This window comes from Hippoglossus hippoglossus, chromosome 14, assembly GCF_009819705.1.
Source record: "Hippoglossus hippoglossus isolate fHipHip1 chromosome 14, fHipHip1.pri, whole genome shotgun sequence".
In the NCBI taxonomy this organism is placed as follows: domain Eukaryota; kingdom Metazoa; phylum Chordata; class Actinopteri; order Pleuronectiformes; family Pleuronectidae; genus Hippoglossus; species Hippoglossus hippoglossus.
In genome coordinates this window covers 6,275,585-6,333,869 of record NC_047164.1, presented here as the reverse complement: position 1 = coordinate 6,333,869, position 58,285 = coordinate 6,275,585, and the positions used below count along the sequence as shown (strand labels likewise).

The window sequence follows — 58,285 nt, the reverse complement described above, 5'->3', positions numbered from 1 at the left end:
TTTCCCCTCTTCCCCCAGTGGCGCTCTGGGGATGGAGCTGGGGGCAGGAGGGTGCGTCAGGGCACAGATGGGCTCTATTTTGATTATGGAGCGTTTGTTGTTATGGGAGACGGAAGGAGGGGAGGGGCGACATTGTGTGTGTGTGTGTGTGTGTGTCTATATAAGACTTGCACTTAAACTCCAAAGAGCCTGGTCATCCCATGGACCAGGCTCATCCAGAGCATGCCAAAGCTGAACAACTTGTTACTACAGCTCCCACTACTGACAGCTCTCACTGGAATAACCTCCGATTCCAAGATGCTCCGCTGACGCCTGGAGATTTTATCACCAGGCCCACAACTCCTGGATTTACACACTTTTCCTTTTCAGCACTATTTTTGTCTGCATTGCAATCTACAATTTTCTGACCCCAACAAAGAGAAGATGCTGAAAAAAGAGGGACCATTGTGTAGTTTGGATTTTTAACCCGAGTTTTCATACCTCTGTAAAAAGACTGGACGTTGAATTGATCCAATTATCAATGAGTTTACGTCTACGCATGTCTGCATGTGTCTGTGTGTGTGTGCCTGCATTGTTAAACTGGTATGCTGCTGCAGATGGATGTGATGTAACATCACCCTGGATTCTTTCCAGAGGTATGGCCTGCGTCCAGCATCACATGGGATTTAGCCTCTCAGCTTCCTGTGTTTGTGTGCGTGTCTGATAGGGTGTGTGTGTTCCTTTTGTAAACTAAGCAGATAGTTTACAAGATAAACACACACACAGACACACGCACCTCATGACGCGAGAGCTTGTTAGATAGCGACGTGTGTTTGAGGTGTGTGATGACTCATGAAAGAGGGAGCAGGGCGAGTATATTTAGAGTTATCAGTCAAAATTCTATTTAAAGAACAGAGAGGGCAGAGGAAAGTCAATTGATGTGAGTGAACAACATGAAACTACAAGGGGAACTTCACAGTATTATTCATGTGATATCTCGGCCCTGACGGCAGGCAGTGGTTGTTCACGTGTGTGTGGGTGTCGGTCTGTATTTTTCATTTTTTCCTCCGTATGGGCGTGATCTGGTCAATTCTTATTCCATTGCTTGCATTCCCGCACGCTTCTGGTTTTTCTTCTGCTTTGTGGATTTCCTGTTTGTGTGGACGAAGTGTACTTTGGCTGAGGCCAAAACTTCTGTGGTTGTTGTCCACGTCCAGTCGCAGCATTCGCTCCATCTCTCCCTCCCAACTGATTCCGACATCTGACATGTCCTGTCACCTGGACACAGCCACAGATTTGATCCCCTGCATCATCGTGTTTCTGACTGACGGGTCAATCTGTTCAATTTGGCTGCGTCTGGTAAGACGTGACACTTTAACACCAGATGTAAATGTGTCCAGAGGTCATGGTGATGTTGACTGAGGAGGTTCTGAGGTGAACTGAGGACGCGGCTGAGGCCTTGTAATGCCGTTTGATCTATGATGTCATCCGCAGTCATTTGTCTGCCTGTGTGCTTTGCAGGACTGTTTTAGAGGCCGCGGCTGGGCCCTGGCGAGGAGAGTTGTGGTTTGGCCGTCCTCATAGGTGCCTAACTGACACTACAGGGGTAGATATTAGTCATCACAACCATGGAGGAGGACTGTGGTGGTGTCCGCATTAAACCCAGAGGGAGAGAGAGAGTCACGTCCTGGCTCCAAAAAATGTGAGCGCTGTTGCTCAATCTTGTTTTGTTTCAGGCAATTAGAGGCTGAAAAGACTGAAAAGACTGAGAAGAGACATTATAATAATGTCATGAGGAGCCATTGCTGTGTAGAGGAATACTAACGGTAATGTTTGCAACTTTCAAAACTTAATAAACAATAACAATAAAATAGCCGCTGTGGTAATGACCATAATAAAAGTCATAAAATCTCAATGGATACTCAGTGAAGTGAAACTTTCTCAGACTCGTATTGGGATTCAATCCTGACCTATACAGATATTTATTAGATATAAAAGGGTTTTAGGTGTAGTCATTTATAATAATTATATATATAATTTTATTTCAGGAGCATTTCGGGCCATAATGAAGAAATAAATTTCAGGATGACAGGACTGATAACTCTAAAAGAATGTTAAACAGCAGACGTCTACAGTGGTTAATCAGAGGAATGCTCCTTTTAATGTGATGTGACCGACAGCAGTGTGTGTGTGTGCGTGGCTGTGTGCGTGGCTGTGTGCGTGGGTGTGTGTGTGTGTGTGTGTGTGTGTGTCAGTGTCAGTGTCAGAACACTTTACCTATCAGCCTTGAACAGTAAGAGTTTATGTGCTGTTGTTTATCTGTCAGCACATGAGCTTTTACGGTGCAGGGAGGCCGAGGATAAACAACTTCTCATTCTTTCCTTTTCTTGTGCCGCCAATAAAGAAATAATGGACAAAGGAAATGATAAGTGGCACAATTGTGATGGCTAAAGATGCATTTCTCTCCATAATCTTCAGTTAATGTACTTTGTGATAAGTACTGAGTGGATGTGTAATTGTGTTTATTGTTTTAATTGTTTTTTTCACATTGGTGATTAAAAAGGTCTTTATTCTGCACAGTAACGCTGTTTAAACACATTTTTCTATGTTTACAGTGAAACTCTAATTTCAGCCTTGCTCTATTTACGTATGTTTTATTCGCAGCTCCAGACTAATGTTGAAAACACACTGAAAGGCTCAGTCCTCCATTTATTTTCAGTTTTTATCACTAACTTTGAAAAACTCGGGCTCTTCAGGATGCCTGTGAGTTAAGACAGCTGCCACAAATAATTTGATTTAAAAATCAATGTCTGTTTCATGCTGGAATCAGCAATCGCTCAAAGAGTATTTGTTCTGCTCTTTTCACCCTGTGTCTCAGTTACAAACTGTGAAAACACCAGAGAACATTGAAAGCATCTACCCTCGTATCCACAAAACACTGGAACATGTTCTTCATTTTTTATTTGACTTTATTGAATCAAGCGCATGTTTTGCTCCAAGATGTTTCAGCTCGGAAAAAACTGTTGATTTACACACAGACAAATTCTGACCTGTAGATGGCAGAATAACTCTGGATATCAGTGGTGCCTGAAGAAGAGGGGATGAAGGACGAGTCTATTCTTTGTGTGTCTGTGAACAAGTTGCATGTGTTTATATCTGCATGTGAGCATGTTGGTTGGCCCACCTGTGTGGATCCAGTGTGTGGTTTATGTCTGCCTGCAGGTTACTGCGCTGCCCACTGGGATTTCCTGTCTGTGCTGCTTTGAAGTGAGGCTGCTCTTGTCTGACAAACAGAGAGCGGAGCAGGTGTTGGGGCCGGCTGACTCATCCGTTCAGCATGCGCTCACTGCATTTATTACTGTACTCAAGGATCAAACCTTGAAGAAACTCATTACATCTAATAAAAATGAAAGTGAAACAATATGTGTCTTGTGTGTCATTGCGTACTTGATTGTTAAACAGTACCTAGTGAATCAGATGGATTGCATTATGTGTGTTTGGTGATATCACATATAATTACAAGGCTACATGTTAAATCAAATTAAAGTAGAGCTCCAGTATTTTATCAAAGGGCTTAATTGGGCAGAAACTTACAGCCATAAAAAGTCAGCGGTGCACGAGGATTGAAGGAACTGTGACCTAAATGAGAGGAAACACATCAAATCCAAACTTAATTATTAGCTCTAACTTTTCTCTTTTTGTCTTTCCTGATGGCAACTGTCCCTAACGACCATGGCTGTAGACTGTTACCATGGTGCTGTTGCTAGAGTAACAATCTAAAGCCACGGTTGCCATGGAGACAGCAGGGTGGAGGACGAGCTGGAGTTGGCATGGAAACTGGAAACTGCGAGGTCTCATTGGTTTGAGCTTGGATATTACGCACTTGTACGTTGTAGGACTCCCCCAATGCAAACCCACACAGGTTTCCTCTCCGAGCCGGAGGGAAGAAACGGAGCAGGAGAAACACACAGAGAGAAAACTTCAACATACGTAGAGAACTGCAGCTGTCGGGTCAAGACATCACCGTGGCCTAGTCTCTGCATGTCCATGTTGTCTTCAGCCTGGTGACTGGTGCATTGCCAGGCTTCAGTAGCCATGACTGTAGACTGTTACTGTACTGTGACACTGTATAAGCAGTAAGCAGTCTAAAGCCAAGGTGCTGATGCTCTGGCTAAGTTAGGAAGACGGGGAAGAGATTGTAAACGAGGACAAACACTCCGCTTTGTGGATTCCTGAATAAACAAAAAGAGAGGAGAGGATATAGATATAATGTTACCGGGATCAATCCTGACAAGACGTAAATGATAATCAATACAGTTCCTCGTGATCAGGGGCATCTCAGTGACCTAAATAGATGTCGAGGGAAGACAGGGAGTCTGTAAGATGCTGAAAACTACAGCTGCCTCATTTTCTCCATGTTAGAGCTTTGGGAGTTGTTAAAGCACCATCTCTGCATCGTTATTCTCAACCCTGTATAATTCATTAATTCCCCTCAACTAAAACTTGAGGGGAATACCATTCAAAATGAACAATATTCTACATTGGATTTAAGTGTGAAACAAGTAGAAACTGGGGTAGGGACGTTCTTAGGCCCTTGAAACATCACCGTGTTCGATTTTCAGTCCTAAGCTATTCTGAAGTTATGGAAACACATTGAATTTTAACCATGGTTTCTCAGGGACTGACTGTGATGACAAATGAGGATTTCAACTGCAAAGTTCAGAAACTACTTTTCAAAATATTCATATTTCTTAATATTACAGAGAAACGTATCAATTAATGATCAACTACTTTTACATATTCTACGGATCAGCCAGTCAAGTCAAAGGTAAAAACTTTGCAGTAAACTCAGTCAGATATATCTTTTTTTTTATATAATAGCCTAGAAAACTTTATAAACATTTGTTGAAAAACTGTTGGAAAGTTTGGCATTAGGCGTCATCCACCCACTGTTTTCCTGACTCTGACCTAGTTTGTGTTTGTGTGCACGCGCGTGTGTGAGAGAGAGCGAGAGAGAGAGTGTAGGAGAGTGACTGAGACAGCAACAAGAGAGAAGGAGAGAGAGAGACTGCCAGTGAACTTGGTTTGATTCTTTTTTAACATGAAATGTAGAAGAATGGCATTTTTTTAAATGTTTTTATTGGGTCATTTGATCAGGTTGGGAATATATTGAATATTTGGATGATTTAACATGGACATCTTCAAGAAGCCCAAAACAGTCCATAGCCGAATAAGATTTTAAGAATATTGGGAACTATATAACATGAAACAATTTTTTTTAAATTGCTTTCTCTTGCCTCTTTCTCAACTCTTTTAAACTGCCGTGTTTTAGACTCTTTAACCTGTGCTGCTCAGTAGTTCACTGACCGTTTACATGACAGGGGACATTCAAACCTCATGGTGCAGTGGATTTAAGACTTTAACACCATTCAAACATCTAACTGGTTAGAGAAAAATCTTTGTTTTCACCTTTTAAATATGTGTTATCAACTAAAATATGCTTTATTAAAAGATGTAATGATTCGCTAAAGCGAGACGGGTCGTGTTACTGGTGGTTTGTCTACAACAGGTTCCCTCTCATGCGTTTCAGCACCACACCGCTGGGACAGCGTCACAGCGCCTCGGAGTCTCGGAGCTGTCCGCGGTGCTGAACTGGACAAACAGCGGAAACTGAGGCAGCAGATGTTGTTAGAATCTTTCAAATGGTGATGACGTGTGTTTCATCTCATTGTCATTGATCGTGAATCTATAAGTTGTAACTCTTAACGTCCATCCCTCGTTATTGCATCGCCCTGCTCTCTGCAGCTGAACCTGTCGGAGCTGGACCGGAGCGCTGCCTCTGCGGTCCCTGCCTCCAACACCGAATAGATGCTGAAGTCACGCGTCTCGGTGCTCGTGAAGTCACATGCCCGCGGGTAAGGGCGTCTGACGTCACTTCGCGAGCGAACCAATCGCCTCTCGTCCCATTCTGCTGTCTGGCTTATCAGAGCGCGTGGGCAGCGGCTTGGTCTGGCTCGGTCTCCGTGGCACCGGGGAGAAACCGCCTCGACTGTGTGTGGGCTGTGTTGACGAGCATGCGGACCCTCCAGCGCAATACGCACGGAATCCTAAACAGTTTGAGCCTGAACCTGGACTCTCACCCTCCAAATGGAAGAGAGAGTTGCAATTGCTTCTCAAGATTTATGTATTTGGCTCCTAGAAATACACGACGTAAAGTTGAAACTAAAAGATGATGAATATTCTGTCATGTCTGTGAAGATTCTCAGTCAGTCGTGGTATCTTCAGAAGTTGGACAAGTATTCAACTGGACTTGCTTGTGTTTCTTGAAGACGTTTCACCTCCAAGAGGCTGAACTGAACTGAAGAAGACTCTTGGAAGTCCAGTTGCCTACATACACTTGTACAACTTCTAAAGATGTCATAACAGCTGTTTAATCTATACCCGAAATATATATAATGATAGTGATATAGTCTAATATCAAAATGTTTTACAAACCTATAATTAACATTGTCTAGTTGAAGACAGAACAGAAGCCTCAACAAAGAATTGTGAATGAACAGGGGTCTTTCATTGACTCGCTCCACGCACTCCTCCCTCGCGTTGTCCGTGCACGAGCCTCTCAAATCGTGCGCATACGCACCCACGCACGCCGGAGGATCATACTCCGCAGTGTGCGCGTGCGTACAAGCGTGCCCATGATGCCTTTAAAAGGATTATAGTAAGCGACTGCGTATCCCTCTGCAAAGTGCGCAAGAATGACGCAGGACTGACTTCACCGCCGGGCGACGTCACAGAGCCGAGAGTGAAGAAGGAGGGGGGGGCGTTGGAAGAGAGGAAGCGCCGACCGGAAGTGCACGGAGGGGGGAGGGGGTGCCAGGGAGGGGGAGGAGGAGGAGGGGGTGGTGACACACTGGAAGAAAGTGATGGCTATAATGTCTTCACTATCACCGGAAACCTCCCAGTGCCACGCGCTCCCGAGGATGTACAGGATTTGATGAGGAGCTGCCACCCCCCCCCCCCCCCCCAACACGCACACACTTGTTCAGAAACCTGCACGTGCACTCACACAGACACATCGGAGTGTGCGCGCTTCTGTGTCTGTGTGCACAATCCGCACATCTGATGTGGGCAGCAGCGGATCGTCTCCAGAGACAGCGCCGCTCGAGAGTCACACCAAAAAACCAGGTCTAATTGTGAAAGTGTGGCAGGTGAACACAACGCATCAGAACCGTCATACGTGGTGACATACGTCGCCTGCGTGCGTCGCGCGTAATTGGAACCGGTCGAACCAGATTCTGATTTGAAAAGCGAGTTTTATCCGCAGTTTGTATTTTCTGAGACATTCTCCTCAGGACGCAGGCTGAATGCTGCCCACATGGGAGAGAACATGAGTCACACTGCAGCAACTTCCAACCACCGAGAGAAAATGAGAATCAAAGCAGGCTGGAGAGGATGAAACCGTCCAACTCATCCTCTCCTATAGGCTGCACTTTACCCAAATCTCCCGCCAGGAATTGTGATTAAATAACACAGATGTAGTTTGTAGAAACAGGAGTTGAACTTACCTCAGTCAAAGTTCCCACGCAGTGTGGCCACGGCTGCTGTGGAGTCATGTCTGTCCTATCTCTAAACTCAGCCTTCATCACCACCACCAAACTGTTAGCGCCAAAATCTGTGCCACGCTGTCTTCGCGCACAAGACGCGCGTTGTCCCTCTCCTCCAATGTCGCTTCCCATACAGACCGGGCTCTCCCATCAACCGTAGGCTTTTTATAGAGATCCCGTAGTAACTAGTAGAGGGGAACGGGGGAGGAGGGGGAGAGAGAGAGAGGGAGGAAGGAAGGAGGAGAGGGAGAGCTCATTCAAAGATTCACCTACACATGTACGTGCGTATACCACGTCACGGAGCACGGCTATTTATAAAGGGGAGGAAAAGTATAGCCTGAATCATTGTGCGGGTCTTTATCGAGAAGGATGAAAATAGCGTGTTTCGTTGTGCACGCGCACCGAGAAATTGCGAAAAAAGCCTAATAAAACCTCAAGCTAAAAATATTATTCTCTAACAATATGTATTCTAAAGACATTTGGAGTCTCTGAGGTATCGATCAGTGAGTTAAATCAAACTTCCACCTCCACATATTCCATTTTTTTACTCATCGTGTGTTGTTAAATTTCGCAAGGGAGGTATTTCAGAGTCTATTTTTCAAAATATGGTGCTGCCGTCTCACCCAGTCGCTCCCTTTATGTGATACTATTTTATTCAGTTTTAGTGGATAGCACTTCAAGGCATCATAATAATGTGAGTGTTCAAAGTTGATAAAAATCCTCCTAAACTGCATGTTACAGCTCCACTTCTCTCTCGGTGCTGTTTTGGACAAAGCTTGTGTGAAAGTAAACACCTGAAGCTGACACTTCAAAGTGCAGCGTGCCCAACAACTGTTTACCCAAGTGATCGTGAGCATCGTGATGTTAAAACTGGCCGATGAATCACTGCAGTCATTTTTAAGCAGCTGTCTGCTCGGAATGACTAAAAATGTTTGCTGCACCGCACTGAGTTTTTTTTTACATCTTACACATGAAAAATTGATCCAGATATCTACTCAGTATTCCACCTATAATCTCTGCAAACCTCAGGGGCGACGTGACGGGAGTCGTGCGCACATCCACGCTGTTGAACGTGGCGAGATTTGGGGGAGACCCTCGTGCGTAAAGAAGAGTGTCAGACATACGTAGGCGTGTGTGCAGCGAGAGGCGCGTGTAATTTACACCGTTCTAAGGTGCGCTGCTGTTGTGCGGAGGAAGCACGTCACACAACAAGGGGAGTTATAGTAACTTAAATGGCCTTTCATGCCCCCCCCCCCCCGAACACTTTGGGATGGCGCGCCCACCTACACCTACACGAAACCACCTTCATCCACAAACTACTCAATACAATCGAGATGACTTACCTCTCACACCAACTGATTTCAAAAGAAAAGTCTCTTCAAATATGATTCAACGCTCAATTTAAAGTTAAGTTCAAAATCATCCACTGCAAGAAAGCTCCTGTCGTGCTTCTCTTTCTGTCAGGCAGCTGTCAGGTGAAGGTTCACACTCACCACAGCAAATGCAGAATTAAATCTGATCAAAAACTATTACTAAGTTTTGTGCTTTTTCAATTAAAATGTTCAGTATTGTACATTTTAGCTGGAAGTTTGAGCATCCAAAGTAAAAGTATTTTCTTTATTTGATATAGCAGACTGTTATCAATGATGTTTTAATGTGCAAACAGCAGTTTAATGTTCTGATCTGACAAGTTCAATATATTACATATCCCACACAGCCATCTAAAGACCTGTGGTTCAAGGGCTTTTCAGACAACATGGCACCAAAGTTGTGGAACGCCGTATTTAAGGTTTGGTGATTTTGTGGAATCACTCTTTTCTCTCCAACTCTTAATTTGTAATACTTCACATGTGAATAAATAGCCCAGTTAGTATTACAGTTAGTTTCTCAACTTTTAACATGTATGAACTTTCCACCGACAAGACAAACTAAAAGCCCTTTTCTGCACATGTAAAGGGAAGATACACCCTGTGAGAGGATAAAGTAACATTCACACAGTTTCAGTTTGTGAATTTGAAGTAACTCCTCATAAACAGATGGACAAATAGTCTTCCTCCTTCATCACCACTCTTACTTTTTCTCCCTCTCTCTCTGTTTCTTAAGTTTATTAAGGTCACTGTCATTGGGCCTCATGACCTGTGGAGATTTCAGATCCAAATATCTGTAATATATAGATCTCAGAGAAAAGATCAAGCAACAGGGATTTCATATCCACCATTAGAAAACAAACAGTGGTCGCGATCTCTTCTCCTTTACATCAGCTTCTGCTCTTTCACCTGAACGCGCTTCATGGAGAACCAGGGGACATAGTATTGCACAACACCCGGCATTTCTCTCCAAGCTCCTTTTATATAACCTTTTATACATGTCATACTCACCTCCCTCACTTTGTTTCCGGTCTGTGTGTCGAGAAAGAAAACTCCAAGACACATGGTCGTCTGTGGAGAGTTCCAGCAGTTGTCTTCTATCATAGGTTAGATTATGGGCCTTGTAGACATTTTAAACACCTAAGAATCAGTTTGAATCGTCACATGACTGAAATGTCTCATGTTGGACGTCAGATATTTGTTTCAAATTTAAGATCTTGTGGGATTAGAGTTATTGATTTTACCCAGAATAATAAAATGGATTGACCTAGTTTGTTATACAGACTATATGCAGGGTGTATCTATCCAAGTACATCTATGAATATTTGCTTGTATTGATGTTGAAACGATGACGCAACTGAGTAGATGTATCGACCACAGCTCACTTCACCCATGACTTCACAATCTACATCCATACCCCCTCTAGAGGCAGCCCACTGAGATGTACGCTTATGACATCACAGAAGAAGAAAAAAAACATCCTCGCAGCACGGGGCAAGAGATCTGGACGACGAGACACCCTCAGTGGACAGTCCAACATTGAATTGTATTCATTCTGTTATAACATTTCGGTTGGGACATGTGCTCTGCTGTGCTCTGCTGTGCTCAGATGTGATTGCAGCAGAGCGGGAATGTCAATCTCGCAGCTCTGGGCCTCAGAACTGTAGAATCTCCACTGACTGCAATCAAACAGCAATATAAATGTGCTGACGTGTGGTGGAGGATAAGTATTTGGTAAGCGACCCTGTGTGTACACAAGCATACGCAATCCAATTTCCGCATACTACACCCAGCATGAATATGCAAGCAGGGGGGAGATGAATGATTGAAAAAGTGTGAATGAAACAGTTCCTCACTAACCCCCCTCCCTAATCTCACACACACTCCCTCTTACTACCAGCATCCCAGTGTCATGATTACACACATGCAAATGCACTAACAGACACTTACAGAGCGACAGTATCTTTTTCTTATCTTTGCAGCATTTTTTATTTTATCATGATCGTTTGGGATTACGCTCCAGATTGATGTAATTAGTTTGTTAAACTTTTGCCTCTTGTTTTGACACCGAGCGATCAGGCGGTCCATCTTCAACTTATATACAACATCGAGGAAGCTTCTTTTTAAATCTCAAAGTTTGATCACGAATCAAGATGAAGATTATTTTCCGTGCAAATCTCTTATTCGTCTGTCCCGGCCGGTCGTTGGCTCTCTTTCTATCTCCTCATCTGTATTCCAAACAGAGAATGCAGTCAGATAAGAGAGAAGAGAGGAAAGAAAGAAGAAAAAACCTCTTCCCTCCCATACACTCTCCTCTCCTCTTTCCTCACTGCCGCCTACCTTGCCTACCCACCTCCCCGCCTCCCCCTTCTCCCATTCTGACTCATACTGAAATCCCAGTGAGCCCCCTCCCCACCCCTACTCCTCCACTCTCATTTGTGTTTTCTCTCCCTTTGATTGCCAAGCTGGCTCGAACACAGCGAGCAGGGCAAAGAGAGAATGAGCAAATAAAAACGAAAGAGAGGGAGAGAGACGGAGACAGGGGAGGGGAGAAGAAGAAGAAGAAGAAGAAGAAGAAGAAGAAGAAGAAGAAGAAGAGGAGGAGGAGGAGGAGGAGGTGGAGGAGGAAGACTCTGCTGCCAAACGTGCCCGTAATGAGGATTCTGTCAAATGAGAGCTGGGGAGGAGGAGAGCGTGTGTGTGTGGTGGTGGTGACGGTGGTGGTGGGAGTATGTGTCAGAGTGAAATGGAGGTCTGGAAAGAGTGGGTGTTTATTAGTGAAACCCCTCCCGCCCCCACATCGTTCCCTTCACTGTCTCTGTGCTCCTCTTCACAAACCCACACTCAGACACAGCACCTCCACACACACACAGACACACACACACACACACACACACACACACACACACACACACACACACACACACACACAGCCCTAATCACAGGCAGATTCATTGAACCCATACCTGCAGAAACTTTGAATATGTCTGTGAGTGTGTGTGTGTTTATAATGTTGTGTGTGGCAGTGGAAGAAGCATGTGTGTGTTTAGTTCCTCCTCCACTGTTTAATGGCTCCAGTGAAAATTGACTTACCTGAGATGGCACGACAAGATGATTCCCATGATTTCATTATGTTTACACGGGCACCACAGGACGCCAAGGTCATCTGTCCTTGCGCAAAGTCACACAGGCCGCCCCGTCTCATCTGCTGCAACTCCAACACTGACTCACACAAAACTTCACAACATTATGCCAAAGACATATGCTGAATGTAATTAACATGCACTGCCAGCTGCACAGTGTGTGCGTGGAAGTGTGGGTAGTTGTTTGTGCATGTGTTGGTGAGGGTGTCATCAGTATTAGAATGAGTGCATCTGTTTGCATGAGTTCAGCTTAAGGATCAATGGAATTTTTTTAGAGCAGATGACACTGGGAATATTTGGGTCTGTATTTGAGTACATACAACACACACACTGTGTCCTATGTGCTGCACGTGGCCGAGTAAAAGTTTCCATGTGTAATTCTGCAGTTTTGAGTATTACTCTAGTACCACTTTCCAGGGAGTCCTGCATTCTCGTATTAAAAAGCAGTCGATTGAAACACAACATTGAAATACTTGCCTATAGGTCTGTGTAACCGATTTCTAGTGGAACCGCATAGAAATGTGAAGTAAACATTTCAATCCAAAGTTTAAAAAGATAGCAAATATATCAGGTTGAATTTTGGGAGACAGACATTTGTGTTTTCACAGCTTTAATGAAGAGTTGGAGCAAGAAAAGAAAGTTCAAGGGCAATAAGGGGAAAGTGTGTATTGGGGGGGGGGGGGGCACAACATACTCAGGAGTGATTAAATATAGTTTTGGTCTTTAATTAATGCCAATAATTGAATGTGGTCATGAAATGAAATCGCCTCTTTGCCCCAATCAGTTTTTTTTACTTCTTTGTTTAAAATTGTGTTTGGCTCCTCTGCATTAACACTTCACTCCATGTACTCTGTCTCACATTGTCCTTTTCTTGTTCATTCCTCCCCATCACTCCATCAAGCTTTTGTGAATTATGCAGTTAACAGTTGGAATGGATTTACTCCAAGATCTAATGCCAGTAAGCATGCGTCACACAAGCCTCTGTCCGTCCGTCTGTCCGTCTGTCTGTCTGTCTGTCTGTCCGTCTGTCCGTCTGTCTGTCTGTCTGTCTGTCTGTCTGTCTGTCTGTCTTTAATTTCTCTCTCACCCACTCTTCAAGATGAGGATCTCACTCTCATATTCCATTCTGCCATTTTCTCTCTCCTTTTCATTTATTTCCCATTTTCAGCCCTGCAGCATTTTCACTCTGCTCGATCCTCAGCCACAATGTTTCTCTCTTGTCTCCACCATTCTCTGCTGACTGTATTTCCCCATCTGTCCTCCTCCTCCTTCACTCCAGTCATCTCTAAAAGTCATCTCCTCCCACCTCCAAGTGTCCCAGTGGGGGGAGACGGAGAGAGAGTGAGGGAGAGGGAGAAAATGAGAAGGGGGCAGGAGAGATCTCGATGATTGGGCTGGAGAAACCCCCTGGTGTCAGAAATTCACCTGCAAAAACTCCCTGCTTCCCCCGCTTTTCTTATCTGTATTCACAGTCTATCCTCCTCCTGTTCTCCCCTCTCCTCCTGCATCATGCCTTCTCACCTCTCTCCCTCGCTTCCTCTCCTCTCCCCCCCCCCCCCCCCCCCCCCATGTCTCCCTCACCACCTCTCTGCCTCCCCCTCTCTGTCCTTCTGTGTCACTTATCACCCTGCATTGCTCCACCTGCACTGTGGTGCAGCACTGACAATCAGAACTCTGCACACATACACACACGCGCACGGAGGCACACAAGTAACTTACAGACTTGCGGGCACACACACATACGCACAGACACACACACACACACAGGGAGACACACGCCCACCACTTCCGGCAGCCCCCCTCCCTCTCTCACACCTCTCCACTGCAGACACGAAACATTCTACAACCCCTGGTGTGCCATTGCTTCATCGAGAGACACTGCCAGCACTACATCAAAACAGTATTCTGCATACACATATGTGCCACATTGTTTGTACCACATCAAATTATTGTAATCATAAAAATGAAGAACAGATAGGAGTGATAACAATGATGATGCCAATAAATCACAATAATAACCATCATCCACATGTGATATTGATCTCACCTTTGTTTTGACTGCACCTTTCTTTCAAGTGCCTTCAATAAATCATGAAATTCAATCACAAAACCTATCCTGAAATAACACAATACAATGAAAGTAAAACCAAACATGGTCAATAAACTGGTGTAATTAATCCAGTTCTTTCTGCTCTTCTTTCTGTTGTTGCCTGCATCATAATTTGTCCAATTTCTGCACAACCGCTAATAACGTCTATGTAAGAAGTAACCTGCATATGCATATGTGTGTGTTGACATTCCCGATTACTCTGCCAACAAAGTGAACCAAGCACCTAAGATGAATAAGTCTGTGATAGAATGAAGGAATGTGAGGATGTAAAGAGGAGGTCTGGCTCTGGAGGAAGACTCGTGTGGGAGATTCACAGGAAGGACGAAAGACTCTGGCCCTTTAATTTGGTGTTGCTAGGGAAATGAAGCTGTTTACTCTAGCTTCAGCCTCAGATGGTGGCTGCAGGAACTCCCCCTCCTCATGTGCACATGCCTGCACCAGCATGCAAAAACACAGCACCTGGTCTTTCTGTATATGTTTTTTGTCATTTAGTTTCTGCAGTCCCATTACTCCCCCTCTGCACCACATCGAAGTCGTGAGTGGAAAACAGGAGAGAGAAGATGTGGTGAGAAGTTGATTAGGCGATAACATTAATATAAATTACTTATTGAAAAAAAGTAGCCAGTAAGTACATTTTTGGGCCAAAGCATTGGACAATGGGCCAGTTCAACTAAACATGATAATAAAGTGACCATTCCTGACACCTAGTGGATATGGCATGAAACAGCAAAGTGTGAACGTATGCAGTATCTCTCTGTCAGTTTCTTTACATAATGTGGAGACCTTTAAGCCCCCTTCCCCCAGTCCTCAAATGTAGGTCAAAGCATATACTTAAGAATTACATAACTGTACTTTTAAGAGTAGCACACGTTTTTTCACACAGTAACAATATATATTTTTTTAAATGGCTTGATTAACTATGAGTCTAATTGGAAAGGCAATTAGGAGAGTTTCGATTGAAACATTTTTGCCACGTGCAAGATTGGAAAACTTCAAAACTGCAATCCTTTGAAGTTTTGATAGTGTTTGAGCCAATGCTTTGGCTCAAACACTATCAGGATGAACAGTTTTGGTGGAGTGGTTTTAAAACCTGTTAAGGTTTCTGGTGGAACAGACAAAACACAAAATGCTGAAATAATGCAGAACTCAGAAAATGTAGCATGAGGATCACAAGGACTTACAACAGAATACAATAAAGTTAAGACAATCTTTAGGCATAATCAATACATACATAGCATCTATCTATCTATCTATCTAGATATCTATCTATCTATCTATCTTAGTAGTTTACTAATAATAAATAAATAATATTAATACAAATAATAATAAATAGTAATATTAATGTACTAATAGGTAAATATATAAGATTGATTTGCTCTGATGTTTAAACACTGGAAACAGATCAACAGGCTCTGATCTGCGAACTACATTACCCGAAGGTCTTCACTTCCTGCGTCAGCCGCTGAGCACGGGTTTGGCGCCTCCGGGCCACCGTACTTGTTGTGTTTGTTTTCAGTCGAAGCAAAGATGGCGGACGATCTGGACCGAGTGCGAATCTCAGCCGCGGAACTCCGAGCCGAGGCGTCGAGCGCCGGGAACAGCACCGACTGTCAGAGAGGTGAGGTGAAGCTGAGCAGACAACAGGGAGGCGAAGGTTCGGGAAAGAGTCGGTGAATCCAGAACCAAGCCGCGTCACGAGTTCGCGGAAAGTAGCTGACGGAGTTGCTAAGTTCCAGCTAATGTTGTTAGCTAGCTAACTTAGCGCTCTGTCCATCCTTTGATCCCGCGCGGCTGGTTTCAAACGCCCCTTCCAGCTAAACTCTATGTCAAACACTATATTAATAATACTATAATAATAATACTATATATATATGTTCTCTGTTTTATATTTTACTTATTGTACTTAAAGCGCTTCAGCAGAAGGAACGTGTTCTTTAATGAAAACAAAAAAACGGTCTGACCGATAAGCTCAACTGTTGTTAACGTAAGAGACTTCAGAGAATGTATCTGACGCCATTTAACCATCATTGTTGTGTGTATTTCTTTGTATAACTATACAACGTGTATTTGAGAAGTCAACACAAATGGCAGCCTAGCCAGGGATGTGTGTTTCCTATGTAGAGGATTGTTTTCTTTTTATCTTGCGCACTTTTTTCAAAATGAACACACTCTTGTCATGTGTTGCAAGATAAATAAAAGCATGTGTTTCCTGTGTAATTCAGGCATTGTTGTTGTAGTGGGTAACGTTGGTAGCAGTGTGTCAATAAAGGCAACTGTCTATTATTCTGGAACTTGTAAAATGTTGACATCCCCATTGAACTGGTTCCAAAAAGGCTAAACTGTAATTCTTACACCTATAAAAGACAAGTTTGCAACTTTTTATTTTGCTTATTGTCAAGTCTTGAGTAAAGGGTCTGATTTAACTGTGCCGTAACCCTATTAAAACATTATTACAAATGTAGGACACATTAGACACGCATCTTTGGACTGGATGAAATGTTCTTTGAGTCAACACACACTGTCTATATTTATAACAGTTGAAAAAAAATCCCTATCGAGTGCACTGTAAACTTCTGTTTTAAGAAAGATTATTTAAAAACTACTGTACCCAGCTGATTAAGTAAGTTGAGCTGATGAATTTTTGACCATTTTTTATAAATTGGAAATGAATGCTTTTGAAATGAGCCGTGACATTTTAAAGATCTGAGTTGCAGTCAGTCTTTGTCAGGGATGTATTCACAAGAAGAGTATCAAAATGTGTAATCTCCTTATCTCATTCTTAGAGATTGATGTTCATAATCTTAATTTTGTGTGTTTTTCTTTCTCCAGATGAGCAGCATGTACCCAAGCAACATTTGAAGCGTGAAGCAAAGCGCCCTGATCAGCAGCGCTTTAAACCAGCAGCTGGACATGGACGGCATCACCATGACAGTGAGGAGGGGGAAACCTGTCAAAGTGATCCCCCGGCCACTTGTTTACATGAGCATGATAAACCATTGCAGAGTGAGAAAAAGGTGGTCTCTGAAAAAGTTTCGGACTCCACAGATGGTGGGACGGGCACCGACTTAGGGGAAGAAGACAGGGTGAGAGGTGATGGAAGTAACACTCAGAACCGTAAAAAGAGCAGCCACTCACGGGCTAAAATGGAAGCAAATCAAGAAAAGAGCTTCGTCGAAAATGACAAAGAACACCAGGACCCCGCTGGAGCTGCTAAACCAGCAAGGAAAGCACGCAAACCTGACCGGGAATTTTATCAACCTGGGACCCGCAGGAATACCCAGGGAAAGGACTATGGAGTTGGAAAAGAGCAAGATACACCTCCCCCTGGGAAGCCTGAGCATAAAACTGAGCCAGAAGCCCAGTTCAATACAGAGGAAATGGAGGGGAACAAAAAGACATCCCCAGAGAAGCCAAGAGGGAAAGGTAAAGAAGTAAAAGATGCACAGGAAAATGTAAAGGTTTCCAAATCCAGTGAGACAAACAGAAAGCAAGGAAGCCGAGATGTTCAAAAGCCTTTTTTACCACCTGATGCTTCAGTGGAGAAAATGACCTGCAAGGTAGAAAAACTCAGCCTGAAAGAAAAGGTTAAAGTTGGAAGTGAAGGCCAAGATGTTGGAGAGTTAAGTTGCAGGAGAGGGAAAACCACTGACAATGTAGGGCAAGGCCAAAGGGGTGGGGCAAAAGAAGAGGAGGAAAAGATAGATAGGAAGAGAGAAAACCGCAGGAGAAGAGGAGGGGAGAAGGAAAAAGAGGGGAATCGGGATGACATAAGTGGTGGAGGAAGGAGCGACCAAGGGAAAGATGAGAAAGAGAGAGACCGGAGAGCAGCAGAAGCAGACAGGGATAACAAACCAGCAAAGACAGGAGAGACACACCAAAGCAAACTGAGAGAAAATCGTGGAGAAAGCCGAAGAGGAGGAGATTACAATAACAACCGGTCCAGAGAAGCTGAGAAAGATGTTAAGACAGAAAAAAATGTAGACAGGATTGTAGAAAGAGGAAACAGAAACAAATTCAATGCAAACATCACGCCATCATCATCAAAGAGATATTCCAAGTCAGATATTCGACGCCCTCGGAATCGAACTTACAGCAGTAGCTCAGCCAGCAGCGTGACCAGCCTCGAAGGTCCAGGAGTAGGGATGAATTTGGAAAATACCAAGTGGCCACGCTTGCACCCTAAGCTCAATAATAAAGAGAAGATGGCTACTTATAGGGACGGACAAAGGAGGCATTTAAAAAGCTGGACAACTAACGGGGAATCATCTACAGAATCGCTGGAAAAGAGTGAGAAAGGTGACGTAGCAGAGACTAGAAGGAGGAGGAGAAGAGGAGGGGAGGACGAACTAAGTGCAGCGAGACGGAGGGAAGAAAGGAAGGGAAACCAACGTGGAGGTCGGGGAATCCTAAGGGTTTCTCTGGAGAAACATTCAGTTTCCACATCACATAGTGGGGATCCACAACATTGCAAGCAAGACCTGGTTCCTCGTGGCAGAGGTGGGGGTATCCTGGTGCTTCCATCCCGCATTGACCTCTCTAACTCACCTGGGGTTGGGCAAAGGCTTTTTGGTGGACTTAGGGGAGGTGCGGCCTCCAGTAGTAGAGGAGGCAGAGGAGGAGTGAGACGGCTTTGGGATCCCAATAACCCAGACCAGAAACCTGCCCTTACCAGCACCCAGTCCTCACAGCATAAATCTCTCCAACAGCCTATATATCTTCAGACAGGGACTGGATATGGACAACTTCACTTTCTGGACACAGACGATGAGGTAGCAGGCAGTCCTCCAGTCCTGCAGGGTGAGCACCTTCGATCCCAGCCGACTGCTGCCAGTGCCTACTACAAATTCCAAAACTCTGACAACCCCTATAGCTACCCCATGCCCACTAGCAGCCCACACAATCCTGGCAACACCACCAGCCAGCGCTATCCATATCCATATCACATGGGGCCCTACCAAATTGCCTCCCCTTCTAACGGTATGTACCCGGGCCCTGGTGTGGGTCAGTTAGGTGGGAGTTACAAGGGAGCAGCTTATTCTCAGCCAGGTGCGGGAGGTAGTTTGAGTTTTCAAGAGGTGGAGCAACAGGCCAGGGGGGAGCTGGGGAAGCTGTTGAGGGCTGCAGATACACAGGAGCTCCAGCTCAGTAACCTGCTGTCCAGGGACAGAGTGAGTGCGGATGGACTGGATCGCATGGCCCAGCTCAGGTGAGGATTTGGGGGAAAACTCTTTTGTTTCATGCTACGTTTAAGTCTGTCAGCTGCACCTTTGGACAAATACTGAAAAGGCACTGTTCTGTTTTTCTGTTTTCTAGAGGGGACCTTTTGCGGCTATATGAGCAGGTCATCCTCACAGACATAGAGTTTTCAGACTCTCAGAATTTGGATCAAGCTTTGTGGAAGAATGTGTTTTACCAGGTCATAGAGCGATTCCGCCAACTACTCAAAGACCCTGCCTCTGACAACACCCCTCATATCAGGAACATGTTGCTGACGCTGCTTGATGAGGTAAGAAATGTGTGGAAAATTAAGATGGGGCAAGGGTTTATAAAATTGGGTTATTGCAAAGGGGCAGTTTGTGATTAAGTCTGAAGAAGCATGTACGTTTCATCCTGAGATGCATTCTTCATTTGCGACAATTTTTTTTTCCTTCACAATGCAAATAATCATCCATAAGACTTTTCTAGCACTAATTTAATTTACATATTCACATTACTTCAGAAAACTTGCACTATGGGCACCATGTGTTAAAATGTCTAAATCTCACATGTATATTTTCTATTCTGACATAAACCTCTTTAAATTACAGCTGAGATATGACACTTAGATGTAGTACCCATAGTTTTTGAGATTAGCACTGGGATCATAAACACTTTATTCATACTGTATTGTTGCTCATGAACCTCGGAAATATTATGTTCAGAACCATTTCACAGCGGTGATTTCTTGTAGTGATAACAGGTCATTTTTTCCTTCACTGTAAATTACCTATAATCATTGTCTGTGTTTTACAGGGATCACTCTTCTTCGATGCTCTGCTTCTGAAGCTGCAGACAGTATACCAGTTTAAGTTGGAGGATTACATGGATGGCATGGCTATAAGGGCTCGGCCATTACGCAAAATGGTACAGCAATAGTGTGTGAATACATAGTGTCAGAGTATTGTATTAGCAGTCACTTATTAATGATATTATTCATGTATTCAGTGAGTCAGTGATCAGATGATGTGAATGTTACTAGCAACAGTTGCTGACAGCAACTTGGTTTCTTGGCATTTCATAAGAAGTTAATTGTATCTGTAATTATGTTGTAGCTGATTTGATGTAATTAATTGATAAAGGTTTTCTGCTTTTTCTGTCCTTTTCAGGTAAAATATGCACTTATTAGTGCTCAGCGCTGCATGATTTGTCAGGGAGATATCGCACGTTACCGGGAACAAGCCAGCGACTCGGCCAACTATGGCAAGGCTCGCAGGTACGCTGTAAATTGAACATTGTAAAATTTCTTACACACATTCAAGAGCCTATGGTGTATTAGCATTGAATTTTTCATTTTGAAGTCAAAAGGCTGCAGTTTCAAAGTGGTCAGGCCTAGTCAGTTTGATGTGGGACATTTTTTTTACACACTGGTTACTTACTGGTTTTCATTTAGTCCAGATTATACACAAGTCTTAATCTCTTTCAGAGAAACTTTCTTCCCAGCTGGGTATTAACTAGTCGATGAGAATCTTAAAATTCAAGGTAGAAGCAGAACATTTCTATCATTGTATCTCATTTCTACTTGTTTACATTTCTTCTTAGCTGGTATCTGAAAGCCCAGCAGATTGCCCCCAAAAATGGACGACCATATAACCAGCTGGCCCTGCTGGCAGTGTATACAGTAAGTAATATGTAGTAAGAAAGAACGGAATGAAAAGCAATATATTCAGCAGAAAATGTTCTATGCAGACATAATAAAATTATTGGCTTTAAAGTAACTTGATTTTGACTTTTTTATGACTGATTGCATTTCTCTTGGCCTGTTCTTGGAATAATTTAAAAGTACATGTATATTTTGTGTAATGATGTATTGGCACCCACCCTTAGTGTGCGGCTTATTGCAGGATACCTCCTTCTTCTTAGTCTCATTGTACCTCTCTCACTTACAGAAGAGGAAGTTGGACGCTGTGTATTATTACATGCGCAGCTTGGCAGCTTCCAACCCCATCCTCACTGCAAAGGAGAGCCTGATGAGTCTGTTTGAAGAAGCTAAGCGAAAGGTCAGACACACACTTTGGTCATTAACTTGTGCCAGATGATTGACTTTTTATTTGGAAGAAAAACTTCTGTCATCAGTGCACAGCCTTGACATGGATTTACTAATAGAAATTCTAGTTAGAGCCTGGGAAATTAACCATCATGATTTGGTTGCAATGATGTAGAGGGCGTTCAGAAAAATATAATGGCCTAGACACATTAATGAGTTAACACAATTACTTGCTTAATAAATTACCGTATTAGCACCACTGATTCAATTTGCTATCATCTGGTGACTATGGTGAGACTTGGCAGCACAAGTGCTTCTTGTTTATAGATTTTTGTTCTTGCAGACGGAGCAGCTTGAGGGAAGGAGGAAGAAGGAACTTGAAGGGGGATCTCGGGGTCCACCGGTGAGAGGAAGAGGAAGAGGGGAAGAGGGAGCACGTGTGGAGATTTGGATTCGCCCCAGCACGAAAGCAGCAAACCCTTCCTCCCAGAGAGGAGGTAGTGAGTCCAGCAGAGACTCTGAACAGGATGGAGAGCTGGGGAGTCTCAGCGCAAGTGACGTAAGATCCTGTTCTTCGTTTCGCTCTCTCTTATACACAAGTGCAGATCAAGTCTCATGCGTCATTTACCGTTTCATGAAAGACACCGCCTGTGAGGGCATTTTGTCTTACAGGTTTTCTCGTTGTTAGTTTTGCGGAGGTTGTTTTCTTTATAGACTTGTACAGTAGTTTCTGCAGATGTCTGTCTCATTTACCCTCCTCTTTGAAGAACACGTTATATTCTCTGCTGCTCATTTTTTCCTTCTCATTCAGTATGTTCTCTACATTCATTTCTTCTGACTCTCATTCATTCCCTCTGCTTATTTTCTTTTCTCTTTCACAGTTTATCCTTGGCCTTAATTTCTGTTCCGTAATCATTTGTTATTATTACTGTTTTTATCCTCTGTACCCTTTCTTCTGTCCTTTTGTTATTTGTTCCTTTGGTTTTTTTCTCTAATTGCTTGCAGTGATTCACCAATTCTTTTTGTTAATAATTAATAATAATCTGGGCCTACTTTGTGACATTGAGGCAGAAATAATGCATGACTGTGAGATAGAGCCTTAAGAAAGTAGTCAGGCACATTCACTTTTGTAAAAGTTATTGCTTAGAAGATTTATCACTTCAGACACTTCATAATCCATAACTACAAATCAGACAAGAAAGGCCTTGTTCAGGGAGGTGACCGAGATCCCGACGGTCACGCTTAACAGAGTTTCAGAAGTCTGTTAAATGTTAGAATCTGCCGGAAGGACGACCCGCCCAGCAGCACTCCATCAAACAGGCTTTTATGACAGAGTGGCTATATACAAGCCCCTTTGAGTAAAAGGCATTTGACCACATTTAAAGCACTGATAGCTTCAGGAAAACTATTATCTGGTCTTATGAGACTAAATTATTACTATTCGGACAAAACAGCAAACATTTTTAAAGCATGCTAAAAGTGAAGTGGTCAGAAGACTTTCTGAAGTCACTGTGTACCTTCACCAGCTGGTCCTAGGTCTTTTAGGAGATGTCTTTTTAAATGTGTAAGGACCATTACCCCTCCAATGGGCTGAAATGGCATCCAACCGTATCATCTGTCTCAGTTAGAACCTTGATGCAAATCACTTGATTCTGTGAGAGGGTTTTCTGTGGTTTTAGCTGCAGTGAGTCAAAGTGATAAATTATTGAACATTACACAGTAAATGCTTTATTTCTGTCAGAAGTGAGTTCTTCTAGTGAAAGATCACAATCATCTCTACCTCTGTCTTTAGGGATGAGTGCTCAAACAGAGTATTATATGTGGCCAGCGGCTAAATTATTAAAGAGCGTTGTATCGATAAGCTACAATGTTATATACAAATATATTTCTCATTTATTATTGCTACATAAATGATATCGTGTAACATTTTATCTCACCAACTCTGTTTGTGATTAAGACATTTTATCTGTGATACATTTTCGTCATTCCCAGTCCAAAAGATCTCTCTGTCCTAGAATGTGTAAGGGGCCGGGCCAGAGCCAGCTCTTTCTCAGGCTGCAGCATCGTGCAACACACACTTCGACACTCACTGCTCATAGTGACAATTGCGGAAAGAACAAAACGTTTTGGAGTGTTGTTACATTTCACTCAAGTTGATGCTGACCATGTTCTTGACTACAAGTACAAGTTTTCTGCGTCCAAGGGTGGAAACCCAACTCCATCACATACAAGTGGAGAAGTGCAGTTTTTGACTGCCTAGCACATACTTCAATCATCCCATCTCCATAAAGTAACAAAACTTTCTTTACTTTTTAATAAATCTGTTTCATCTCTCTCTAGTTTAATCTGTATTTCTATGTGTACCCCTTTGTGCCATTCAGTCCATTTCCTCCCATTCTTACTGTTTAAAGCCCAGTGCATTTTAAAAGGTGACGTGAGCTCCAAACCTCTCCATATTTACTGGATGACAGGAAGACAAGTGTTCTTGTCAGTGTTTGTAGCTAAATACATTTTTTGGCTATTGCTTAGTAATACTATTCCTCCTTCAACCTTTTCTCTCCAGCTAAACAAGAGGTTCATTCTGAGTTTCTTGCATGCACATGGCAAGCTCTTCACTAAAGTGGGGTAAGTGAGGTCTTATGTATTCCAGCTCTCAGATTCATGGACAAGTTTAAAAGATTTTATTTTTGAGTGTACCTTTGTCTGTTCTTTTGTATTTTTATGAATACGTGTGTCTTGTGTATGCAGCATGGAGTCATTCCCGGGGGTGGCGAGCCGTGTTCTGCTGGAGTTCAAGACGTTACTCCAGCATGGACCTTCCCTACTGGGCAGCACACACATGCTGCAGATCATCACCATCAACATGTTCACCATACACAATGCCCACAGCAGAGGTACTGCTGCACATGCCTGCACCTATCAACAAACATTGCTTCAAAGTGCTGATGCATTTTGTTTAAATGCAAAATTGTTGCAAAATATAGCTAGTGAAAAACTTTTTTTATTTTTCTGTAGGTTATTACCATGTGTTTTATTTATTGCAAAATGTGGCTCCACTAATGAATCACACATTTACTTGTTGGCATGTTTACATAGATATTTAAAACATTCGCATACATGTTCTTTATAATACAGTAGAGCCTGTTCTTTTGCTAATAAAAAAAAAAAAAACAACGCTTATGCTGGGGCTTTATACAAGTCATTGTCGAACCTATTTGAATTCTTGTCTGTGTTTATCAGGTGAAGAAGGAGATGTGCGGTCCGTTTTGCAAGAGCAAAGCACTGCGCTGGGCCTCGGCATGTTTGCACTTCTGGTTCAACGCTGCACGGAGCTGCTCAAAGATACTCCTGCAGGTACAGACATGAAAGCACCCCAGAAGTATTTGATCAGCAGTAAGTTTTTTCCCTAATTTGAAATCAAGATCATTATAATCATCAGTATGTTATTATTTGTATCAGATAGTTTAAAGTCAAAACTTGCGGTACTGTCCCACAGCACACCAGTGGACATTATTTGTGGAGCCTAATACTAAAGAGTGTATTTTCAAGTAGTTTTACAATTGTGTATGAAAAGATGGACGACGTGACAAGCTCCCTGAAAGTGAAGCCAAACATCTCCCTCACCCCCTGGTGGCAGGCTGCAGTGAAGGTCATAAACCACACATCCAACTCAACACGCCAAATATTTTTGATATTTCTTATCACACTGTTGTTGGTTCAAGTGTTATTTTTTCTGATGAGTTTGGTTTGAATTAGTTATTTTATACTAAACAGGGAGATGCGTCATGATTGACAGATGAGAGTGGCCCTCTAGAGAGTGGCCCTCTATTGGTCGAGCATGTGTATTGATTGGAGCTCAACACCAAGATCACTGTGGCTCCAAATGACGGCACCAGGGCAAAATTGCAGGCCCTGTATTCAGGATATTTTAGCTTCACTTAAATTCAGTGGGAGGAAGTGGGGATGCATCATCTATGTGTTTTACACCTGATGGGAGTTTGATAAAAAATTTGTGATTGTTAACAACATGTTTTGGAGGATTCGTGTTTATTGTTTTCCTCTCTCTCTTATTTAGAACCAGTTCCCATTGCAGATGGAGAGGAGGAGGGTAAAGGGCAGGAGCTTGAGGGTATGGTGAGGGTCTCTGCTTTTCCACGTGATCTAAGAGAACTACTGCCAAGCATCAAGGTCTGGTCTGACTGGATGTTGGGACAGCCAGACCAGTGGAACCCACCGCCATGCAGTATAGAGTGAGTATTTAAAACCTTCAATAACATAAACAATGAGTGGTGAGAGTGAACCAAAAACATTAAGCTGCAGGCCTGACAGCTCATTATAACTTATTGTAAAGACCTGTAGCCGAGGGAAGCTGCTGATTCAGGTGAAACTTATCTTCAGTTTTATCACTATGAGTCATGCTTCTATTGCACATTACTCTCTTCAGATGGTGGTTCTTTAAAATACTCATTTCCCACCAACACTGTTTTCCTTTTCCTCTCGATCCAGTTGTAGCCCTAATGTTTGGCAATGCCTGGCTGACCTGTGTAATGTGCTGGCACGTGTGGACCACGAGGAAGTGCCACTTTACAAAGTGGACACTGATGAAGGCGAGGGAGATGAAGAGTTGACTGTGCTACAGTTGAAGGAGGACAGGTTGCTTGCTGGTTTTGTACCAATACTGGCTGCACCACAGGAGCCGTGTTACACAGACAGCCACACTGACATGGTGAGTGAAAGGCAAAGGTGTATTTCTATGTCTATATACATATATATACCCATATACATACTTCTACTCCTTTGGACTTGGTGATTATACTGATTAGTCTGTCGCTTCTAAGATGAACCCCTATTCATTGTGCTGTTCTCATGTACAAATATCCTCGTCCTCTTTCCTCAGACAATAGCAGAAGATTGTAAGAGAGTGACGGTGCTCAAGTACTTTCTGGAGGCGTTGTGTGGACAGGAAGAGCCTCTGTTGGCCTTCAAGGGAGGCAAGTACATCTCTGTGGCAACTTCTCCTCCACCCGACCCCTCAGCGAAAACAGGAGGCAGGCAGGATTCTCTCACAGAGAAAGAGGTGACTATTTTCCTCCTACTTTCCCTCTAATAATCTGTTCTCGTCTCCTCTGTTGTTATCTATGATTGTGCTCCTTCCTATTCAAAATGTGACCTATTCATAATTATGTAAATGCTGAAATCACATTTTCCCTGCCGTTCAGCAGAGGCGGTTGAGAGCAGTTGAAGTGAAATTGCTGAATGTCTAATCATGTCTGTGTCTGTTTGGTAGGCTGATGATGTCATAGTCGAGGCAGAGTCGTCTCTCTCCACGTCAGAAGGAGAGGAGGATGCAGAGGAGGCGGATGATAGTGAGAATGACATCAGACAGCTGAAGGCACGACGCCATGTCCTCACCAACAAACTGGCACAGCAACAGAAGCGCAAGGACAAAATACAGGTAAACCATACATAATTTAAATTAAAAGCCTATTTGTTGTAGCATCCAACAATGAAAAAATGGCCTGTTCAGTTGCTGAAAAGTGTTTACCTCAGAATGCATTTCATAATAACACTAGATTATTATATAGAATTGTTTTAAATGGAAGCTCCAATAATGAGGATAATTCTTATGGGCTAATGTTGATATACTCATTTTCTACATTGTGTGAACTGCAAAAACATTTCAGGTGATATTCTCGTCATGTGTGTGTGTTTGTGTCTGTCCCAGGCGGTTCTGCAGACTGGTGGGCAGTTGGAGCTGGAAGTGAGGCCTCTGTTTTTGGTTCCAGACACCAATGGATTCATTGATCATTTGGAAGGGCTGCAGAAGCTTCTTCAGTGTAGAACCTACATCATAGTTTTGCCTCTCATTGGTAAGACTGAGAAGACAAAGAAAGGAGTAATAATGATTTGGTGTAGTGTTTATGTTTACTTATGGTGTGAGGATGTGTGTTCTCCCTTTTAGTGATTACTGAGTTAGACGGCTTGGCTAAAGGCCAGGACAACTTTGGTGGTGGAGTCGGGTCAGGGGGTCGCAACTCGGGCAGTCGTGGCAACTATAATGTCAGTGCAGCCCATGTGCGGTCTGTGCAGGAGAAGGCCCGGGTGGCAGTGGCTTTCTTAGAGAAAGGATTCGAGGCCAGGGAACCGTGCCTCCGAGCCCTAACAAGTAGGGGAAGCCAGCTTGACTCTATTGCTTTCCGGAGCGAAGACACCTCTGGACAACAGGTGAGCCCAAAGAAATGAGGCCGAAATAAGTTCTTTTATTATGTGAATTTCTGTCAATTGGATTCAGATTGTGCAATGAAATAAGACTGTTTCTTTTCTGTTCCTCTTCAGGGTAACAACGATGATGTGATTCTGTCCTGCTGTCTCCACTACTGCAAAGACAAGGCAAAAGATTTCATGCCCGCCCAGAGAAGTATGTAGTTCTGTCCGTCACATGCAGATAATTAGAATGTATGTAAATACAGTCTTCTGAGTGCATCTTTCTCTCTCTACTCTTCCCTCCCCCCCACAGATGGGACAGTGAGGCTCCACCGAGAGGTCGTACTCCTCACAGATGACCGCAACCTGCGCGTCAAAGCGTTGACCCGCAACGTCCCTGTGCGAGACATCTCTGCTTTCCTCAGCTGGGCCAAAGTGGGGTGAACCAAGCTCAGCTGGAGTCAAAGGAAGCCAACTGCTGAAGCCTGCTTGCCACTCAGCCAGAGGAGAAGACACACTTAAACAGAGGAAGAAGAGGATGAAATAACAGGGGAGAGGAGATGAAGAAGAGAGCAAACAACCACTGCTTATGAAACACAAGTAAATGTAGTGAGAGTGGTTTCTGTGAGCTTTTCCCTCTTGTGATGAAGTGTGTGTGTGTTATGTGTTAAGATCAGTGAGCTTCCTCAGAGGGAGACAGGAGACTTGATGAGTCTCAGGAAGGCTGGACTACAGAGTGGGGGGAGTAAAAATGGAGTGATGTGATTTGTAAGTTGTCGGGTCCAGCCTCAACCCTCTGCACCTAGTTAGTGAGTGTGTACTCTGCAAGCGGTATTAAATTTGGGCCTAATGATAGGATGAGCCAGAGAGAGGGAGTGTTAATGGTCATTTAATTGATGATATACATCAACACTGAAGGCCACACCTGGTACTTCCACACTTCTCGGAGGGCCCAGTCCTACAGACTGCTGTGGCCCCTACAGCAGAGCTGAGGGAAAGGAAGGCGGAGAGAAGCACAGCTGGAGCGTCTGTGTCAGTACAGTTGACAGAGGCTTACTGTAGTGAGGATAAATCAAGAGCCCTCAGTCAACCTCAGCCCCAGCAAGGAATCACAAGCAGGTACAGTGTTTCCTGCTCAACCAGGAAGTGCACTATGCCTGTTTCGTAACTTTGATTATTCATCCAGTTTGAAGCCAACATTCAGTTTTGATATTGCCAGCAAATGGTTTTCAAAAGTCAACAACAACAAAAAGGTTTGGTTCATTCATATTTTGTTCTGTTTTTGACTTTTTTTGAGTTCATTTGTAAAAAGTTGTTTCTTTCATGAAGGCAATTTTTTCCCATTTAACAATATATAACACACTGATAATATGCATCTGCAAAGTTGTCCAGTATGAACCATACTTCTGGGTGCAAATGCATTTGTGCATAGTCCATCATTTGTGTTTATGAGCAGTGTAAACTGTGCTTTAATACATCAAGGCTGGTTATGGTTGAGTTTTCAGGTTTGAAATATTTTACTGCATTGAGTAACTTAATGGAATTTAGTCCTTTTAAGCAAAATTTGAAGCCAGAGTCTGCAGCAGTGATCGTGATGAGGAGCTCCTGCAGATACATGCGCTCGACCAATTGCAAGTTGATCTCTGCTAATTTAAACCAATTTTACTGAATGAACACTTCAGTGAGAGAACTACCTAAAATGACAACCATCTCTGAGTGCATTTTGTTTAACATAACATGGTGCCAGCCACCAGGGGGCGATGGAGATGATTTGGCTTCATTTTTAGGGAGTTGTTCTGACCTCCATTGTTTGGTATCAGTGTTTTGTGCTTTTCAGTTCATACCACCTCAATAGTTTACATTTTGACTAAATGCTTTTATTAGCCAAAACCTGTTTTCCTGTTCAGAGCGTAGCATTGTCGTTCAGATATCCACTTTACTTTAGTTAGGATAAAATACATGTGTCATAAGACCTCAAATCGCAGCCTGTAAAATTTAGCATATCACTGACCGGTAGAATTTGTGTTGGAGATTTAGCTTGTTCTTTGTTCGAGACAGAATCTGAGTTGTCAGTTTATTTCTATGTACTTCTCAGACAGTGGCTGGATGCTCAAAATATAATCTACACCTCTGTTATGTGACCTCATCCAGAATTCATAGTTCACTCTCCACACGTTCACCATATGGTAATGCTGTACTGTATGCAGATGTGGCTGTTCCACTTTCTGTTTGTGTTGCACCTTTTCAGCATGGCGCGTACAACTTCCATCCGCAGATGATGTTTCCGTATTTGTGTTAACAGGTTAATTCATTCTTTTCAGCGCCTCTGTTCTTTCTGTAGCCTCTGTGAAGTTGCACTGCTTTCGTGTTTTAGTGTCAGAGCAAATGTAGTCAGTAATTGACATGACAAGTGGGTTTTTTCATCGTTCATCATTAAAAATAACTTTAAAATGCACTGGTTTTTTCCTTATTTATGTGCAAATGGCCAGTTGACAATAACAGGAAAGGCACAGGTGTTACCAAAAACATGAACAATGCCTCTATCATTATTATTATTACTTCTACTTCAACTGTCATACATTTGCAAATCTCTGGTTTTCTATCTGTGGTATGTCAGAATGTCTGTTGTGTAGAAAGCCTGTAGTTTAGTTGTCATGAAAGATACAGAGCTCAGAGTTGTGTACATGTAGATCACTTTATAGCATTGAAAAAAAGACTAAACAAAATGTGACAGAATCGAAATTATTACTATAATCAGAAGATATTATGCATCGTACATGTAATCAAATTGTCAGCACAAATCTATATTATAGACATATCTATATCTTTATCTACTATATCACACTATCAAACCAAAACCTTTACACGTGTGCCCTCATGTGGCAGTTGAAGAATACACAGGTGAAAGTGACTGAACCAAGGAGGCAGCAATGACTTTGGGGAGTCAGGGAATGTGTTGATAAATTCATGAAGGAGACAAACGTGAGGACGAGAAAGATAAAACTATACTGAAGAGACTATGGAGACATCTGTATAAAATAAAGTTTAATGATTGATCTTATCTAGACAAGCCTCAAAACACGACTGCTCTTGTTCAGTCCTGATATTCTGTTCTTAGGGCTGATATATGGTCAAAACTCACAATGATAACGAGAGCAAGACTCAAAATAATACATGTTCCAGTCTGAATAACCCCCAGTGTCTCTGATTATAGTCAGGAGGGATTCATGTATTTATACCATATATACGTGTGTATATATATATATATGTGTGTGTGAGAGAGAGAGATGGAGAGATGGAGAGAGTCAGGGACAGAAAGTTCTGCAGCCCATCCATCCATATCATTTGCTTCAGTATACTTCTGCGCTTGGATACAGACCACACAGGCAGGACCTGATTCCCATCATCATGACAACAGCGCTGCCAGGCAACCAATCAAAGCCCTCTGTGCCCTGTTCTCCGAGCTGATTGGTTTCCCCTCTCGCAGCCTGTTGTGGAATGCCCATCTTTTAACCTCTCTGCTGCCGTGCACGTTGCACACATTCTATATTTCTCCCAATGCAGATTACTGTGTAATCTTCCTCTGAGATGTCACGCTTGCACCGACGTGATGTTAAGTTGTTTTGCATGTGGAGGCTGGAACGTGTTCATTAGATGTGAATATGGAGTAAACACAGGTTTCACAAATGCTCACATGTGTTTTTTTTTAATGTAAACATAACACGATTTAAAGTAAAGTGACACTGGAAGAAATGTGTTTACACCGGTGCACTTGTGGAAACTGCCAGGCATCAAGCCCATATTGAACTGGGTGCACGACTGATCATCTGGCATCTGCACAAACTGCACTTCATATTATATAACTGGAGCAAGAGATCATGGGCCGTGAGGTGGTGTTCACAACCACGTGCATGCAGGAGTTTTACAAGGAGATCACAGTGTTATTATTACATTCTAGTACACATCATCTAGACTTGTTTGGTCTGTACTAGTGTTGTTTGCTAGAATGAATTACGCTCTTCTGATGTTCTCACCATACCAGTGTGTGTGTGTGTGTCTTGGTTCTTTTCTGACATCTTGAGACAATCCACAACTGCTCTCTGATGGTGCACAAAACTGTTTTTAACACTGACATGAGTGAACGACTGGTTATTTATAGAGGAAGCCAGATCAGGACTGAAACTGTTAATCAGGTTAGGAGCTCAGTGACTGAAAATGTGCAAGAAGGCCAAACACACACACATACACAGACAGACACACACTGGGGGAAAGGATGGTTGTCCCCTGCTGTGGGACAAGAATGGACCAGGACTGATGTTGTGTTTACAGTCATTGTGTGTGCACGGCTCCCAGCATCCTCAGCACATGCTTGCAGGTGCAGGCTTGTGCAGCAGCAGCAGCAGCAGCAGGAGCAGACTCACAGATTAGACAGCGAGCGGACGGGGCTCAGTTTCCCTGCAGGCTGCACAGCATCAACAACACTCTCCCCCAGAAACTGTCACACGTGTTCTCCCTCTCTCCTCTCGCCGCACAGCTCCGTGTCTGTCGGTTCATCCGCTCCTCGGGTTCCAGGGAGGCGATTCTCCACCGCCGCCATTTTTTGTTAGGGGACTGCCTACCGAAAGGGGAGAAACTTTGCTAGCTAACGCCTAACATTAGCAGCTAGCTGGTTGGCCAATAGCCCTTGCTTGCTTGTCTGCTAGCCCGTTGTGACAGCGGCAGACGCCTGACAGTCGTTAGCCCGGCTAGCTAGCATCGCGTTGAATTATTATTGCCACCGGCTACTATAAATGACAAAATCGGCTGTTGCTAAAACGAACAAATTAGCAAAACGGAGCGTGTGTGCTGGGAAGGCGACTGTGTTGTTAGATTAGCGAATTAGCAACTGCTAACGTGTAAGCTAGCCCCACTTTGATTCCTCTGGACTGCGTCGCCTCGTCTGTGATTTTTGTTGTGTGGCGTCAGTCGCTTTGCTCTGCCGCGTCGACCGGAGCCTCCAGCCGCCAACACCCCTCTCCCCGACCCGCCAGGACTCCTTTCTGGACGAGGTGAGTCGCTCGCCCGCTTTAGCTTCATGCTAACCCAGCCGTTTGGACGTGTTAACGTGTGTTCTGTGCTGCGGTTAAGCTCCATTTCAACGCAGGTTAGCCGGGGAGCTAGCTAGATCGCCAGGTCGGTTTCCACTCGCCAGCTAACCTGACAGTTGCTGTCACAACTTGTGCGTTGTGTCACATTGTCAGGTTTTTGTGTGTCTGTGCAACTTCAGTCACATCCTGGTCGGCACGGAGGTGTGTTGTGTTGCATGTCAGTGTAAAACACGAGCAGGGGCTGTAGCAGGGGGGCTAGCGAGCTAAGTGGTCGCTGGTTTGGTTTGTTGTAAACAATGCGAACAGACTGCTTTACCTTGAGCAGCGTTAGCTAGCTAGGTTAGCTTGCTAATCCGCTTTATGCAACTATAGTAGCAAGCGGTGCCACTCCCTCGTTTGTGTTGTTGCACACCGTGGCTGTGCGTAAAGTGAAGCTGGGCTGTGGGGTTGTCAGATTTTGTATTTTGGGAAGTTTCCCCATCTACCAGCAGCATCACGGCTCGCACACTGTCTGCATGAGGTGGACGGGAGGTGACATGTTGTACGTCTGTGGCTCGCACACGTTGTGGCACCGTGTTTACAGGCAGCTTCTCCTCCAGGAGACAGACACTCAGCATCGAGTGATCCTTGCAGAGGTCGCGTCCATCGGCCGCTGTTGTTGTGCACTGACGTGAGTCGCATTCCTGCCGTTTTCACTGTTGACATTGCGTAATACTGCCCATCGCTCCACCAGCTCCTCTCCTGCTGGGATTATCTGTGACCACGATTTTGTGCATGACAGTGGGTCGTCGACACGGGGATTGAACGCAGCACCTCCGGTATGGCGAAGCCACGCTCGTCGTCCGTGTTGTGACATCAAGTTTAGCGTGGAGACACCGAGCTCCTGTTGGTGGGGATCCAGCAGGTCTGGTGCTCCGTGGCTTCATGGCTGATCTACACACACACACAAACACACACTTGGATATGGCTTTTGTTTCATGTGCCACCTATAATAGCTGCAGTGTGAGCAAACCCAGCTGTCTTTGTTGTTGTCTTTACACCCTGATGAACAGGGTGTCCGTGCACCTCGGCTGAAAAGCAGGTACAACTTGTCCTCATCCTCTCTCATCACGGATCTCTGCTCGGATGCCCATCCCTGCCTTCCTGTGTTCTGTGTAACCTGTGCTCGTCTGACATTTGTTCATTCATTTTTCTGTCAGAACACAAGAAGGCCCATTCACAAGAAGGATCATCTCCCCTTGTTTACTTTCAAGGTCTTGCTGCTGGCCGATGATGAGAGTTGCGTAGCTGCCTTTGCATGTGAACGTCCCTATGCAGGAGAAGCCTTTGCAAAGTTGTGAGGTTTTTGGTGTGTGTCAGTGTTATATCAGGGGGTGCTGAATATGGTCACGCTGCATAATGGATTTAAGTGTCTCCCAGGAAAAATGGATTAGACACTGGAGCAAAGCCTTCCCTGTTTGCTTAAGTCTAGACCCAAGTCAGTCGGTAACAGTCAGCCTCTGCAGAACAAGACCCGGTTCCACAATATCATCCACCATCACCACCACAAATGAATTTGTTATTGTTATGAAATATGTAATGTACTTTTTGTACTTTAGTTTCTTGAATGTCTTGCTTACAATTAAGCTCTTTTTTTTTTTTTTTAGCTGACAAACCTCAGGGCTTATAAAGTGACATTGATCCTCAGGTGTTCACTGTGTTGACCAACCTGACAGACAGTAGCGACATAGCAGTTTGAAATAATAAAGTTTGGCTGCTGAACAATTGGAAACCAGAAGCTTATTTGATGAGTCAGACTACGAAAAAGAACGAAAAGGCAGAGGTTAGGCACATCCAAAATGTATTTTAAGTGACGAGAGAGGACGCACACTGTTGAAACAATTAAAATATATTAATATTAATGGTTTGCCAGATTTTTAGATATGGATGGGTGAGCATTAACTTTTCAATCACTCAATCTTCATCACATTACACATTTGTGGAGAACAGTTCAAGATTTAAGCCGTCAATAAGATTCAGTGTGAAGTCCAGTAGTGCTAAGGTCAGAGATGACTGGATTCTTTTGTATGTCATGTTGTTGAGGGTGGTGGCCCAGGGAATTGTCTTTTTACCCAAGTGCTTCACGTTCAGAAGAAACTATGCTGTCGATGCTCGTGACATTTATCCCAACACGGATAAAAACAAAGTGTAAGTGGAGCTCGGCGAGAGGAAAGGGATGGATCAAATCCTCTTAGTGCTTGGTCACTCTGCTCACATCATCTCTGTAGCACTACAACTCGGGATGAGTTGTTGTTGACATTGGGCAGCCAGAGAGCTTTCACTTCCTCCACTCAGTGAAAGCCACAATCTGTAATCAGTCTGGGAAGCAGGAGCATGGACACCCCACCCTCCATCTTCTATCTCCATCTACACACAGCGCGTGAGCTATTTGAACAACAGCGCACATGTAGGTCACAAATTAGCATTGTTTCTGAACACCTAACCTATTTTTCACTGCCTAGAATGAAACTAATGCCTAAACTCTGTCTGATTCAAACACAGATCATTTACTAGTCCAGTGTTTTTCTTTGTCAGTTTAAAATCTGTACACCTCCCTGAACCTGATAAGGGAAAATTACGGGACATGCAAGAGGAGATTCTTCTTTTTGGCATGTGAACATTTTAACTAAATTGTTGTTATAAAGAGTCATTGTTAAAATGTTGTAGCTAAGTGAAAGAGAAGGATTTCATGTGGACCAGTTACATCTGGCTGATACAGGATCATTTAATAAGATGTGTCAGCTAAGTGCAGTCCTACTTAAATTATTTAGCAATACAGCATTTAGCATCTGTCTGAAGGACATTTTGAAACTATATGCATGAAAGTATATGTGTGTGTGTGCTTGTGTGTAAATTAATATGACACCTGAGTTCCCACAGTTCTATAAAAACTGTTTAAAGGCGATTTAGTATATCGTGGTTGATGAGGTTTCGTCTCAGATTGACATTTAAAGTTGAAGCTCTACTGACGTGAACTCCATGTCCCTAAAAGAATCACAACAGTGTAAATTATCCCGCAACAACGAACAGGTGCAACAAAACCATCCGACGGGTTTCACTCTTTGTAATCACCAAAATAACAGAAGCTAACTGCAGAGGTGTACCATGGATGTGTGGGGCTTGAATCAATCTGACAATCTGTTTATTTTGGTGGTCGGCAGATCTCTGCGGTTTTTGAAGGAATGATAACATTTCTAATTGTAGGCTTCTGTTTAACCCAGTGTTGAAAGTGATCAATGCAATCGGAGCGAGCTGAACTAACACAATCGGCAGTTAAATCCAAAAGTGTTGCATTGTAGTCTGATAAAAGCTGGTAACTGTATTTGCAGTATGTTATACGTTGTAAACAGCAGAAATGGAAAAAAAAAACAATATAATGGATGAACGGATGTTTGGTTCTCTAGGTTTTAATTAGCAGAAATTCTCTCTTTCTCTTTTGATAAAGCAGCAGACGGAAGAATTGCTCCAGGGTTGCTCCTCTGTAGATGACCCTGTGCTCTGCAGCTGAGAGAGTTTCACTGTGGGGATCAATAAAGTATTAGATTATTTATTATCCCCCTCCATTTCTCTCTTTCTTTCTCTCCGTTACACCCTTCGCTACTTAGCTTTGTGTATTGGTTCCCTCTTCATTAGGCTTCTTGGTGATTTTTACTGTGCGCAGGAAATCAATTCACATAATACATCAAGAGAGAATCCATTTTCTCAAGCAGTAAAGCAAAACAACTTTGGTTGCATTTCTTGAACACATTGTTCTTTGTGATAAAGCGTGCGCACGCATGTCTTGCGGACGAGTCTGTCTCTTCCAGATTCAGTCTTGTGACTAAGTGTGTTGTGCTCGGATTGTCTGTGTATGGGGGAGAGAAACAGAGAAATATGGATATTAACACTAATTACATTTGTATTACACTGTATTATCTAGTCTGTTGGAACTGTACAAATAGCCCAACACAAGCCAAGTCGAATAGTTTATTTCTTCTAGATGTAAAATAATGAAGTGCAGGTAACGCTCCACTGATATTAAGTGACAAGATGTTTGTTTAACTTTACAGTAATGTTTTTTGTTTTGACCTTATTCTGAGCAATGAAAATGTTCAGCTAATGAATCCATTACAAAATTTGAAAACTGCAGTACCTATGTACCTTTGTTACTTACACTTGTATATGTTATATTGTAAATGTAACACACACAAGAGATTTAGGGTGGCTCTTTTTTTGGTTGTATAATGTGTTGCTTCCCAGAGTGTTGGGTTTCCTTCTGAGGGTGTCGGTCAGTACAACTCGTGAGTCAAACTAAACTTGTGCTGTATATGTGTAAAGCAAAAGATGGTCAAAGTTTTGACAGATTACAAGAAAAATATCCAAAATATGACAAAGCATATGTTGCTCTCAGGTGTAGCCGGAGCCTTGAGCCTTTTGTGAGCAAGGTTAAGTTGGAATTCTTTATTTACGAACCAGGAATAGCGCAACATTATTTAAAATACATATACTGTTCAAGCTACATTATAAAGTTATTTAAAAGATTTATCTGATCAGGTGTCCCAATGTATCAATGATAAAATATAAAGAGGTTTGTAATAACAATTCATGCTATTAAATTATATCACTAGAGTCTTAACAATTCAGTTTTCTGAGATGCATCAGGAAAACATTACTTTTGCAAACAAGCAACTATTAAAAAATGAATCTAGTAACCGACAGGAACAGAAACAGCTTGTAAATAATAGTTTGCTTGTTTGCAAGCTACCTTGTGATTGTACACTCATAATCAGTGTGTGCTGAATCAGGCTGAGTGTTCATGAGGAAGTATTATCACATGGTAGATGGAAAACATCTTTACAGTTCAGAGAGCTTCTAGACAACAGAGAATGTTGAACATGTTTTTTTTCTGTTATTCTGCTGATTTGGGTGGAAAGAATGTTGGTCTTTTACTTGTAAGCCTTTCTGCTTTTCACACAAACATCACCCAAATTATTTCAACTCAAGTCTCTCTCACAGACGCAGGCACAGAGGGGTCCGTCAAATTTCTCTGTATTAACAATTTATCTTATAGCTTGAATACATTTGAACTTTTAGAAGCAGTTATTCTAACCTGAAGGCGCGGATGTGAAACATACAGCACCTCTGTGTACTTGTACTGCAGAGCTACTGTGGGAAAATGTGGAAAATGCTGATTATGCTTTGATTTTCAGTTGGAATATTTCATGTGTGATTTGTTTTTGTACACAATTGTTTTTGCAGAGCAGAAAGACCCCTACACCTGAATATTCAGTGTTTGACCTGGCTCGATTGCTGAAAGCTTCATACAGCCTTTTAAAAATGAAGGTTTTTAAAGGCTATCTGTCTTATAATGCTTAGCTTGTAATGCTGCATGTATTTGGACAAAATTAGACAAAATCTGAATGATTCTCTGTTCACTAGTATCCAACATAAAAAGACTGTGGTTGTCTGTGTTACTTCAGTTTGTTCCCAGATATGTGTTGTCCTTGGGGGCTTTGTGTTTCATCATAAGAGTTTCATGCTTGTTTTATTCGTAGTCAGCTGGATCGCGTTTTCACCAGGACGAACCTTGTGACATTAAGCCAGCCTGTGTGGTAGCGGTGCCACAGGCTGCCGGCCTGTGCTGATAACTATAGGTTCGGTTCACGGTGCTGCCAACACAAAGATAAGCTGAAAGGAGGAAAGTAGCAGTTTACCCTCTGAGCATGTCCGTAATGATATCCCTGTGGTATCTGGGTATGGAAAGGGTTGTGCTTCGTTTCATGTTGGCTGAAGACAAAACATGGAGATGAGGTTAAAACAGGGCGGACTGATTCTTTAATTGGTAGGTTTTTGATTGAACTTCAGATCTCGTGTCAGGCACGAGATCTGAAGTTTTGGTTTTATATGTTCTGTAAAGATTGTTGCATATGCAAGAGTTTGTACGCCCTCCTCAGTCAGTATTTGGTAACCCCCTTTTTGGCAGATTTGGCACAGTTTTCAAACGCTCTCTGTAAGTCTTTCTTTTGTTGGTTCTCTTCCTGCAGATCTCTTCAAGTTCTTCTATATTTTTAGACCGTGTATCACACACATTGCATATTTAATATCTACACACCGATCTTTACTGATGTTTAGGTCAGGGCGACTGTGAGGGTCAGTCTAAAAGCTTTGGCTTGTGTTTCCTGAAGAAATGGTTCATGGTGGATTTTGAGTTCTGCTCTGGCTCATCATGTCTTCTTTTCAGTTTATTGACTTGCTGTAGAACATATTTCATCCAGGATTTACTGAGAGATTAATCCATTCTTCTTTCTCTATCTATGCAATGTTTCCTGTGCCACTGGCTGCCACACAATCATAATATTCCCACCCACATGCTAAACAGTTGGCATTTTTTTTAAGTTCATGGAAAAAAGTAGAAGTGTATTAACATTTGAAGAAATGCTCATTCTTAAATGTCTCCTTGTTGCAGGGCTTGTATTTACTTTTCTCTTTTGTACTCAACAGAATCTGGAAGTAACTCAGGGCTGTCTAAACCTTTGCATATAACAAAAAATCACAACCTCCAGCTTTTTTCTGTATTTTACTTTGAAAAGCTGATTCAGAAAATTGACAATTTGTTTCTGACAACAACAAACACGGCAATGGTCGCTGTTGTGATAAAGTTCCTCATTATAGAGGAAGCAAGATGCAAAAGTGGCCACGTTGTAAATGCCTGTAGTTTCATCCCTACTTGCAAAGTCCCCTTAAAAAGTTCTGTCATTGTTGAAATTTCTTCCTCGTGTCCAATGGTCATCTCGCCTGAACTATTGGGTGCACTGCTCCCATGATTTCTGGTGGCACTGCTCTGTATCGTCCATTTCTGTAAGCTTTCATAAGACAAATATGGATGAAATGAAAGCAGAGTACTGACAGAAGTTGTTGTCCGTTTTCCGTATGTCAAACTTTGAGCATAACTGAGCCTTTACCTGTACAATACAGGATGTTGACAGATACTGCTCATTTGCATGAAACGTTATATAAGTCAGTTTCGTTTTTGTGATGAAATTCTGAAACACACCTACACACTCGAAGAATTTGCTTTATAGATGCAGATTATACAATATGCTTTGACACACACTCATTAAAACACAGTATTAATCTTACATGCACATTACATGAATTAACAAGGGCACAATTGATGCATCCAGTTTAGAGTACACAGTCAAATTTGACCTCGGGTCCTTTAATTGATCTTCTGATGCAGTTCACCCCTCATTACTGTCGGCCTCCTCATAGCACCGGACATGAAATCAATCTCTGAGCTGGGATATTTGCATTGCCCAGTATTCCAGTCACTTACAGATCTGCAATAATTGCTGAAGCGATCTGAACTGAACTGATACACTCATGATGACTCTGCAGTTAGTGGATTATATTGGGGTCAGCATTTGATGGTGCGACCAGTGGCTTTAGTCACCGTGTTTACATGTGGAGCCTCTAATCTTTCCCTGAGAAACTTTGTATGTCACTTCAGCCAGTGTGTTGTCGTATGCGGTATGATATTTTAATGATGCCTCAAGCCCACGTGTGTTTTCACAATTGTTAAAGATACAAAGAAAGGTACAAACCTTTTTCCCACACATCTCAATCACACATGCATAATTCTATTTCAAGTTAGGGCTATAAAGTTATATCACACCTATTGTATTGTCTTCCAACTGCATTTGTCACATGATTATTGTGGCCCAGTTATGTTGTAGGGATCAGGTTGGATTAATTAGCTCAGGGATTGATAATAACACTGAAATTGAGTTGAACTGAACTGTGGCTCAAAACTGGAAGTCTGAACAGAACTGTGGATTTGGAGAACTGTTGCACACCTAATCAAAGCATTTTGGTTTTGCCCCTTGTGTAGTGTGTCTTTGTGTTGTAGTTTGTATGGATGGAGAGCAGACTTTAAAAAATGTGGCATCTACCATTCGCTGATGTAGTTTCCTCAAACCTGCATGAGAGTTTTATCTTGTCCTTGCTAACGCCTCTGTCTTTCTCTCTTTGCCTCCGCTCCCCCTCACCCCTTCTGTCCATCTAGGTGTCCATGTGCTGATTCCTCAGGCCCATCCATTACTGCAGATGAATCTTCAGCTGCTTTGGCGTAGCTCAGCACCCAGATAGTCCCACCCCCTTCGAGTGGGCGATAAGGGACTACATTGACCAGGATGCCCTCCTCTGTAAGGGCAGGGAGCCTGAAGGATCCGGAGGTGTCTGATCTTTTCTTCAAAGAAGACCCAGAGAAGCTTTTCTCAGACCTCAGAGAGATTGGCCATGGCAGCTTTGGCGCCGTCTACTTTGTACGTCAACTACATCTTTGCACTAACTCACTCAGTTAAATACGATTATATAAAAGTATCAGATCTCAGTCAATTTTGTTCCTTATGTTACTGTATACATTTCTGTGATTAAAACAGTAGCTCAAGGCTTTTTGAGAAAGCAACTGAATCACATACAACTTGTATATTTGAGTCCATGGTCCATGATTACAGAAAATGTACAGAGCATTAGAAGTCCTGTATGTTCTGTTAAAAATGTGTCCTGACTGTCCTTTGTGTTTGCCAGGCACGGGATATACGCACTAATGAGGTGGTGGCAATCAAAAAGATGTCCTACAATGGCAAACAGTCTATTGAGGTGAGACAAGAATGATAATAATATTTATATATATGTGATAGTATAATTAATAATCTACGATAGTTCAGACTTTGACAATAAACCTTTCTACACGTTTCAGGAAATATTCTCCACTGAATAATTGTGAATAATGTTTGTGCACTTTAATACAACTCAGATCAATACAGCTGCTCTTTGTCTTCTACTTCCTCTACCACAAACTAACAATACAAGTTTTTGATATATACATTTTAAATACTTAATGTAAGCAATAAATAATAAATGCTGATATCGTCAAACCCTCTTCTTGTCAAACTGTAAAAATCCTAACATGACAACCATTAACAAAAACTGCCTGTTTCTGTGCTTCATCAAGGTTTTTTCAAGAGCTGCTGGACCACACTGTTAAAGTGGGGTATCATTGTAATTCTGATTTAAAATCCTTTAAACATACAACAAGGTCGCTCCTGTGCGCTCACTTTCACTTTCACCTAGATACAGCTCCTGATTTCAGATTAGCTATAATCAGATTACACATAATCTGTGACGAGAATCAAGGCATTGCATGTTTTGTTTTGAAGTCGCTGCTTTCCCCAACAGAAATGGCAGGACATAATAAAGGAGGTGAAGTTTCTCCAGAGGATCCGGCACCCCAATAGTATAGAGTACAAAGGATGCTACCTCCGTGAGCACACAGCATGGGTAAATCACCTGACTACACGCACAGGATTGAAACATCATCTCATTCAAATATATGGGTTTGTATTTGTCTATTCGCTGTTATTCACAACCTCATCTGTTGTCTCTAGCTGGTGATGGAGTATTGTCTCGGCTCAGCCTCTGATCTGTTAGAAGGTGAGTAGGTGTTCTGTGGTTCAGTTTTTCCCAAGAGATGAGGTTTTGATCTGTCTTGTCTTTTTGAGCTCAAAGAAAAGAAAGTAGTCTTTGATGTGTCCTCATCAGCTGGCGTTCCAAGTCTTTTTTTCCTCCTACAGTTCATAAAAAACCTCTACAAGAAGTAGAGATCGCTGCCATTACACATGGTGCTCTGCAGGGGCTGGCCTACCTTCATTCCCACAATATGATCCACAGGTGAGGCAGTTTTTAAAATCTTTGCAGAACTGTCTGTAAACAATATATATCCCCCCCCACACACCCCATCATCTGAACACGTTTCTTCTTGTTTCTCTGTCGCTCAGGGACGTGAAGGCAGGTAACATCCTGCTGACTGAGCCGGGGCTGGTCAAGCTGGCCGACTTTGGCTCGGCCTCCATTGCCTCGCCTGCCAACTCCTTTGTGGGAACGCCATATTGGTAAGTGAATGTGTAGAATGTTGACTCCAGAAGCAGCCTGTGATTGACAGTCTGCTTAAAGAAGTATTGATTATTGAAATGGATTTCACTTTAAATGGTATTTACCTCTATTTGCATACTCGCACACAAGTAAAGAGCTGCCTGCTGTAGTGTTTGAAGGCTTTGCTCAGGATAGAGATATCGTCTTCAGGAGGGAGGACCTGCTTTTTAAAATCGTATTCATGCTGCTGATGAACCTTGGACGATTATAGTAAATTAAGCTTTCCCTTTTTTCCACAACTTTATCTTTCTGCTCCACTTCTTCTTCCAGGATGGCCCCTGAGGTGATTCTCGCCATGGATGAGGGCCAGTATGATGGGAAGGTGGATGTCTGGTCCTTGGGGATCACCTGTATAGAATTAGGTAGGTAACAGTGTATGTTTGTGTTTATTTTATGTATAAGGATGAAACTGCAGTATATTATAGAATATTTAATATAAAATAAAATATAGCCCTTCCATTCTTTTTAAACACACAGTTTGCTATCACTGGTAAAATGATTTGTATACAAAGAGCCTATATTATGCTTCTCTGGTTGTCATACTATTGATTTAATAAGAAGAAATAAGTCCTGACTTTGTGTTTTCTGTTCCAGCGGAGAGGAAGCCTCCCTTGTTTAACATGAATGCAATGAGTGCCTTATACCACATAGCGCAGAATGAGAGTCCCACACTAATGTCTAGTGAATGGTAAGTTGCCACAAACACACAATGAAAATAAATAGCATAGATTAGCAAAGTTGCAAGTCTCTGTGAATTGATTTTGACTGCTTACTTAATGAACTTGCATTACCTGTGAAAATTATTTTGTTTCTATGTAAGTTCTAAGAAAACATGATTTACTACTGATCGTACAAAAACTCTGGGTTGATCCTTTAATTTGTGGGCAATGAAAAATGACGAGCAAAGAGAACAAATGAAATGTGATATAACTAAATTAAACCATTAAAAAATACAAACATGCTATGAAATGCTTTGCTTTAGTTTTAAATTGGGCTGTATTGTATTTACGTTGTATGTTTTTCACCTGAACCTATTGTGTTGACTTTTGTTAGGACGATCGGTGTCAGCGTCTTGTTGTGGTTTGACCCTCTGTCCTGTCGTCTTTGTTTCAGGACGGATTACTTCAGAAACTTTATCGATTCTTGCCTTCAGAAAATCCCCCAGGACCGGCCGCACTCTGACGACATGCTGGGTGTAAGTTCATGCCCGTACTGTGCACTGCCACACATAAACCTGATGACCGGCCCTCCTGCGATAAATCTGACGTTTGCACTCAGTTCTGTCCTCAATAAGCTTCTATTTTGATTCACTAATCCCCTGTTTCCAGATTCACACACATCCACAACATGGACAAACACACACACACGGCTCGGTTTTGTAGAAAGAACATGTAATTACTGAAGAGATGCGACTTCTCCATCCACTGTTAAGTAATTGAGCAGCGCTCACTAATGGATTCACTGTTGCTAATGGAAGTCGTCCTTGGGGTACTGTAAGCACTATAGTGTGTCTTTCTTTGTTAAATGTTAAGTTAAAAACAGTCTTTGCTTGAAAAATTCAAACTCTTACAATCTTCTTTTTTAACTTATTGTCTAATTGATCTTCTTCAGTAGAACTACTGGTCCAACTTTACTTTACTTTACTACAAAGTACAGGAAGACAGTGTTAATGTTTTTTAATGGGCTGCAGGTCATTACAATAGCTATGGGATTTCCTGTCATATTTTAGTTCCTAATAACTAACTTTGACAGTGGCCATACATGATCTGCTTCTTTTTCTTTGGGTATCTCATTTACACCAAAATTAGTGAGTATAGGCAGGGCACCCGCTGGTAAACCCGCTGGTAAACCCACTAATTGACTCCTTTCTCATTGCCAGTAGAAGAGTTAGCCTTTTTCTGTATTTATTTCCCTCTCACGTCACGTTTGAGGTCACAAACGCGCCGGAAACTGAAAAGCTCTCTCACCTCGCTCTCTAGCCAGAGTTACATCTTACACATCCTGAAGAAAAAACAGCTATTACACTTTACATAATAAATAAGTGCACAAACTTTCACGCCTATTTACGCTGTTAAACTGTTAAAGTTTCAGTGTGAAAAACTTGTATTTCATTCCTGTTATCCTTCTTTTTCTTCTGTGACTTCTCTGTTCAATGATGTTCCGTCTTTTCCTTCCTGCTACCTTCCACTGCAGCATGCATTTCTGCAGCGTGAACGTCCAGACTCTGTGCTAATGGATCTTATTCAAAGGACCAAGGATGCCGTGCGAGAGCTGGACAACCTGCAGTACCGCAAGATGAAGAAGATCCTCCTTCAGGAGGCTCACAATGGACCCGCTGCAGAGCCTCAGGATGGAGATGAGGTGTGTGTGTGTGTGTGTGTGTTGCATGTTAAAATAATGATGCTTGAATACAAAGAAAATTTGTGTGGGACAGAAAACAACCATGAAGAGAAAATAATTTGGCATGCATTGGTTTGTATGCATGTCTTTCTGTCTCTCTGTGTCCCTTTCTCGTCTTTCCTCTCTGGCTCTTTCACTCTCTCTCTCTCGCTGTCTCTCTCTCTCTCTCTCTCTCTCTCTCTGTGCTCTTTCCACTCTGTCCCAAGGAGCTGGAGCCTGGTGGAGGTCGAACAGGAACAGTGAACAGCGTCGGCAGTAATCAGTCCATCCCCAGTATGTCCATCAGCGCCAGCTCCCAGAGCAGCTCCGTCAACAGCCTGAATGAAGCGGCCCAGGACAGCCACAGCGAGCTGGACCTGATGGAGGGGGACCACACAGTCATGTCCAATAGCTCTGTCATCCACATCAAACCGGTGGGTAAAGTGACTCAGACACTCAACTATTTAGAGGAATTCTGACAAAAAAAGGGGCACTTTGTCTAGTCTGAGAAAATGACTCCCTCCTGTTCACTTTCTATCTGTGCGAGTGAAATATTTGCTTCCTGTGGCAAAACAAATACTCATGTGTGACCTTGCCCTTAAAGCTGAAACCCTGCAAATTGGGCACAAGTTTGAAAGATTCAGTACCATTCAGAGAAGGTCCAGGGAAATCTGTCTCTACCCATCCCTTTACTTTATGGAAGTGCAATAGAACATTGCTAGAGCATCCCTATGATTAATTTGTCTATTATTCTTTATCATACTAAATAAATATTGGATGGATGAATGCAAAAAAAGGGTAGATGTGTCATCAAGTGGGTGAGTGGGGAGTTTCTTACAGCAGCCAGGTGAATGGATTCAGAGTGAGACATCGCACTTCACTGCCGTGATGTTTGTGTAGCACCTTGATCGTTTCTGTTTGTCTTATTCTCGCTCTGTCCCAGATTTTCCTCCCAATGCTTCTTTTTTTTTGTATGTGTACTGTTAATTACTGTGACAGAGTAATTTGTTAATAGTGCTGCCTCATGTCTCCAGGAAGAAGAGGAGAGCTTCTCTGGGGAGCAGGAACCCAGCAGTCAACCCACTGAGCCCCAGGCAACACCAGCTCAGGTCCCAAGGAAGCACTACCGCAACAGAGAGCATTTTGCCACCATACGCACAGCGTCACTTGTGAGAACACACTTACTACTCCTTCATCATCTCTGTTATACCAACACACCTTTTAAATAATCCGGACCTTACTGATTCTCTCTGGCGTGTATCTTGTAGGTGACTCGAGAGATGCAGGAACACGAGCAGGACTCTGAGCTACGGGAGCAGATGTCAGGATACAAACGAATGAGACGGCAACATCAGAAGCACCTGATGGGTCTGGAGAACAAGCTGAAGGGAGAGATGGATGAGCACCGTCTGAGGCTGGACAAAGAGCTGGAGAGTCAGAGGAGCAACTTCACCCAAGAGATGGAGAAGCTGCTCAAAAAACACCAGGCGGCCCTCGAGAAAGATGTCAGCAAATTAAGAAAAATACCCACACACACAAAATATTAATCTAAAAATGAAAAGAGTGTAATTTGTTTTTACTCATTGTCCATGTTTGGTTTAGCTGAAAACATTTGCCAATGATGAGAAGAAGTTCCAGCAGCACATCCAGGTGCAGCAGAAGAAAGAGCTCAGCAGCTTTCTGGAGTCTCAGAAACGAGAATATAAACTACGCAAGGAGCAGCTCAAAGAGGTAACATACATGACACACACACACACACACACACACACACACACACACACACACACACACACACACACACACACACACACACACACACACACACACACACACACAGGGTGATATGACCAGATACCTTGTTTTTTCTGACAACCTGTCCAAACCCCAAAGAAACCCTTTCCTGAAAGTTTCTCATAAAGCCAGTTTTCATGAAATAAAAGTTTTGAGTTTCATCCAGGCACTTAACACAGGCTGAGGAAGCCACAGCTCAAACTACACATTCTTGAATTGCTAAATGTTGATATTAAACCCAATAGTGATGATGCCCTGATACACTGAAAGAAAACAAAGTATCACTTGTGTGGCAGGAACTGAGTGAGAACCAGTCGACTCCAAAGAAAGAGAAGCAAGAGTGGCTCTCCAAGCAGAAAGAGAACATCCAGCACTTCCAGGTGAGGATTTCTCAGACTTTACGTACATTTCCAAGACCAAGTCATTATTTTTCCTCAGACCTGGTAATGGACAAGTTGAATCTGTAACGTTAACAAAATGTACCTCTCATCTAAGAACTACCCAGGTTTGACCCTGCTTAGCTCATTTGTCCCCCAAAACTTCACTTGCCAAGTTTTCTTGTCTCCATTTCAGTTGATTTGTGAGATATACTGTACATTATAGTCATGTGACCATGTGTCCACTACCAGGCGGAGGAGGAGGCCAACTTGCTGAGGAGACAGAGGCAGTACCTGGAGCTGGAGTGTCGTCGGTTCAAACGCAGGGTCCTCATCGCCAGACACAATGTGGAACAGGATCTGGCCAGAGAGGTACTTCAACATGCAGAGACAACTACAGGCCATCACCTGCTCTTGTCTCACCTCCACCCTGAATTTTCTCCTATTTTTTCCAGGAGCTGAACAAACGGCAGACGCAGAAGGACCTGGAGCACGCCATGCTGCTCAGGCATCACGAGTCGATGCAGGAGCTGGAGTTCAGGCATCTGGGGACGATCCAGAAGGCGCGGGCAGAGCTGATCCGTACCCAGCACCAGACCGAGCTCACAAACCAGCTGGAATACAACAAGAGGAGGGAGAGGGAGCTGAGGCGGAAACATGTCATGGAGGTCCGACAGCAGCCCAAGAGCCTCAAGGTACAAAAAACACTTTGAAACCGACCCTGTGACAAACCACACACAGACACACATGTCACTTAACAGTCAATATGTTTCTCAGTCTAAGGAGCTTCAGATTAAGAAGCAATTCCAAGACACTTGTAAAACCCAGACCCGGCAGTACAAGGCCCTCAGGAATCATCTGCTGGAGTCCACGCCCAAGTCTGACCACAAGGCTGTGCTGAAGAGGCTGAAGGAGGAGCAGACCAGGAAGCTGGCCATCCTGGCAGAGCAGTACGACCACTCCATCAATGAGATGCTCTCCACGCAGGCTGTGAGTATCTGAAGAGAAAGTCTAACAGGCTCATGAAACAAAGATGGAAATGTCTCCTTTCAGTCGAGTTTCGTTACTGTCACCAAACAAATCAGTGTCTGATTTGTCTTCACACAAAGCTGCCATCGGGAGTTTGCATTGTTAAAATAGTCCCAAGTTATCATTTATCTCAGGAAAGAAGAATCTAAATATGAATCAAATTGGACATGCAACTTGTTTTTGGTGTTATGTGCTTTTGGTCAGTATTTATAATGTATAATTTAACACATGGATGCCAATAAATAGTATATGATTCTAATTTTGATGCATGATTACATTTCATTGTCAATTTTGAGGGATTGAAATTAGTTTCGGCTATTTAAGGGATCTCTGTTCCTTTTAAAAAAGTAGATTTCATTGACACTGGCCAAATACACGTGCTCACAGAGAAAGATTGAGTTTCTTTCTCTCTGTGTCTTTTGTTTCCCTGCCCTCAGCTGCGGTTAGATGAAGCTCAAGAGGGGGAGTGTCAGGTTCTGAGGATGCAGCTGCAGCAGGAGCTGGAGCTGCTCAACGCGTACCAGAGCAAGATCAAGATGCAGACGGACGCCCAGCACGACAAGGAGAAGAGGGAGCTGGAGCAGAGGGTGTCTCTGCGGAGGGCTCTGCTGGAGCAGAAAGTAAGAAAGGGCCTGGACGGACACCGTGTCGTCTCGTGTTGGTTATCGCACAGATCTAATGTTGACATTCACATACTGTCCTTACTTAAACCTTACACCAAAATTTGCAGGTATATGCAGGTTTTTAAACGTGGGTAAACCTGCTAAAAGGCAATTGACTTGACTCCCTTACTCATTCACTTTCAATGTGAGTTGTTAAGTTGTGAAATCAAGCTGATATTATTTGTTTCTCTCCACAGATTGAGGAGGAAATGCTTGCCCTGCAGAACGAACGCCTGGAGCGGATCCGCTCGCTGCTGGAGCGACAGGCCCGAGAGATCGAGGCTTTTGACTCTGAGTCCATGCGGCTGGGCTTTAGCAACATGGTGCTCACTAACCTGGCTTCTGATCCCCAGGGAGGCTGGGGGGGCGGAGGTGGAGGAGGCCAGGGGGCTCAGGGGGGAGGCCACTGGCCTGCAGGAGGTGGAGGAGGGGGCCACCATAGTCATCACCACCAGGGGAGCTCCAGCTCACAGCAGCCCTGGGGTCACCCCATGCTGGCTGGGGGTCCACCGCCCTGGAGCCTCCATCACCCCGGAGGAGGGAGTCAGAGGGGGAGTGGAGGCGGTGCGGGAGGGGTGAGGAACAGCCCGCAGGCTATGAGGAGGACGTCATCAGGGGGAAGGAATGAACAGGGCATGAGCAGGAGCGCCAGCATCACCTCTCAGATCTCCAACGGATCCCATCTGTCGTACACTTAGGCAACACACACACACACACACAAAAGAGAAACAGTCATTGTCTTAACGTTGACACACCGAAGTAACACTGTACACAGACACACTCCACACATGCTTCACATACACTTATTTCCCACTGTACGTCTGACTCTTACTGCACAGTACTGACACTGGGTTTACTTCCACCCAGTTGCTCCCATCACCACTTCTCTTTCACCAGTGCACTGCTACCAGCAGCGGTCTGTGGAAACCCAACAGTCTCGAGATTAATCCAAGATGGCTGAAGGCCATATACAGTATCCCACAGTGCAATAGTGTTTTACTGTAGCCTACTGTGCTATTTTATGTGTTTTTATATTTGCAATGTTAGTCTCTGTTGCCATAGACTCAAAGTAGAGTTCAGGTTATCTAGCAGGAGTTTATCAGGAGGAGTTTGTTTGCAGTATGCTGTTTTATATGCTGTTTTGTGATAGCAAAATTAGTTGCATCAGGGGGAAATTAGCATTCAATGTGTGCAATTTTTTTTAATAACACTTAAATATTTTTTACTTCAAACCACTCACGGCTCAAGATTAAAGCACAGAAATCGTAATAAGAGAAAGTTTTATGAGATTATTGCTCACGTACTGTTGCAGGCAGATCAGATGAGAAGGCAGGAGGTGACGTAGGGGTCGGACTTGAGACTGACGATTAAAGAACAGAGTTTCAGAACATGTTGCAAAGGTGTAGAAGGGAGATGGAAGGAACAGAACAGAGATTGATGTCAGTGGGTATCTCTGACTTTAAAGATGTAGTGCAGTGATGTAACTGAGGATGGTATCTACCACCGAGTGGAAATGTAACCTGTGAAATCACCTGATTCACTAAGATGAAAAATCACACACACCCAGTCCTGAATGTCTCATGGGTTGAACACCCTTGGGTGGGGAGTTGTTTACTAGCAGGGCTGCGAAGATGCCAAAGGTACAGAGTCAGATATTGTTGTGGTAACTACTCATGCCAACGTATTGTGAAGTTTTTTATGAGATTTCAGTGGAGGTTCAGTTCAAACTATGAGGCCAAACAGATGCATCTTCAGCTGGACTGCAGGAGAGAAGCACTCAGTTCCTGTGCTTGTGCTCTGCCTTATGGGTTCGACTCTTGGGTTTCCACAGGCCTCTGCCCTTCACTCACACCTGCCCAGTCTGAGGGATACTACAGCCTTACACAGCCGTCATGACAGGGTGGCTTTTCAGCAGCACCCAACCTCTACCTGAATAGATTCAAACCTGTGCATTCACTCTTCACTCTTCACTTTAATGCCCTAATTGCCAATTTGGCGCCGTCTTATCGATGCACTATGAAGTTCTTTGATAAAGTGAACGATGCCTGTTTGCCTACCTCAAGTAGAGCTTCACCACAAGGTGTCGTGACTTTACAATGACTTGCACTTTGTCACAGGCCTTTACCCACAGGAAATATGAATCTGACACATTTACACACACAAATTCACTTGAAATAGACATTTGGGGTTTTTTTTATATTCCCCGGGCCACCAGTTATGTCCCTTTGCACACTTTACTGATGAATGCATGTACAGGGTCACATTTTGTGAAAGTGGTATTGGGACATTTAAGTGAAAATAAATGGTGCACATAGCTGTGTTGGTCGTAAATAAACAAACGCGCTCAAACAATTATTTGTTTCTGTGCAACTCTTCGGCTAATGTCCATCACATTTGTCTGAAATATGCCCCAGTGTGCAGTTTCTGACTTTTTAAAAAAGGGGTCAAATTGAAACGAATGAACACTGAATGCACGGAGGAGCGTCACTTGGCGCTCTGCTGGTTGGTGACTGCTGAATGTATCCGTGGGCGCATGGGTGGTGATGCTGGGATCTCCGCTGCCATGACCCTGCAACTTCCCCCGGTGTGACACCCCGCTCTGTCTCACCCCTGGTGACCACCGGTCTCCCTGCTTCCCTCCTCCTCCTCTGTTTCCTCCCCCCCTGAGCCTATTGTGGTCTTCAACCCCCCCACCCCCCCCCCCCCCCCCCCCCCCCCGCTCCTGTCTTCGAGAAGAGCTCTTCAAGTGAAAGAAAAGAAGAAAAAAATATATGTATTATATGAATCTATGAAAAAAAAGGATAATAGAGAAATGGAGATAAAGGTGGGAGTCTTATTGTGAAATGCAGAGATTATGCATTATATTATCTTCAGAGGTGGAATGTACAGGAAACCTGTTAATATTGTATATTTTGAATTTGAAAATATGGAAATCCTAATTGACAAATCAAAGACAATTTAACTTGTGATGCGGACACACTGACGTGGTTTTAGACCAGCGGTTTTTAAGTGTTTTACAGCCGCTGGGTTTTCACTGTCTTACTTGCAGCCACGAGTTCTGAGACTTGTTACAGATGTTCTGTTGTGAATGACAACAACAGGGCTCTTGGTCTGATTGACTCAAGTGTAACGGCAACTTTTTTTTTTTTTTTAATGCTGAATGAGGATAATTTTGCACATCATTTGAAATCTAGTTAGGTGTAGCCTTTGATTTAGCATGGGCTATATTTTACTGACATTACAATACCCAGTATAGAGACTCAAGCTGTCTGCTTAGATTCTTCATGGTTTCTAGGTTGAGGTCACAGTGACATAGAAAAATAAAGAATTGTCCGAAAAGCTGCTCAGTTCTGTAATATTTGGTTTCCTCCACAACCCGACAAGTTCTTGCACAAGACAGTGAAAATATATCTGTTGTTTGATATCTACAAAGACTTACTCTTAGGTGTTGTGGGATCCACTGATATTATTTGAACTTGAGTGTCTGACTTATGAAATGTGTTCCTGCTTCTGTTCTGGTTTTACACAAAGCATTTTCACACTGCACTTAAAAGAATTTGCCTTTTTTTTAATCTTACCTCCCTGAACTCACTATTTACAATCCTGTTGTTTTTTTTAATGGCACAGAAAACTTTTTCTGCCAGGATGCCATTGTATCCAACATATTTTAACAACTTTTATTTTTCCAGTTCCGTAGAGATTTTATTTCCTTTAACACCAGAATGGGTCATTTTATTTTCCAGTCGATGTCTGCAGCCAAACCAGTGGCAGATTTTTAGATTTCTCTTGTGTTTACTAGAAGTCCCAGTTGTGTGTTTTCAAGGCAGTTGGGGCAGAGTCTAGCTTTAGACCTTGGTCACTCTGAACTGGATCAGTTGCACTGATTGCACAAGTGATTGACCAGATTAAAGAGTCTACTGTGATCCCCCACCCCCCCACCCCTCGCTGAGGGACGGCTGCCATTGGCTGAGAGTAGGCGGGAGGCAGGGTCATTTCTGTACAGTCTGTTGATCAGTATTTCTTTTATCTCTCCTGTCATTTGGTGGATCTTGCTGTTTTATTCTCCCTGGTCCAGAGACCTGTATTAAACTGTATTAAACTGTATAGATTGTGCAAAAAGCTGAATGTTGCATAGCAGAAGAGAAAAGCTATTCCTCACAGATGACAAAGTGATTTAAAATGTATAAAAGAAATTCAGAAACAAAGTTTAGGGGATAACTGTAATATTTTGTTTGTAATTACTATTTTTTGTTGGAAGAGGGCTACTGGATAAAGAATCATCTGTAATAAAGTAATTTTAATATTTTGTTGTCCTATGGCGTTTTGTATTTGAAGAGAATGACAAAGTAAAAGTATTTAAAGCTTTAAAAACCTTTTTCTTTATTGACTTTTTTTTCTCAAAGCGGCTCTGAACGTGGATTCATCATGTTTTGATACATACAAAGTGGAGGAGTGGGACAAAGTACAGATTCTGCAACTTATCGTCCTTACTCACATTATCAATATGCTGGGGCCAAATTTCAATATTTAGTTATTTATATTCTCTAGTTTGTGGTTATTTTACATTTGAATGATGGCACATGTGACAAGTTACAGTGTGTTTGTTAAAGACCAAAGAGACATTAGAATTTTCAACTTTATGCAATTTTTCTTCATCCTCAGCGTGTATAGGACCTCTTCCAGGTGAAGTTCTCTCCTTCTGCATCCACGCTGCTCTGTTCTGGTGCCTGAGGTCTCGGCCTCCTCATCACGGCGGCTCTCCTCCTGCGGAGAGGGGCCATGGTGCTGCCCCTGTTCCTCTGCCCAGCCTGGATGTTTCCCCCCAGTGGACCCCCCCAGCTTGTCCCATCCCTCCTCTCCCCTCTTAGGAAATCAGCCACCACTCTGAAGTACTCCAGAACTGCGATGTGACTCCAGCTACCTTCCTCCACCTCCTTATTCTCACCCTTCCCTCCCTCCATCTCCTGTCGGTCTCGAGTGAATCCACAGTGCCCTCCTTTGTCCGTCAACACCAGAAAGAAGTGCGGATTGCTCTGGAAGAGGGCGATGGGTAGAGTGGAGGCAGGAGGGAGGAGAGGGTCGTCACGGCTGCAGATGCAGAGCACGGGGACGGCCACTTCATCTGCATCTCTCAGGGGTTCGTTCCTCTCCCAGTAGCTGTCCCAGTCCTCGGCTGGCTGAGCCCTTTCCCCCAGTGCCCAGGCCGCTGAGGGAGCCACCTCCCTCTCATAATGAGGTCTTGACCTCAGTCCAGAGCTGTTTAGAGAGTTTACTGGAGGTTTCTCTGGATGTTGGGCCGAAGAGCAGAAAAGAGCTTCTTCAAAGTCTCTCAGGGAGGAAGAGCTGAGGGCCCGGTCCACATCCACGACTCCTCTGAAGGAGTTTGCGTATCTTACACCGGAGCCATGTGAGAAGTAAAAGTTATGATCATGTCTATATTCATATCGGTGTTATACACTTCACACTTGAATTTCTCTCACCTCCTCAGCTGCAGTTTCCGGTTAAACAGCGCACCCCAGCGATAAATGGCAGGCATGGCTGTTTGGAACCACAGCTGGCCCAGGAGCACAGGCGAGATGGCAGCAGCTGCAGTCAGGTATGTGCTGGATCCACATTCCCCCAGGTAGGAGAGAAGGACTCCTGAACCTGAACCCTCACTCACCGCCACCAGCTCGGAGGACGGGTGGCGGCTGTGAATGTAGGTCACTGCCTGGAAAAGAGAAGAAATCCACTTTATTTCTGTAGCGCCTCACAGATGTTGGGACTTCGAATTTGTGAAACAAAGTTCGGCCTACATGTGCCGTCAAAAGCCTGAAGCCGCATGTCCCTTTGTTCTGGAGAAAACCAGACCCTCCAGAACTCAGTCTCCCAGGGGGCCTCAACGTCACACAGAGGTGTGAAAACCCCCCAGGTACACAAGTTTCAACTCCTATTGGTCACTCTGGGCCCCATGACCTGTGAGGTCACCGGGCCAATATAAGGCCTGTTCCTCCTCTCTTCTATCTCTTTCCATGCGACCCGTCGAGGGGAGAAGTTTGGCTTCTCCAGCTCACATCTTCTCTTTTCTACAATCCCTCCGAGGGGAGAAGGCTGTCCAGCCTCTTTCCATTCACCTCTTTGAGAGGAGCACACCGGCCCTTCCACGAATCCTCTCAGAGGAAAAGGGCGATGGTCCAGCTCACTCTTTCAACTCAAATCAACTTCCTGGAGGAGAGTTGCAGCTCATCTCACCAAGGAAACCTCCTCGCAATCCAAGCTCTACCAACCTCTAAGCCGCAACGCGATGTCCTGCAGGAGAACTTCAAACAGCAACTGAGCTGCACAGCCCAACAGAATCACGAAGGCAGGAACCACAAACCAGCAAGACGACTTCACAGAACTGCGAACTGCACAGCTACTAATTGTTTCCCCTTTCCATGGACGGGTAACACAACTGGGCTTAATAATTATACCAACCTCTACACTGTCAAGAACTCAATATCCTTCAACTTAGCTAACTATCTATATGGTAATTTTGGTTATAGTTATTAATTTAATTGTTAATCAGAGTTCCAAATTTGTAGTTAGTACTTTTATGAGACTTAATCTTTTCCCTTCCTTTGAAGGGTGGTGCCCCGAGGTAACTTTAATCAATTAAAGTTATGATTTAATATTAATATTTTTAATATTAATATTCAATATTTTATTTTGATAACCAAATTTATTGAATGCCGAAAGGCACACCATTTTATGGTATCACGTTTAATGCATTATTGCACAACACAGAATAAAAAAGAAGTGCAAAAAAAAAATAGATCCTACTGAGAAATGCAATAACACAAAACAGATAAAAAAGAACAATATTAAAAAAAATATATAAGAACAACAAAATAAAAATATATAAAAAATATTGTTGGAGCTAAAACCATAAAAATAAAATCATGATCCATCTTTGCTTTAACCTGAATAGACTTTTAACACTGAATTCCAGCGGATTAAAGAGATTTAATCAAATTGATTAAATCTAGTAGGTCAAACTCCCTCCGACCTCACAAAAGTCCTCACTAACATGAGTCTGCACAAACATCATGTAACCTGTAACTTGACGAGTTGGTGGACACATCCAACGACGAGGCCATGAATCTAGTTGAGAAATAAAATTACTAAAAATGATTTTCTGTCTATCAATGGATCTACTAATAATTTCAGCTCATACCCACAAAAAATATTAACGTGATAAGAAAAGAAGTTTGCACCTGTTGTGAATCAAAGGTTTTCTCTCTTTACCTGCTCAAGATCAGCCGGGTCTCCAAACTCAGTGAGTCGTGCTGTGGTCAGCGGGCACCCTGCTGTGGCCCGGGGGTGGAACACCACCACGTCAAAGCCCTGACGTATGGCCTGATGGCACAGGGCCTTCAAGTGAGGGCTCACCCCTCCCCATGAATGAGGGATGAGGAGAAGGACAGGAGGCGTCGAGGTGAAACAACCCAGCGCCTTTCCCCCCGACTGATGCTCCTTCCTCCCCTCCCACCTCCCCCTCCCAATCCTCTCAGCCAGTCCGGTCTCCAGAGCCCAGTCCACCGCTACAATCCCCCCATCTCTCAGCAGCAGATTGTCCCTGGTGAACTCTACTGTGTCTCCTGCTGGTCCACACAGCAGAGCGGACAGGGTCTGGAGGTGGGGGTCTCCCCTGGGCCAGGCGGCCGGTCTCGGCCTGGCCAGAGAGCCACAGTGGCGGAGCAGATATTTGGCCAGTGCAGAGGTTTTGCAGATGAGCGTGGGTTCTTCTTCAGTCATGGACGCCCGTCCTGTCCGACAACGTGCTCTGAGCCAGCGGAGGACGAGACTCAGCAGGAACAGAAACAGGGAAGGAAGCAAACAGGACAGACAGTCCCATACAAACGGTGCCATCTTTACATAAAGTAATCCGGTGGTTTTCTCTGGGACGTTCTGCTGTGATTCCTTCACTGACCTTTGACCCCGATCGTTTACAAACTGTTGCTTCATGCACCAGAGTGTCTGACCTGATAGGTTCACTGAAGTCTCGTTTCCCATTAACTTTAGTATGATTCTCCTCTTTAACCTTGTCTGTTGTCATTTCTTTTGTATTCTTTCCCCCGGTTGTTACCTGGAAATTCATTTTTGGGATTATTGATACAGCAGGAAACTGAGTTCTACTCTAACTCTATTTAAACTTTACAAAGGGGATAAACTCAGAGAGGATTTTTAAATTAGAGTGAATAAATGATAGAAATAACAGATTGTAGATGATTAGAACAGTCTTTCAACTAGAAAAACTCCTACTTCGCAATCTGGAATCAAACAGTATAAAGATTTAAGTTAGATAATCACACATACACATGTTCCTATATATGTTGGCAGACATGCAAAAAAACAAACTAATACTTTTATTTCCATTTTCAGAATGTTAATTATTTATTCTAACATCTTTACGACATTACATTACATGTCATTTAGCTGACGCTTTTATCCAAAAACGACTTAGAATTAGTGCATTCAACATCTATGAGGGGCCATTTTTGGGGGGGGGGTTCAGCATCTTGCCCAAGGACGCTTCGACATGGGCTGGGATTCGAGCCGCTGACCTTCTGGTTGGAGGACAACTGCTGTACCCCCTCAGCCTCAGCCACAAGTGTCTTTAACTAAACTGTTTTACTAAATAAACGGTCATCATCATTTCATTTATGTTTACCTCTTTTAAACTCTTTACCTCTTTATTCTGCTCTTTTAATTTATTTATTTACTTGAAAGTTGTTTTCCTTCGCGACACGTCAAGGAACAAAATACAATGTCAAGGGATCCTTTTACATTCTATTGTTCTGAGTTCATTCTTGACGGGAAGGGGAACTTAGCTATTTGAACAGGTTACCTCTTTCCAATGAAGCATGAGCCTGTTTGACTACTGATGTAATTTAATGAACTTCCTTATCAGCTCATGAATGGTTGACCTTGAAAAGCTTCTGCAAACAATGCAACAGCCAGTTAAATAAATAGCACATACCATCACCAGCCTGTAATCAAGAGGATTGAAACCAGCTTCGGTTCTGATCACTTTAACGACGGTAGAAACAACACGAGACAGAATAAATCAATTTAAAATCAGGTAGCACTGCTAAAAACAACTTTCAAGTCAAATCAAACAGATTAAAAAGAGCAGAATAAAAGAGATAGAGAGTGTAAAAGAGGTAAAAGAGGTAAACAAAAGAAAATGATGATGACCGTTAATTTAGTAAAACAGTTCAAAAACAGTTCAATGTGCACACTAAATGCACATTGATCATTTATTGAAAAAGTTCAAA

At 43.2% G+C, this 58,285-nt stretch overlaps 3 protein-coding genes and 1 long non-coding RNA gene across 8 annotated transcripts; 2 read left to right on the top strand and 2 right to left on the bottom strand.

Annotated features, from left to right (window-relative positions):
* Nucleotides 1-2,507: 2,507 nt before the first annotated feature.
* On the bottom strand, nucleotides 2,508-7,700 carry LOC117774648. Its single transcript, XR_004616115.1, has 2 exons — nucleotides 7,545-7,700; nucleotides 2,508-4,211 (listed from the first exon to the last, which is right to left on the bottom strand). It is a non-coding gene; the product is annotated as an uncharacterized LOC117774648 (long non-coding RNA).
* Nucleotides 7,701-15,699: 7,999 nt separating this feature from the next.
* On the top strand, nucleotides 15,700-30,105 carry smg6 (SMG6 nonsense mediated mRNA decay factor). 3 transcript variants are annotated; one of them, XM_034606429.1, is made up of 20 exons: nucleotides 15,700-15,821; nucleotides 17,033-19,409; nucleotides 19,517-19,709; nucleotides 20,216-20,326; nucleotides 20,569-20,675; nucleotides 21,002-21,080; nucleotides 21,349-21,459; nucleotides 21,790-22,005; nucleotides 24,010-24,071; nucleotides 24,195-24,340; nucleotides 24,687-24,800; nucleotides 25,021-25,095; nucleotides 25,522-25,696; nucleotides 25,953-26,172; nucleotides 26,344-26,523; nucleotides 26,734-26,901; nucleotides 27,172-27,316; nucleotides 27,409-27,671; nucleotides 27,783-27,864; nucleotides 27,964-30,105. In XM_034606429.1, the coding sequence occupies exons 1-20, from the start codon at nucleotides 15,731-15,733 to the stop codon at nucleotides 28,092-28,094; spliced, it is 5,046 nt and encodes a 1,681-aa protein (XP_034462320.1). In that variant the 5' UTR covers nucleotides 15,700-15,730; the 3' UTR covers nucleotides 28,095-30,105. The 3 variants fall into 3 exon arrangements, with proteins under 3 accessions (XP_034462320.1, XP_034462322.1, XP_034462321.1); XM_034606431.1 differs by lacking the exon at nucleotides 25,021-25,095; XM_034606430.1 differs by lacking the exon at nucleotides 25,021-25,095 and having other exon boundaries at nucleotides 24,687-24,839.
* Nucleotides 30,106-31,933: 1,828 nt separating this feature from the next.
* Nucleotides 31,934-50,284, top strand: taok1b (TAO kinase 1b). 3 transcript variants are annotated; one of them, XM_034605578.1, is made up of 21 exons: nucleotides 31,934-32,698; nucleotides 40,821-41,079; nucleotides 41,345-41,416; nucleotides 41,996-42,097; nucleotides 42,205-42,250; nucleotides 42,391-42,487; nucleotides 42,595-42,708; nucleotides 43,019-43,110; nucleotides 43,343-43,436; nucleotides 43,862-43,943; nucleotides 44,942-45,109; nucleotides 45,355-45,561; nucleotides 46,162-46,296; nucleotides 46,396-46,632; nucleotides 46,730-46,858; nucleotides 47,215-47,298; nucleotides 47,548-47,667; nucleotides 47,751-47,990; nucleotides 48,073-48,285; nucleotides 48,762-48,944; nucleotides 49,184-50,284. In XM_034605578.1, the coding sequence occupies exons 2-21, from the start codon at nucleotides 40,948-40,950 to the stop codon at nucleotides 49,682-49,684; spliced, it is 3,048 nt and encodes a 1,015-aa protein (XP_034461469.1). In that variant the 5' UTR covers nucleotides 31,934-32,698; nucleotides 40,821-40,947; the 3' UTR covers nucleotides 49,685-50,284. The 3 variants fall into 3 exon arrangements, with proteins under 3 accessions (XP_034461469.1, XP_034461470.1, XP_034461471.1); XM_034605579.1 differs by lacking the exon at nucleotides 31,934-32,698 and adding an exon at nucleotides 32,753-33,407; XM_034605580.1 differs by lacking the exon at nucleotides 31,934-32,698 and adding an exon at nucleotides 34,623-35,156.
* Nucleotides 50,285-53,644: 3,360 nt separating this feature from the next.
* LOC117773838 (protein ABHD15) lies at nucleotides 53,645-56,917 on the bottom strand. Its single transcript, XM_034605585.1, has 3 exons — nucleotides 56,253-56,917; nucleotides 54,467-54,696; nucleotides 53,645-54,377 (listed from the first exon to the last, which is right to left on the bottom strand). Exons 1-3 carry the CDS (start codon nucleotides 56,874-56,876, stop codon nucleotides 53,645-53,647), a joined length of 1,587 nt encoding a protein of 528 aa, XP_034461476.1. The 5' UTR covers nucleotides 56,877-56,917.
* Nucleotides 56,918-58,285: the final 1,368 nt, after the last annotated feature.

Excerpts from the sequence above, each read along its gene's own strand:
- smg6 (XM_034606429.1), top strand. The coding sequence starts at position 15,731 with ATGGCGGACGATCTGGACCGAGTGCGAATCTCAGCCGCGGAACTCCGA. Across the intron at positions 25,096-25,521 it reads GGTGGCAGGCTGCAGTGAAG|AACCAGTTCCCATTGCAGAT; the intron begins GTCATAAACCAC and ends TCTCTTATTTAG. Across the intron at positions 27,865-27,963 it reads TTTCATGCCCGCCCAGAGAA|ATGGGACAGTGAGGCTCCAC; the intron begins GTATGTAGTTCT and ends TCCCCCCCACAG.
- taok1b (XM_034605578.1), top strand. The coding sequence starts at position 40,948 with ATGCCCTCCTCTGTAAGGGCAGGGAGCCTGAAGGATCCGGAGGTGTCT. Across the intron at positions 46,859-47,214 it reads GCAAGGAGCAGCTCAAAGAG|GAACTGAGTGAGAACCAGTC; the intron begins GTAACATACATG and ends CTTGTGTGGCAG. Across the intron at positions 47,668-47,750 it reads AACAGGATCTGGCCAGAGAG|GAGCTGAACAAACGGCAGAC; the intron begins GTACTTCAACAT and ends TATTTTTTCCAG.
- LOC117773838 (XM_034605585.1), bottom strand. The coding sequence starts at position 56,876 with ATGGCACCGTTTGTATGGGACTGTCTGTCCTGTTTGCTTCCTTCCCTG. Across the intron at positions 54,697-56,252 it reads ACCCGGCTGATCTTGAGCAG|GCAGTGACCTACATTCACAG; the intron begins GTAAAGAGAGAA and ends TCTCTTTTCCAG. Across the intron at positions 54,378-54,466 it reads CGGAAACTGCAGCTGAGGAG|ATACGCAAACTCCTTCAGAG; the intron begins GTGAGAGAAATT and ends CTCCGGTGTAAG.